General features: G+C 43.4%; 1 protein-coding gene across 1 annotated transcript; it reads left to right on the top strand.

Annotated features, from left to right (window-relative positions):
* Positions 1-35288: 35288 nt before the first annotated feature.
* Positions 35289-41572, top strand: LOC148431382 (vomeronasal type-2 receptor 26-like). The gene is made up of 2 exons (XM_088466037.1): positions 35289-35406; positions 40668-41572. Exons 1-2 carry the CDS (start codon positions 35289-35291, stop codon positions 41570-41572), a joined length of 1023 nt encoding a protein of 340 aa, XP_088322163.1.
* Positions 41573-72089: the final 30517 nt, after the last annotated feature.

Here is a 72089-nt window from a genome sequence, read left to right as displayed (position 1 = left end):
AACTGTGGCTGAAATGATTGGTTCGTTTGGGCCCCCACAAAACAAGCTGGCAATTAATGTGTCCCTGCACAAACTGGCTCTATGGAGGCAAGATGTCATCCTCATCCTCCTCATCCACCGATTCCTCACCCTCTTCAGTGTGTACATCCTCATCCTCACAAAGTATTAACTCGTCCCCACTTGAATCCACCACCACAGGTCCCTCTGTACCTTCTGGAGGCTGGTCTCCCTGGAAGAGCTGATAATTCATTTTGATGAACATCATCTTCTCCACATTCTGTGGAAGCAACCTCCTACGCCTTTCGCTGACAAGGTTCCCGGCTGCACTAAACACTCTTTCGGAGTACACACTGGAGGGGGGGCAACTCAGGTAAAATAGAGCCAGTTTGTACAGGGGCCTCCAAATTGCCTCTTTTTCCTGCCAGTACAGGTATGGACTGTCTGCCATGCCTACTTGGATGCTGTCACCGATGTAATCCTCCACCATTCTGTCAATGGTGACAGTATCATATGCAGTGACAGTAGACATGTCAGAAATTGTTGCCAGGTCCTTCAGTCCGGACCAGATGTCCAAACTTGGTCCTGCCTGCCCTGCATCACCGCCAGCGGGTTGCTTAGGATACCTAAGTTTTTTCCTGGCAGCCCCAGTTGCAGGAGAAAATGAAGAAGGAGCCGTTGACGTGTCACGTTCCGCTTCAGCTGACAGTGTGTTCACCAGCAGGTCTTTGCACCTCTGCAGGCTTGTGTCGGCCGGAAAGAGAGACACCACATAGGCTTTAAACCTAGGATCGAGCACGGTGGCCAAAACGTAGTGGTCTGATTTCAACAGATTGACCACCCTGGAATCCTGGCAAAGCGAATGAAGGGCTTCATCCACAAGTCCCACATGCCGAGCGGAATCGCTCTGTCTTAGCTCCTCCTTCACTTTCTCCAGCTGCTTCTGCAAAAGCCTGATGAGGGGAATGACCTGACTCAAGCTGGCAGTGTCTGAACTGACTTCACGTGTGGCAAGTTCGAAGGGCTGGAGAACCTTGCACAACATGGAAATCATTCTCCACTGCGCTTGAGTCAGGTGCATACCCCCTCCTTTGCCTATGTCATAGGTGGATGTATAGGCTTGTATGGCCTTTTGCTGCTCCTCCATCCTCTGAAGCATATAGAGGGTTGAGTTCCACCGCGTCACAACCTCTTGCTTCAGGTGATGGCGGGGCAGGTTCAAGAGTGTTTGCTGGCGCTCCAGTCTTCGGCACGCAGTCGCTGAATGGCGAAAGTGGCCAGAAATTTTTCGGGCCACCCAAAGCGTCTCCTGCACGCCCCTGTCGCTTTTCAGAAAATTCTGCACCACCAAGTTTATTGTGTGAGCAAAACATGGGACGTGCTGGAATTTGCCCAGATGTAATGCCCGCACAATATTGGTGGCGTTGTCAGATATCACAAATCCCCAGGAGAGTCTAAGTGGGGTAAGCCACTGGGCGATGATTTCCCTCAGTTTCTCTAAGAGGTTGTCGGCGGTGTGCCTCTTACTGAAACCGGTGATACACAGCGTAGCCTGCCTTGTAACGAGCTGGCATTTCTGAGATGCTGCTACTGGTGACGCTGCTGCTGTTGCTGCGTAAGGTGATACATCTACCCAGTGGGCTGTCACAGTCATATAGTCCTTAGTCTGCCCTGTTCCACTTGTCCACATGTCCGTGGTTAAGTGGACATTGTGTACAACGGCATTTTTCAGGACACTGAGGACACTTTTTCTGACGTTTCTGTACAGTCTCGGTATCGCCTGCCTAGTGAAGTGGAATCTAGACGGGATTTGGAACCGGGGACACACTACCTCCATCAATTGTCTAAATCCCACTGCACTAATGGCGGATACCGGACGCACGTCTAACACCAACATAGCAGTCAAGGCCTCAGTTATACGTTTTGCTTCAGGATGACTGCTGTCGTACTTCATCCTCCTCGCTAAGGACTGTTGGAGGGTCAATTGTTTAGTAAAAGTAGTGGTGTTCCTACTTCCTCTCTGGGATGATGAACGACTCCCAGCAGCAGCAACAGCAGCAGCGGCAGCAGTAGGCGTAGCAATGCAGGATCCTCCAGAGGAATCCCGGATAGGAGAGTCAGTCATGCCAGTGACATGGCCTGCAGGACTACTTCCGATCCTGACTAAGGAGGAAATTGACGAGGAGGGAGTTGACGGTGTGGTTTGCAGGCGCTTGGATACAACAGGACAACAGGATTTAGGTGTCCCTGGACTGCTTACGGTCTTAGCCAAAGTTTCTGAACTTGACAGTAACTTTTTATGAACGCGCTGCAGGTGCCGTATAAGGGAGGATGTTCCTAGGTGGTTGACGTCCCTACCCCTACTTATTTCACCTTTACATATGGTACATATGGCAAGACAGTTGTCCGGATTTGGATAGAAATATTGCCAGACCAAAGAGGTGGAATGTTTGGTCTTCTGCCCAGGCATGACCGTGATGGGCTTTTTCATCCCACGGACAACAACTGTCTCCCCCGGAGCCTGATTTAAACAAACCACATCACCATCAGAATCCTCCTCGCCAACTTCCTCCTCAGCGCCAGCTACACCAGTATCCTCATCCTGTTGTACTTCAACAGTGACATCTTCAATTTGCATATCAGCAAGTGGACTGTGGGTGCTCCTTTCAGCACTTGCAGGGGGCGTGCAAATGGTGGAAAGAGCCACCTCTTCCCGTCCAGTGCTGGGAAGGTCAGGCATCGCAACCACCACCACACTTGGACTCTCCTTGGGGATTTGTGATATCTTCTTAGAAAGCACAGTTCTTCGCTGTGCTTTTGCCAGCTTAACTCTTTTGATTTTTTTAGTGGGAGGAGGGCTTCCATCGTCATGTGAAGCTGAACCACTAGTCATGAACATACTAGGGATCGACCTTAGCCGTTCCTTGCCACTCCGTGTCGTAAATGGCATATTGGCAAGTTTACGTTTCTCTTCAGCTGATTTAAATGTCTTTTTCAAGGTCATTTTCCTGAACTTTGCCATTTGGGATTGTATGTGCCCCCTACTATGACATTGGGCATCGGCCTTGGCAGACGACGTTGATGGCATGTTATCGTCTATGTCATGACTAGAGGCAGCAGCTTCAGCACTAGGAGGAAGTGGTTCTTGATCTTTCTCTATTTTGGTCCTCCATTTATGTTATATCGATTTGATATATATACGTGCGGCTAAACACAGAAAATAATTTTTTTTTTGGTTTGGACTGGAGTGTACTTTGTGGGTTACAGCACCCTTTAACGGTCAAGCCAGCCGGCCCTTTACTTATGACACAGGCGCACGCTTGGCACTACTTTGTTGATGCACGTGCGGCTACTGCGCACACAATTCACAAACACAGAAAATAATTTTTTTTTGGTTTGGACTGGAGTGTACTTTCGGGGGTTACAGCACCCTTTAACGGTCAAGCCAGCCGGCCCTTTACTTATGACACAGGCGCACGCTTGGCATTACTTTGTTGATGCACGTGCGGCTACTGCGCACACAATTCACAAACACAGAAAATAATTTTTTTTTGGTTTGGACTGGAGTGTACTTTCGGGGGTTACAGCACCCTTAACGGTCAAGCCAGCCGGCCCTTTACTTATGACACAGGCGCACGCTTGGCACTACTTTGCTGATGCACGTGTGGCTACTGCGCACACAATTCACAAACACAGAAAATAATTTTTTTTTGGTTTGGACTGGAGTGTACTTTCGGGGGTTACAGCACCCTTTAACGGTCAAGCCAGCCGGCCCTTTACTTATGACACAGGCGCACGCTTGGCACTACTTTGTTGATGCACGTGCGGCTACTGCGCACACAATTCACAAACACAGAAAATAATTTTTTTTTGGTTTGGACTGGAGTGTACTTTCGGGGGTTACAGCACCCTTTAACGGTCAAGCCAGCCGGCCCTTTACTTATGACACAGGCGCACGCTTGGCACTACTTTGTTGATGCACGTGCGGCTACTGCGCACACAATTCACAAACACAGAAAATAATTTTTTTTTGGTTTGGACTGGAGTGTACTTTCGGGGGTTACAGCACCCTTAACGGTCAAGCCAGCCGGCCCTTTACTTATGACACAGGCGCACGCTTGGCACTACTTTGTTGATGCACGTGCGGCTACTGCGCACACAATTCACAAACACAGAAAATAATTTTTTTTTGGTTTGGACTGGAGTGTACTTTCGGGGGTTACAGCACCCTTTAACGGTCAAGCCAGCCGGCCCTTTACTTATGACACAGGCGCACGCTTGGCACTACTTTGTTGATGCACGTGCGGCTACTGCGCACACAATTCACAAACACAGAAAATAATTTTTTTTTGGTTTGGACTGGAGTGTACTTTCGGGGGTTACAGCACCCTTAACGGTCAAGCCAGCCGGCCCTTTACTTATGACACAGGCGCACGCTTGGCACTACTTTGTTGATGCACGTGCGGCTACTGCGCACACAATTCACAAACACAGAAAATAATTTTTTTTTGGTTTGGACTGGAGTGTACTTTCGGGGGTTACAGCACCCTTTAACGGTCAAGCCAGCCGGCCCTTTACTTATGACACAGGCGCACGCTTGGCACTACTTTGTTGATGCACGTGCGGCTACTGCGCACACAATTCACAAACACAGAAAATAAATTTTTTTTGGTTTGGACTGGAGTGTACTTTCGGGGGTTACAGCACCCTTTAACGGTCAAGCCAGCCGGCCCTTTACTTATGACACAGGCGCTCGCTTGGCACTACTTTGTTGATGCACGTGCGGCTACTGCGCACACAATTCACAAACACAGAAAATAATTTTTTTTTGGTTTGGACTGGAGTGTACTTTCGGGGGTTACAGCACCCTTTAACGGTCAAGCCAGCCGGCCCTTTACTTATGACACAGGCGCACGCTTGGCACTACTTTGTTGATGCACGTGCGGCTACTGCGCACACAATTCACAAACACAGAAAATAATTTTTTTTTGGTTTGGACTGGAGTGTACTTTCGGGGGTTACAGCACCCTTAACGGTCAAGCCAGCCGGCCCTTTACTTATGACACAGGCGCACGCTTGGCACTACTTTGTTGATGCACGTGCGGCTACTGCGCACACAATTCACAAACACAGAAAATAATTTTTTTTTGGTTTGGACTGGAGTGTACTTTCGGGGGTTACAGCACCCTTTAACGGTCAAGCCAGCCGGCCCTTTACTTATGACACAGGCGCACGCTTGGCACTACTTTGTTGATGCACGTGCGGCTACTGCGCACACAATTCACAAACACAGAAAATAATTTTTTTTTGGTTTGGACGGGAGTGTACTTTCGGGGGTTACAGCACCCTTTAACGGTCAAGCCAGCCGGCCCTTTACTTATGACACAGGCGCACGCTTGGCACTACTTTGTTGATGCACGTGCGGCTACTGCGCACACAATTCACAAACACAGAAAATAATTTTTTTTTGGTTTGGACTGGAGTGTACTTTCGGGGGTTACAGCACCCTTTAACGGTCAAGCCAGCCGGCCCTTTACTTATGACACAGGCGCACGCTTGGCACTACTTTGTTGATGCACGTGCGGCTACTGCGCACACAATTCACAAACACAGAAAATAATTTTTTTTTTGGTTTGGACTGGAGTGTACTTTGGGGGTTACAGCACCCTTTAACGGTCAAGCCAGCCGGCCCTTTACTTATGACACAGGCGCACGCTTGGCACTACTTTGTTGATGCACGTGCGGCTACTGCGCACACAATTCACAAACACAGAAAATAATTTTTTTTTTGGTTTGGACTGGAGTGTACTTTCGGGGGTTACAGCACCCTTAACGGTCAAGCCAGCCGGCCCTTTACTTATGACACAGGTGCACGCTTGGCACTACTTTGTTGATGCACGTGCGGCTACTGCGCACACAATTCACAAACACAGAAAATAATTTTTTTTTGGTTTGGACTGGAGTGTACTTTCGGGGGTTACAGCACCCTTTAACGGTCAAGCCAGCCAGCCCTTTACTTATGACACAGGCGCACGCTTGGCACTACTTTGTTGATGCACGTGCGGCTACTGCGCACACAATTCACAAACACAGAAAATAATTTTTTTTTTGGTTTGGACTGGAGTGTACTTTGGGGGTTACAGCACCCTTTAACGGTCAAGCCAGCCGGCCCTTTACTTATGACACAGGCGCACGCTTGGCACTACTTTGTTGATGCACGTGCGGCTACTGCGCACACAATTCACAAACACAGAAAATATTTTTTTTTTTGGTTTGGACTGGAGTATATTTTCGGGGGTTACAGCACCCTTAGCGGTCAAGCCAGCCGGCCCTTTACTTATGACACAGGTGCACGCTTGGCACTACTTTGTTGATGCACGTGCGGCTACTGCGCACACAATTCACAAACACAGAAAATAATTTTTTTTTTGGTTTGGACTGGAGTGTACTTTCGGGGGTTACAGCACCCTTAACGGTCAAGCCAGCCGGCCCTTTACTTATGACACAGGCGCACGCTTGCACTACTTTGTTGATGCACGTGCGGCTACTGCGCACTTACAATTCACAAACACAGAAAATAATTTTTTTTTGGTTTGGACTGGAGTGTACTTTCGGGGGTTACAGCACCCTTTAACGTCAAGCCAGCCGGCCCCTTTACTTATGACACAGGCGCACACTTGGCACTACTTTGTTGATGCACGTGCGGCTACTGCGCACACAATTCACAAACACAGAAAATATATTATTTTTTAGCACTTGGGGGAGCACCCCTGATGGACAGGAGCACCCCCTGGACAACACTACAGCACTCCTTAGGACTGGGACACTGCACAGGACTTTGGAGTGGACACAGCCCCTATGGAGAACTGACTGCACAACACAGTCCAGCCAGCCCTATGGACTTTGAAGTAGTGGACACAGCCCCTATTAACAACAGCAGCACAGCACAACACAGCAGCCCCTATGGACTTTGAAGTAGTGGACAACAGCAGCACTACACTACACTACACTACACTACACTACACAGCCCTAACTCCCACCCTCCTCTTCACTGTCCACAGCCGAGTGAGAAAATGCGCCGACGCGGGTACCTTATATAGGATCCAAAACCCGCGAGACTCGGAAGGCGGATGATGACGTTTTGCCTCGATTTCAGATCCGAGTCAGGCGGGAAAAGTCGAGCCTGACTCGGATCGGACTCGATCGGGGGGGCTTGCGGGGGGGGTTCGGATTTCAGAAATCCGAACCCGCTCACCCCTAATAGTTAGTTATGTATATGCCATGTAACTGCTAATGTATAGTTAGTTATATATAGGCCATGTGCCTGCTATGTATAGTTATGTATAGGCCATGTGCCTGCTATGTATAGTTAGTTATGTATAGGCCATGTGCCTCGTATTTATAGTTAGTAATGTATTGGCCATGTGCCTGCTATGTATAATTAGTTTTGTATATGCCATGTGCCTGCTATGTATAGTTATGTATATGCCATGTGCCTGCTATGTATAGTTAGTTATGTATATACCATGTGCCTGCTATGTATAGTTAGTTATGTATATGCCATGTGCCTGCTATGTATAGTTAGTTATGTATATGCCATGTGCCTGCTATGTATAGCTAGTTATGTATAGGCCATGTGCCTGCTATGTATAGCTAGTTATGTATAGGCCATGTGCCTGCTATGTATAGTTAGTTATGTATATACCATGTGCCTGCTATGTATAGTTAGTTATGTATAGGCCATGTGCCTGCTGTGTATAGTTAGTTATGTATAGACCATGTGCCTGCTATGTATAGTTATGTATAGGCCATGTGCCTGCTATGTATAGTTAGTTATGTTAGGCCCTGTGCCTGCTATGTATAGTTAGTTTTGTATAGGCCCTGTGCCTGCTATGTATAGTTATGTATAGGCCATGTGCCTGCTATGTATAGTTAGTTATGTATAGGCCCTGTGCCTGCTATGTATAGTTATGTATAGGCCATGTGCCTGCTATGTATAGTTATGTATAGGCCATGTGCCTGCTATGTATAGTTAGTTATGTATAGGCCATGTGCCTGCTGTGTATAGTTAGTTATGTATAGGCCATGTGCCTGCTGTGTATAGTTAGCTATGTATAAGGCCTTGTGCCTGCTATGTATAGTTATATATGTATAGGCCATGTGCCTGCTATTTATAGTTAGTTATGTATATGCCATGTGCCTGCTATGTACAGTTAGTTATGTATATGCCATGTGCCTGCTATGTATAGTTAGTTATGTATATGCCATGTGCCTGCTATGTATAGATATGTATAGGCCATGTGCCTGCTATGTATACTTAGTTATGTATAGGCCATGTGCCTGCTGTGTATAGTTAGTTATGTATAGGCCATGTGCCTGCTATGTATAGTTAGCTATGTATAGGCCATGTGCCTGCTATGTATAGTTAGATATGTATAGGCCATGTGCCTGCTATTTATAGTTAGTTATGTATATGCCATGTGCCTGCTATGTATAGTTAGTTATGTATATGCCATGTGCCTACTATTGTATAGTTAGTTATGTATATGTCATGTGCCTACTATGTATAGTTAGTTATGTAAATGTCATGTGCCTGCTATGTATTGTTATGTATATGCCATGTGCCTGCTATGTATAGTTAGGTATGTAGAGTGCCATGTGCCTACTATGTATAGTTATGTATATGCATGTGCCTGCTATGTATAGTTAGTTATGTATATGCCATGTGCCTGCTATGTATAGTTAGTTATGTATATGCCATGTGCCTGCTACGTATAGTTATGTATATGCCATGTGCCTGCTATGTATAGTTAGTTATGTATATACCATCTGCCTGCTATGTATAGTTAGTTATGTATATGCCATGTAACTGCTATGTATAGTTAGTTATATATAGGCCATGTGCCTGCTATGTATAGTTAGTTATGTATAGGCCATGTGCCTGCTATGTATAGTTAGTTATGTATAGGCCATGTGCCTGCTATGTATAGTTAGTTATGTATAGGCCATGTGCCTGCTATGTATAGTTAGTTATGTATAGGCCATGTGCATCGTATTTATAGTTAGTTATGTATAGGCCATGTGCCTGCTATGTATAGTTAGTTATGTATAGGCCATGTGCCTGCTATGTATAGTTAGTGTATAGGCCATGTGCCTGCTATGTATAGTTAGTTATGTATAGGCCATGTGCCTGCTATGTATAGTTAGTTATGTATAGGCCATGTGCCTGCTATGTATAGTTATGTATAGGCCATGTGCCTGCTATGTATAGTTAGTTATGTATAGGCCATGTGCCTTGTATTTATAGTTAATTATGTATAGGCCATGTGCCTGCTATGTATAGTTAGTTATGTATATCTCATGTGCCTGCTATGTATAGTTATGTAATATGCCATGTGCCTGCTATGTATAGTTAGTTATGTATATACCATGTGCCTGCTATGTATAGTTAGTTATGTATAGGCCATGTGCCTGCTATGTATAGTTAGTTATGTATAGGCCATGTGCCTGCTATGTATAGTTAGTTAAGTATAGGCCATGTGCCCGTATTTATAGTTAGTTATGTATAGGCCATGTGCCTGCTATGTATAGTTAGTTATGTATATACCATGTGCCTGCTATGTATAGTTAGTTATGTATAGGCCATGTGCCTCGTATTTATAGTTAGTTATGTATTGGCCATGTGCCTGCTATGTATAATTAGTTTTGTATATGCCATGTGCCTGCTATGTATAGTTATGTATATGCCATGTGCCTGCTATGTATAGTTAGTTATGTATATACCATGTGCCTGCTATGTATAGATAGTTATTTATATGCCATGTGCCTGCTATGTATAGTTAGTTATGTATATGCCATGTGCCTGCTATGTATAGCTAGTTATGTATAGGCCATGTGCCTGCTATGTATAGTTATGTATAGGCCCATGTGCCTGCTATGTATAGTTAGTTATGTATAGGCCATGTGCTTGCTATGTATAGTTATGTATAGGCCATGTGCCTGCTATGTATAGTTAGTTATGTATAGGCCATGTGCCTGCTATGTATAGTTATGTATAGCCCATGTGCCTGCTATGTATAGTTAGTTATGTGTAGGCCATGTGCCTGCTATGTATAGTTAGTTATGTATAGGCCATGTGCCTGCTATGTAGTTAGTTATGTATAGGCCATGTGCCTACTATGTATAGTTAGTTATGTATAGGCCATGTGCCTGCTATTTATTGTTAGTTATGTATAGGCCATGTGCCTGCTATGTATAGTTAGGTATGTATAGGCCATGTGCCTGCTATGTATAGTTAGTTATGTTTAGGCCATGTGCCTGCTATGTATAGTTAGTTATGTTTAGGCCATGTGCCTGCTATGTATAGTTAGTTATGTATAGGCCATGTGCGTGCTATGTATAGTTAGTTATGTATAGGCCATGTGCCTGCTATGTATAGTTAGTTATGTATATACCATGTGCCTGCTATGTATAGTTAGTTATGTATATGCCATGTGCCTGCTATGTATAATTAGTTATGTATATGCCATGTGCCTGCTGTGTATAGTTAGTTATGTATATGCCGTGTGCCTGCTGTGTATAGTTATGTATAGGCCATGTGCCTGGTATGTATAGTTAGTTATGTATATGCCATGTGCCTGCTATGTATAGTTAGCTATGTATATGCCATGTGCCTGCTATGTATAATTAGTTATGTATATGCCATGTGCCTGCTTTTTATAGTTAGCTTGGTATATGCCATGTGCCTGCTATGTATAGTTAGTTATGTTTATGCCATGTGCCTGCTATGTATAGTTATGTATATGCCATGTGCCTGCTATGTATAGTTAGTTATGTATATGCCATGTGCCTGCTATGTATAGTTATGTATATGCCATGTGCCTGCTATGTATAGTTAGTTATGTATATGCCATGTGCCTGCTATGTATAGTTAGTTATGTATATGCCATGTGCCTGCTATGTATAGTTAGTTATGTATATGCCATGTGCCTGCTATGTAGTTAGTTATATATATGCCATGTGCCTACTATGTATAGTTAGTTATGTATAGGCCATGTGCCTGCTATTTATAGTTAGTTATGTATAGGACATGTGCCTGCTATGTATAGTTAGGTATGTATAGGCCATGTGCCTGCTATGTATAGTTAGTTATGTATATGCCATGTGCCTGCTATGTATAGTTAGGTATGTTTATGCCATGTGCCTACTATGTATAGTTAGGTATGTATAGGCCATGTGCCTGCTATGTATAGTTTGGTATGTATAGGCCATGTGCCTGCTATGTATAGTTAGGTATGTATAGGCCATGTGCCTGCTATGTATAGTTAGTTATGTATAGGCCATGTGCCTGCTATGTATAGTTATGTATAGGCCATGTGCCTGCTATGTATAGTTAGTTATGTATATACCATGTGCCTGCTATGTATAGTTAGTTATGTATATGCCATGTGCCTGCTATGTATAGTTATGTATATGCCATATGCCTGCTATGTATAGTTAGTTATGTATATGCCATGTGCCTGCTATGTATAGTTATGTATATGCCATGTGCCTGCTATGTATAGTTAGTTATGTATATGCCATGTGGCTGCTATGTATAGTTAGTTATGTATAGGCCATGTGCCTGCTATGTATAGTTAGTTATGTATAGGCCATGTGCCTGCTATGTATAGTTAGTTATGTATATGCCATGTGCCTGCTATGTATAGTTATGTATATGCCATGTGCCTGATATGTATAGTTAGTTATGTATATGCCATGTGCCTGCTATGTATAGTTAGTTATGTATATACCATGTGCCTGCTATGTATAGTTAGTTATGTATATGCCATGTGCCTGCTATGTATAGTTAGTTATGTATATGCCATGTGCCTGCTATGTATTATTATTATTATTAGCATTTATTTATATGGCGCCACAAGTGTTCCGCAGCGCCTTACAAAGTACAAAAACAAATTGTATACAAGTGACTTACAGAACAATACAATACAGGACATGGATAATATATATTGCTACATTAGTGACCATATCACCCAGATAAGCAACAGAGCATAAGCAACCAAGTGTTTGGTGCCCTAGTGGTGAGTAAGAAGTAAATGACACTATAGTAAGGAGAAGCACAAGAGGGTAGATGGCCCTGCTCGTGAGAGCTTACATTCTAAAAAGGTGGGGGAAGACAAACTGGGTTGACACAGATGGGGTAGATGGGGACGAATGAGCATGTAGCAAGGAGTTAGAATGATAGCTGGAAGGCTTTGATGAAGTAGTGCGTCTTGAGAGCCCGTTTGAAGGATTGCAAACAGGTGGAGAGTCTGATGCGGAGTGGGAGAGAGTTCCAGAGGTGGGGAGCAGTGCGGGCAAAATCTTGGAGGCGGGAGTGGGAGGAAGTAATCAGCTGGCATGAAAGGCGGCGTGCATTAGTTGAGCGAAGAGGGCGGAGAGGAGCGTGAAGGGAGATGAGATCAGAGATGTATATGGGAGAAGATTGGGTGAGGGCTTTGTGAGCGAGCGTGAGAACCTTAAATTGGACTCTGAAAGGGAAGGGGAGCCAGTGTAGGGCTTGTAGGAGAGGGGAGGCAGATACAGAATGTTTGGAGAGGAAGATAAGCTGTGCAGCAGCATTGAGGACAGACTGGAGAGGAGTGAGATGGGATTTGGGGAGGCCAGATAGGAGGAGGTTACAATAGTCCAATCTGGAGATGACCAGTGAGTGTATGAGGGTTTTAGTAGCATCCTGGGTGAGATAGGGTCTGATCTTAGAAATATTTTTGAGATGGAAATGACAGGACTGTGAAAGGTTCTGGATATGTGGTTTGAAGGAGAGGGATGAGTCCAGGATAACTCCAAGACAGCGCACCTTGGGACTAGATGAGATAGTTATTCCATCAATTGATAAAGAAATAGTGGGAAGTAAGGTGATGTGGGAGGGTGGGAAGATGATTAGCTCTGTCTTAGACATATTAAGTTTAAGAAAGCGCTGGGACATCCAGGAAGAGACAGCAGAGAGACAGTCGGAGATACGAGTCAGAAGAGAGGGGGAGAGATCAGGGGAGGAAAGGTAGATTTGAGTATCATCAGCATAGAGATGATAATGGAGGTCAAAAGAGCTGATGAGTTCACCTAGAGAGGAAGTATAGAGGGAGAGTAGGAGAGGACCAAGAACAGAACCTTGGGGAACACCTACTGTAAGAGGCTGTGGAGGGGAAGAGGAGTCGTGAGAGGAAACTGAAAAAGATCGGTCAGAGAGGTAGGATGATAGCCAGGAGAAGGCAGTTTCACGTAGACCAAGGGAGTGAAGGATATTCAGCAGGAGAGGGTGGTCCACAGTGTCAAAAGCAGCAGAGAGATCAAGGAGAATGAGAAGAGAGTACTGGCCTTGGGATTTGGCAGCAAGGAGGTCATTGCTGACTTTTGTGAGGGCAGTTTCAGTGGAGTGGAGAGAACGGAAGCCAGACTGAAAAGGGTCAAGGAGGGAGTGGGAGGAAAGAAAAGTGGTAAGGCGGTTGTAGTTTGGAGGCAAAGGGGAGGAGAGAGATGGGACGGTAGTTAGAAAGAAGGTTAGGATCAAGGGTAGGTTTTTTAAGAATGGGGGAGACAAGGGCATGTTTGAATGCAGAAAGAACAGTGCCTGATGAGAGGGAGAGGTTAATGAGGTGGGCAAGATGGGAGCAGGCTGAGAGAGAGAGGAAGCGGAGGAGGCGGGAGGGGATGGGATCAAGGGGGGAGGTGGAAGGGGGGGAGGACCGGATGAGGGCCATGACTTCCTCTCCAGATACAGGGGAGAAGGATGTTAGAGTTGGTAAAGTTGATGGGGAGGGGTGACTAGGGAAAGGAGGAGGTGGAGAGCAGGGGGACTGATTGGATATGATGTCCTGATGTATGGAATCAATTTTAGATGTAAAGTAGGTAGCAAAGTCAAGGGCAGTGAGCAAGGAAGGGAGACGAGAAGGGGGTGGGCGAAGGAGGGATTTGAAAGTAGTGAAGAGACGCTGGGGATTAGAGGACTGAGAGGAGATGAGGTTCTTAAAGTATGACTGTTTAGAGAGGGAGAGCGCAGCACTATAGGATGAGAGCATAAATTTGAAATGGAGAAAATCTGCCTTAGAGCGTGATCTTCTCCACTGTCGCTCGGCAGTTCGAGAACACTTTTGCAGGTATCTGGTGCATTTGGAATGCCAGGGTTGAGGAGTAGATCTGCGAGTGTGAATAGTGATCACTGGGGCAACAGAGTCCAGAGCAGAAGTAAGGGAGGCATTGTATAGGGAGGCGGCTTGTTCAGGGCAGGAGAGAGAGAGGATAGGGGAGAGAAGTGAGTCAAGCAGGGAAAAAAAGGAACCTGTGTCGATAGTGTCAATGTTACGCTTAGTAATGGAGGCTTTTGGAGGTAGAAGAGGGGAAGGAGAGAGGGACAGGTTAAAAGAGAGAAGGTGATGGTCAGAAAGAGGGAATGGGGAATTGAGGTGGTCAAAAATATCACAACGCTGTGTGAATACCAGATCAAGCACATGGCCACTCACATGGGAGGGTGAGGAGGTCCATTGGGAGAGACCAAGTGACGTATATGCCATGTGTCTGCTATGTATAGTTATGTATATGCCATGTGCCTGCTATGTATAGTTAGTTATGTATATGCCATGTGCCTACTATGTATAGTTAGTTATATATATGCCATGTGCCTACTATGTATAGTTAGTTATGTATATGCCATGTGCCTGCTATTTATAGTTAGTTATGTATAGGCCATGTGCCTGCTATGTATAGTTAGGTATGTATAGGCCATGTGCCTGCTATGTATAGTTAGTTATGTATAGGCCATGTGCCAACTATGTATAGTTAGGTATGTATAGGCCATGTGCCTGCTATGTATAGTTAGGTATGTATAGGCCATGTGCCTGCTATGTATAGTTAGGTATGTATAGGCCATGTGCCTGCTATGTATAGTTAGTTATGTATATGCCATGTGCCTGCTAGGTATAGTTAGTTATGTATATGCCATGTGCCTGCTATGTATAGTTAGATATATGTCATGTGCCTGCTATGTATAGTTAGTTATGTATATGCCATGTGCCTGCTATGTATAGTTATGTATATGCCATGTACCTGCTACGTATGGTTATGTATATGCCATGTGCCTGCTATGTATAGTTAGTTATATATATATGCCATGTGCCTGCTATGTATAGTTAATTATGTATATGCCATGTGCCTGCTATGTATAGTTAGTTATATATATGCCATGTGCCTGCTATTTATAGTTTGTTATGTGTATGCCATGTGCCTGCTATGTATAGTTAGTTATGTATATGCCATGTGCCTGCTATGTATAGTCAGGTATGTATATTCCATGTGCCTGCTATGTATAGTTAGGTATGTATATGCCATGTGCCTGCTATGTATAGTTATGTATATTCCATGTGCCTGCTATGTATAGTTATGTATAGGCCATGTGCCTGCTATGTATAGTTAGTTATGTATAGGCCATGTGCCTGCTATGTATAGTTAGTTATGTATATGCCATGTGCCTGCTATGTATAGTTAGTTATGTATAGGCCATGTGCCTGCTATGTATAGTTAGGTATGAATATGCCATGTGGCTGCTATGTATAGTTTGGTATGAATATGCTATGTATAGTTAGGTATGAATATGCTATGTATAGTTAGGTATGAATATGCCATGTGCCTGCTAGGTATAGTTAGGTATGAATATGCTATGTATAGTTAGGTATGAATATGCCATGTGCCTGATATACTGTATATAGTTAGTTATGTATATGCCATGTGTCATTCATGCAGAGATCATTCTCAAAGCTCAAATGAATCAAGAATTACCTTTCGAAGCAACATGTCTCAGGAGAGCACTTTCACTTTTAAGTATAGAATGTGAGGCAGCTAGAAAACTTAACATGGACAAAGTTATTGATGACTTTGCTGAAGCCAAACCACAGAGAAAGAAGTTTGGGTGATTGTCAAATGGAATGGTTTTTTTTTCTCCACAATAAATGCTTTTTCGTTTTTAGTTTTACCAAAATGCCATGGGGGGGGCGCCAGGAACTTTTTTGGCAGGGGGGAGCGAAATTTATAGTTATGCCACTGAATATAGTGCAGGTTAAACATTCACACTCTATTACATTGCCTGAGTTGTATCCTCACAATGGCAAAACATCTGGATGCGTGTTGCTGGGGTCTGAGAAACATGTGAGTTTGAATGTTTTCACTGTATTTCATAGGGTGAGTTCCAAAAATGTGAGTATAGCTCTATACTCACACATTTTCCAAACTCGGACCCTATTACATGTATCCACTACATGAGAGTGTAACAACTGTACGATTACAACATTGTAATCATTCAAACGTTCACCAACCTGTGCAGTGTATAATGTCATTCAGTGCAGGCACCCTCCCTCACCCCCGAATATGCCCAATCTGTCATTATCGGCAGATTGACCTGCATGTTCAGGCGATGACAAATGCTGACAATGACCAGCGGGAACGCACATCGCATGTCGTTGCCGGCATTTTACTGCACGATTAATGAACTATTGAACATTAACGATGTTGTAATCATTCAATCGCTCAATTGTCTCCTGTAGTGGATACACGACTTTAGACAGAGACATTGAGCCAAATGTAATAATAAGCGGATTGTGAAAGTGCCAATATTTGGTGATTAGGTTGGTTCTGCATTTAAAACAATTCCTGCTTTTATCTTGCATATAAAAATCGCCAAAATATCAGCACTGTCTGCAGCCCACAGACTATTACTACTGACCCAATGACTTGCTTAGAATCAGACTCATTCTTTCTATTTGCAAATGAAAAGTTTAAAGTAGATAAATATATATTTGAAATACCAATATAAATATATACTATACTGTACAACACAGAAGCAACCAACAAAGAATGATTGATGTCCACATACTGTAAGCATGGAGAGGAGTTTAAAACCAACTCCTTATACTGTACCAGGGGCAAACATAGAATTTCTAGAGGGGGGTTTGCAAATGATTAATTTTAGCTGGAGTGTGGCCAGTGTATGAATAGGGCATAATCAGCACTAAACCAGCTATAGGGCCATATTCAGATTGGAGTGAAATGTCATTTTCGCCTATTTCAATTATCCCCGTATTCAATTTCAAAGACTTTTCGCAGGTTCGAAAAGTCTTTGACAAAAAATGGGGATAACTTTTCACCACTGAAATAGGTGGTGAAAAAAGTGCAGAATTTGGGTTTAGGGGTGCAGGCTTAATAAAATAGCCTGCACCCTTAGGAATGTCATTTAAAAATAAACTGTGTTAAAAAATGTTAAAAAAAAATCGGGATACTTTAATTTTGGGGTTTAAAAAAAAATAAAAATTAAGGAACACACTTCTAAAATAGCCAAATTAAATTCAGAGGGGTTCCCAAGTATGCAGCAGGTTTTCTTCATTTCGCAGAGTAGAGGCAGGTGCAATTTTGCCAAATTTTTTTAATTAACTTTAGGGACTTAAAAATATGCTTACCCCCAGTTTCATGTATCCCAAATTCGATAGGAATAACTAATTTTTTTTTAAAAAATCTAAGTGCTATTCTTCACCACTTCTTCATAGCCGCAAAAAAACACCAGCCGCGGCTATTACAAACCCCGACTTCCTTCAGCAGGCAAAAATTGGGGAACCCATAGTGATCCCCCATGTCTGGACATCTTTACGGGGGTCCCAGGCACATTTCCCAAAAATTCCCATTTTTTTTGTAGATCCAAACTCGCCAGGTCCCATTTTCGCTCCTTTTAAATTGAATACAGGGATAAGCGGGCACACGCCCGATACTTTATCGCCACTCTAACCTCCGATGTGGAGCGAAAAGTCGAAAACAGACCGCAAGCTGATCACTACAAAAAAAAAAATTGTAAAAAATAAAAATTTACCTACCTGACTACAGGGACCGGTGATCGCGCCTCCGGTGATGACTCCCCTCCGGTCAGCTGGTCTCCCATAGTGCACTTCTGCCCGGTCATCAGGTGAAGGGATATCAGCTGACCGGAAGTGCTGCACTGCTGCCGGGTCATCAGTATGGGAGATCACCTGACCAGAGGAATGGAGAACATCACCGGAGGCCCGGAGCAGGAGGTAAGTGTAATTAAGGGAGAGGGGGGTCACGGGGGGGAGGGGTGGTCACGGGGGGACCGTGATCACGGGGGTGGGCCTTAGTGCCGGGGGTGGCTTTGCACTGGGGGTTGCAGCGGTGACCGGTCGGCGCATGCACGGGCACTTAATCACTGTATTTTTTGTGAAAATACCGTGATAAGGCTCCGAAGGGGATTTGCAGGGACAGAGCTTTATCGCAAGCTCTGACACTGTATGGGATTTGTAGTAAATCCCTGTGATATTGCCTGAATTCGCAATGCGAATTCACTCGGTAATATCACACTACAATCTGCATTCAATATGCGGATTGTAGTAAATAGAGCCCTTAGTGCTCTATTTATAAACATTATTTTTACTAAAATTAAGTGCAAAAGGGTGTTTTGACACCCTTTTCACATTATTTTAGTATCACCTACAGTTACTATAGGGAAATTTGAGTAGAATTCATAAAATTCTACTCCAACCCTTAAGTATCACTTATTTTTAGTAATCAGATCACATTTCCCATAATTGTAAAGGGAAATGTGATCTGCCTGGTAGTTGCTAAAAATAAATTGTGAAAAAATAACTAGGGAGGCCCTGTGATAATAACTCCACCTGGAGGTGGCATTATCCAGGGTCTTCCCCGGTTACCGGACACCTGCTCTTAAAGGCAGAGCAGAGCCGAGAGCCGGCCCCAGTGATCAGCTGTGTGGTCTAAACAGACTGCAAGCTGATCACTCAAAAAAAAAATTGCAAAAAATAAAAAAAACTTACCTGACTCCATGAACTGGTGGTCGGGGCTTCGGTAACATCTCCCCTCCAGTCAGCTGGTCTCCCATGCTGCACTGTGGCCAGGTCATCAGGTGATCGGGTCCCAGAGCAGTATGGGATATCACCTGAAGGGGAGGACATGGAAGACATCACCGGAGGCCTCATGCAGATAAGTGTAATTAAGGGAGGGGGGGTCGCGGGGAGAAGGGGGATCACAGGGGCAGAGTTTATCATCGGGGTGGGTCTTAGTGCCGGGGGTAGCAGCGGCCGGTCGGCGCATGCGTGGGCACTTTGTCACTGTATTTTTTTAGAAAATACTGTGACTAGTGTGCGGAGGGGATTCACAGGGACAGAGCTTTATCGCAAGCTCTTTCCCTGCAAGGGATTTGCAGTAAATCCCTGTGATATTGCCTGAATTTGCAATGCGGATTGTAGTAAATAGAGCCCATTGCCACTACAAATGCTACAAATACTACATACAGTACACATTAGCAAAGTGTTGCTGTGCAGGAGGTATAATGTAAATGAATGACAACAGGGGCATCTTAATGCCGGAAAAATAGCCACCATGGCCATTTTCCAGTGTTCTGTACAGCGCTGACACCCAACACAGGACCATGGACGGTGAGTTTTAGATAATGTGGGTGCAGGGTGTGCGATGCGGGACCCCCTGGACTCAGGGGCCTGTGCACCGCACACCCTGCACATATTATAGATACGCCCCTGAATGACAATGAGAGCTGCTATGTGTTGACCATTGGATATTGGCATGGCTTCCTGTACCTTAATCACTATAGAGATAGTCTCCAGATCAGGTGGCTGTAACATAATGGCATTGATGTGAATGGACACTAGAGGTAAAATTAATAATGCATGTTCTGTTGCTAGCCTGTTAACTCAGCAAGTTTTTATGTCCACAATAAGCATTATGAGACCAGGATTGGCATGTGTTTGTTCTGGCCTAGATGCCTGTATAAAATAAAAATATGAGAGTCTGTGACCATGTACTGTTAAGCCTCAGTGAGCCATTCCAATGTGTGGGGGGCACTTGCCTGCATTACTTCATGATTAGGCACAGTGGTGTCACTATGGTGGTGTGGGTTCCACTGAGTGTCAACGTGGGAGGGGGTATCACCAAAATGCCGGCTCCTCCTCAGTGACAGGAGCTTCGTGCTGAAGTGTGACATTTTCCTGCAGCACTTGGCTCCTGTCACTGGGGAGGAGCAGGAAGTGGAGGTACAGTCTCCGGGCTCTTACTGTCAGAGGCATAGCTGGCCCTAGACCATTTGGTTCCCTAGGCAAAATTTTGACTGGTACCCCTTAAAAACAGGTGGCCCTCCATTTGGCCACAGGCCTAGTGCCCACCTACTTTATTCAATAGCGACCTGGGCCTAGTACCCAGGTCACTTACACCTAATAGGGCAATAACTCCCTCTAGGGCATAATCCTCCCTATGTAGCCCAGGCCTTGCACCCGCCTTTATGCCCACGGGCCTATTGCCCGACAGTGCTCCCATAGGCCTAGTGCCTGACAACCCTGGTGGTCTGGGGAGGGGGTATATGGTAGGCCTCATGGAGGGCCTACCTGTTCCATTGGAAGAGGCTGTGGGGGGGAGCTTCGTTGGCTCTTTTACTTTCCACCCCCGCAGTCCTCTCCGTTCCTGAGCCGCATTCTTCGACCGCTGGCCCGTCCTGGCCAGCGGCACAGCCTCTTCATTGCTTTTTCCAGCTGGTGCTGCCTATCTTCCTTCTTGATCACGGTGTCTTCTGGCCTCTTCCGAGGCCGCCAGAACTCTTGCAATGATGCTCTCTTCGGGAGGTCTTCACTCCTTCCTCTCCGCCACCGTACTGCCTTTTCCCGCTCAGCAGCGTCTGATACAAGATGCCATGAGTGGGCGGGGCCATGTCATGGCGAGCCGAGATTGGCTCATCGTGTCTGCCTCCTATTGGCTGCTGGCCCATGAGCCGGGTTTGGCTCGGGCCAGAGCCAAACACCCACCACGGCTGACACTGTACCAAGGCTACTGGGTGACAGTAAGTCCACACCTGGAGTCAAGTCCTTCCCTCCGCACCCGATGATTGACTGGAGCTGGGAACACATACTCCGTCCCCGGCACTTGGAGCAGAAATAGCATCCCAGAGCCGGACGCTGATGTGTCCCGCAGGGGACACAGCTCCTCCTGCTGTGCCAATGCTGCGATCAGCCACTTGATCCCAGTATGGCTTTCCACATGGCAGCGGCAGCAGCAGGGCAGGTGGGAGGGGCATGCAGCACCAGTGGTGGGGAACTACGGCAGAGCCCTGGAATGGCCCTAGGCATTTGTTTATTATGCCTATGCCTAGTGCTGGATCTGGTCAGTGGTAAGAGTGGAAATGCTTATAGCATATAACAGTTCACCTAAAAATGTAGTTTTAACCCTCCAATTATTCCTCCATTACATCCAGCTCTGCCTTCCCCTTCTCCTCACATAGTATCAAGGACTCCAAAACCTCATATCTTTTTTTTATTGACATTTTTATTTAACCACTTGCCTGGCACGGTCGTATCAGATACGTCCACACCAGGCTGGGCTTTCCCTGACATGGTTGTATCTGATACGACCAGTCAGAAATGCCCACTAGGCAGCTGTGGGTAGCTAATCTTCCCGCAACCGCCTACATCAGAGGAACCTTCTGGTCCCTCTGCAAGCGTGGCTGCCTCTCTAGCATAGAAGCAGCAGTGCTGTTGCTGTGACCCGATCACTGTGGCCTGCAGTGATTGGGCAGCCATCTCTACCTCCTTCAGTAAACAGCAGTAGCAGCAGCTCTGGTAGCCGCCGCTGCTGCTATGTATCTGGGCCGCCAGCGGGACACCCTCCCGCTGCGGCCCCGGAACTACAGTGATCACATAGTGATCACTGTGTCTGAAGGATCAGCGGTGGCGGCTCTGGTAGCTGCCACCACTGCTATATATCCGGGCTGCAAGCGGGACACCCTCCCGCTGCGGCTCCAGTTCTACAGTGATCACTATGTGATCACTGTGTGTGAAGGAGCAGCAGCCACGGCTTTGGCTGCTACTTCCAGTTCCAGGTAGCACAGCACACTACATCCGGCCTCAGCTCCTCCCCAATGATGCCGATTTTATAAGGGCATATATATATTCTTTAGCGATTGGTCAAGATCTGTGTAGACCACAACTGCTGATGTTTCCTAAACATCGATTGAGGGTTACGATCGGTGGTGCAACATTGATAGTCACCAGCAATGGCAAACAACTTGTTTACAGTCATACCATCGATGGTTCACAAACCATCGATGGTCAGCTGCCATCTCTATTCAGAGGCTTTGTGATATCTATCGATACATATATGTATACAGATATATATATATATATATATATATATATATATATCGAACATGTGTGTATATATATATATATATATATATATATATACATATATACACATGTATGTGTATATATATATATATATACACACATGTATATATATATATATATATATATATATATATATACAGTCAGGTTCATAAATATTGGGACATTAACAGAATTTTCAGATTTTGGCCTCTATTCACCACCACAATTGCTTTGAAATGAAACAAACAAGATGTGATTTAACTGCAGACTTTCAGATTTAATTTGAGGGTAATTACATACAAATCAGGTGAACGGTGTAGGAATTACAACGGTTTCTATATGTGCCTCCCACTTTTTAAGGGGCCAAAAGTAATGGGACAAACTAAACAATCCTAAATCTAACTTTCACTGTTTAATACTTTGTTGCAAATCCTTTGCAGGCAATTACAGCCTGAAGTCTGGAATGCATATACATCACCAGACGCTGGGTTTCATCCCTGGTGATGCTCTGCCAGGCCTCTACTGAAAATGTCTTCAGTTCCTGCTTGTTCTTGGGGCATTTTCCCTTCAGTTTTGTCTTCATCAAGTGAAATGCATGCTCAGTCGGATTCAGGTCAGGAGATTGACTTGGCAATTGCATAACATTCCACTTTTTAGCCTTAAAAAACTCTTTGGTTGCTTTTGCAGTATGCTTCAGGTCATTGTCCATCTGCACTGTGAAGTGCCGTCCAATGAGTTCTGAAGCATTTGACTGAATATGAGCATATAATATTGCCCAAAACACTTCAGAATTCATTCTGCTGCTTTTGTCAGCAGTCACATCATCAATAAATACAAGGGAACCAGTTCCATTCGCAGCCATACATGCGCACGCCATGACACTACCACCACCATGCTTCACTGATGAGGTGGTATGTTTTGGATCATGAGCAATTCCTTTCCTTCTCTTCTCTTCCCATCACTCTGGTACAAGTTGATCTTTGTCTCATCTGTCCATAGGATGTTGAACTGTAATGGCTTTTTTAGATGTTGTTTGGCAAACTCTAATCTGGTCTTCCTGTTTTTGTGGCTCACCAATGGTTTGCATCTTGTGGTGAACCCTCTATATTCACTCTTGTGAAGTCTTCTCCTGATTGTTGACTTTGACACATATACATCTACCTCCTGGAGAGTGTTCTTGATTTGGCCAACTGTTGTGAAGGGGTTTTTCTTCACCAGGGAAATAATTATTTTGTCATCCACCACAGTTGTTTTCCGTGGTCTTCCGGGTCTTTTGGTATTGCTGAGTTCTCCGGTGCATTCTTTCTTTTTAAGAATGTTCCAAACAGTTGATTTGGCCACACCTACTGTTTTTGCTATCTCTCTGATGGGTTTGTTTAGATTTTTCAGCCTAATGATGGCTTGCTTCACTGATAGTGACAGCTCTTTGGATCTCATATTGAGAGTCGACAGCAACGGATTCCAAATGCAAATGTCACACCTAGAATCAACTCCAGACCTTTTACCTGCTTAATTGATAATGAAATAACGAGGGATTAGCCCACTCCGATCCATGAAATAGCTTTTGAGTTGATAGTCCCATTACTTTTGGCCCCTTAAAAAGTGGGAGGCACAAATTGAAACTGTTGTAATTCCTACCGTTCACCCTATTTGGATGTAATTACCCTCAAATTAAATCTGAAAGTCTGCAGTTAAATCATATCTTGTTTGTTTCATTTCAAAACCATTGTGGTGGTGAATAGAGGCAAAAATCTGAAAATTCTGTCAATGTCCCAATATTTATGGACCTAACTGTATATATTATATATATATATATATATATATATATATATATATATATATATATATAATATATATGTATATATATATATATATATATACGTGTATATATATATATATATATATATATATACACACATGTTCGATATATATATATATATATATCTGTATACATATATGTATCGATAGATATCACAAAGCCTCTGAATAGAGATGGCAGCTGACCATCGATGGTTTGTGAACCATCGATGGTATGACTGTAAACAAGTGGTTTGTCATTGCTGGTGACTATCAATGTTGCACCATAGATCGTAACCCTCAATCGATGTTTAGGAAACATCAGCAGTTGTGGTCTACACAGATCTTGACCAATCGCTAAAGAATTGATGGCTTCTAACGATGGTTGAACCATCGATGGTACAGCTGTCAACGGCCATCACTACAGTATAACATAAAAATTGCTAATTTTATGGTATACTGTGTTTAAGAAAAAAAAAATTTCAAATAAAATAGTGATGGATAACTTTAAAATTATGTTCTTGACCTAATTCAATCATAAAAGAAACCGTCAATTTTGGAGCGGGTTTTGGAAAAAGAATTTGTCAGTTAAATGGTTAAATTGGGACAGAAACATGACCTGTTGGGGATACTTTGAGATTGAGAACCACTGATTTAGGTAAAGAGACCAGAATAATATCACTATGCACTTTATTGTTACAAAAACACACACATAATATTAATCAATGTGGCATATTCAATTGGGCGCTAGTTTTAGCAAGGAAAAAACCTTGCACCCCTCCTGCCCAATTTTGGATTACCACGGGTATGCACGCTCCTGATACCCATTGTATCCAATTTTAAAAAAGTGGTTGTAGGGTTTTCAGAGAATAAATAAGTTATAAATATCTTCTTTGTAGTATTATAATATTTTTTGGTCAAAACATTGCAGTCTGACAGGGAGTATGACAAGGGAGGCTCTGCCACCCCTGCCTACCCACACTGCACATCCCTGGTATTAGTGACAGCTACATGTGAGGTAGAGCTGGACAAGGAGGTGCTGGGTGATCTGCACATCAAGGTGAGAAGGAAAAAGACAGCTTCAAGGCTTGGCAGTGAGATTACAAAGATCAGTGAACAGAGAAAGGAGGAGTTTGAGGAAACAGCTTAAAGCAAAAACTGATTGGGTTGCAGGTATCTCTGCATCTGGAGTCACTTACACTTACCGCATGGAGCCAGCAGTTGTTATCATACCTGCCTTTACCCAAGTACAGAGGGAGAACTGATCCTCTAGTGATACATTAGATGAGAACTTTCCAATTATTTCACCAGATTTTGGAATAAAACATTGTTGTTAGATTGCAGCTGAAGTGTGTTGCATCTCTCTGTGTCTGGGGAATCCTTGCCTCTCTGCTGAGGTGTGACTTTAGTGAAGAGCTGTTGCTGAAAGACTTCCCCACCAAGGTAACTCTGATCAGTACATGCACCATACAATTATCACCCTTACTACTTCAGGATATCACATTAGTTTACACCAAGCACTGCACCTGAAGCTCTCATAATCCAATGGAACCAAAATTCTTGCTTGTTACCTGGATTTCCTTGTTGCTTGAAGGACATTTGCTGCTCTGCATTGTTCTTTCTTATACTCACAGAAAAGCCTCAGGCTGCAGGGTAGGACCAGCTTCACTCTAGTTCACAGCACCTCAAGTGGCACAGAATATAAAACACAATGGTCTGGCTAGAAGGATTAAATCAGGTTGCAACATTTAGACATTCAAACAAAATTCTGTCTAAGAGAATAAGGCTGACAAAAAAAAACTCCTTATGGGGGCACTCTTAAGTGCCTCAAAAATGAGTTTTTCTTCCCTGTCTTATTCTCTTAGACATAATTTTGTTTGAATATGTACCTTTGTACTCCCGGGGAGCACCAACAACCTTGGATAACTTTAAGGGATTTTACCGCATCATGTGTAATATTTTAGTCTCTGAATGTGTAATATAACATTAAGGTATTAGGGCAGAATCCTCAGCACAGTCTGGAGTGCTACATTTAGACACACAGGAATACAATGGGGCCAATTCAATTAGAAAAAACTTGCTCTCGTCTGCAAGTAAGTAGAGCTCCAAAAATTTATCTGGATCGGTCTGTAGTATTGCTGTGCACTAACATCATCCAGACAGCTGCCTCAAAAATGTACATGCAAAGTGGCTCTATTTCATAAAGAGATATAAATCCCTATATTACTCCTATACATTAAGGGGTAAATGTTATAGATGGTGATTTCTTAAAACATGCAATTTTGCATTCATCATATGTAATAGGTTTGAGAACTTGCGTCAAACTCACAACAACCATTCTCGCACCGGTAAAACGCCATCCACATGTTGCTCGTGTAAAACATACAACTCTCCAAATATATTATGATGTGAGTCTTAAACTCTTACGAAACTCATAAAAATAAACTTGAGAAATAATAGTCTGATCCCAGAATGGAGAGTTTAATGTGTGACTTTACTGTACCTCAGCATCTGAGGCATATTAAGATGTCCATTATTAATTATTACACTGGTGGCATAAAGTAATGTGGTATTGTAGACATTTTCACTAAACCTCACCTGTAGTAGAATCCTTTATGCAGGTTCAAAGAAGAAGAGTTCCTAAAAATAAAATAAAAACTTTTGTTTAATTTGTGTGTAATACCCCTTTAAGACAGAAAACCAAATTACTGGGTCAAACATTTCGACCCAGTAATTTGCTGCTACTGGTCCTTTTTTCTTTATGAAAGGGTCAACTGTGTAGAAATTCCCGGGACTTTGACCAAAGTTTTTACCAGGGTCGGAGACCTGGAAATTTTGACCCGGATTGACCCTTTCAGAAAGAAAAATGACCCGTGTTGATCAGCAAATTACAGGATAGAAATGTTTGACCTGGTAATTTGCTCTTATGTCTGAAGGGGGGTTTAGGCTGTGCAAAATGACCCAGGATGCAAATGCCGGGTAAAAGCCGGGATTTTGACTTTTTCTGTGTGAAAGTGGTATTAGTTATTGAAGTGTATATTGTTTTTATAGTGAATTGTAGTGCATGCTCGATATATCACTCTTTACAATAAATGTGTTCACTAGGATTTCCAGCGCTGTCGGGCTTCCGCTGCATCGCACTCTGCTCCTGTCGGGCTGCCGCTGACGGGAATCGAACCGCCGGCCATGTGGCCGGCGGTATTTCATACCAATTCCCAATAGAGAATCAAAGGGTGGGTTACACTGCAATATTAAACATAACCCCAGACAGGCTTCACCTCTGCAGCAGATTGACAGTGGGTTTGCCAATAGATCTGCTGCAGTATAGAGGTTTCAAAATCTGACAGGCACTGATGTCGACCCTTAAATGACAGTCAAAACCAATGCATAGTAAATACTGTTTTTTTCAACTGCAAACCGACATTGATAATCATCGATATATACATTGGTTTTTAAATAGACTCAAAACCGATCTTTAGTAAATGTACCCCCATGACGCATTTCTATACACCAAGGTAAATTCACTTGTAGAGAAACAGTATCTTTGCTGTCACATATATTTAATGTAGTGTTGTTGTATTCCATAAATGTAGTCTTTTCAATGCCAGTTTTCTATTAATATATAGAGTTATAGGACATAATTTTTCATTATTTAAAACACCAGGACATGGGGCCTGACTCAGAGATGTACACTAACCCAATGGTTAGTGGTGGGTGCATGTGCAGAATGGCTCCTGTGATCTCACCCGCAGACCTTCCCAAGCCGAGGCATGATTGACATGCTGCAGCATTTTGGGGGCAGTGCGGGGGTGTTCCTGGGCCATGTCATTGCCCAGTTTTCCAGGAGGGATGAGGACAAGGTCTGCATTGGTGGATGTAGATTTCCTGGCCTTGCAAACTGCCAAGACCCAGTCAGGCTGTGGTAGACATCAGCTACCACAGCCTGGCCAAAGGGGCAACCATTGCGACTCATGATCACGATGGTTGAGATGGTGATCCCAGGCTGGGACCTCACTCACAGTGCTGGGATCGCAGATGCAGCCAGGAGGTGTCTGTTTTCTAATGCACATCCTGCTGCATTAGCATTTTAGATGGACAGAATTGTTCAACCGCTTGTGTGTGGCTCTGCAATTCCATCCATCTCTGAATCAGGCCCATAGTTGGCTGAACTCAATCTGCCAAAGACATTTGAAGGATCCACCCAAAAAGGCACAATCATTCTAATCACATACCAATGCTGTATCCATGCATATGGACTATGGGATCATGGTGGATCCAAGCTATGATAATGTTTGGTCTAGGACATCACTATTACTAGTTTGCACTGACCTGGAATATGGCCCCAAGTCAAACAGAGGTTCAGTGAGATCTGCAAACATGATGTGTCACTTGTATTCTCACTGGTCCTATATGGGTGACATGTAATCAAACAATTCAATGAATCACATATGTAGCCTGATGATTCTAAATTGGAAACTTATCTATTCTACATGTCAAAATTTGGTGTGGAGTAACAGATAGAGTGTAAAAAGGTTCAACATTGTCTAGATAGACACCAGATGTTAGACAGTCAATAGGTCCACTGGGAGAAAAGGTTGAAGGGACAAAAGGTTGACACACTAAAGGTTGACATGTAAGGAGGTTGATGTGTACAAATGGTTGACACGGTCAAAAGGTCGACACAAAAATGGTCATTTTTTGTTTTCTAGCCCTAATCTTCACCCTAACACTAACCCTCCCCTTGGTGCCTAACCCTAACCTTCACTCCTGTTGTCTAACCCTAACCATCGGGGTAGGTGCCTAACTATCCTTTTCTAGTGCCTAACCCTGACCCTCTGTTAAGTGCTTAACCCACCCCCCTGGTGCCTATCCCTACATGTCAGGTTAAATGCCTAACCCTAAAAATTGGGGTAAGTGCCTAACACTAACCCTCCAGTAAGTGCCTAACCCTAAAAGAAAAAAGTTTTGACCATTTTTGTGTCAACCTTTTGACCCTGTCGACCATTTGTACCTGTTGACCTTCCTACATGTCGACATTTAGTGTGTTAACGTTTTGTCCAAGTGCACCTATTGAGTGTCTAACATCTGGTGTTTATCTAGACATTGTCAACCTTTTTATTGTCTATCTATAGCCCGGAACCCGCCAAAATGATAATAACACCTACTGTATCATTGCTGTATTCTGACTCTGCTGTACCAATCTAGTGTTCTACTGTAACTATACAGTATATGTTTTATACATATGCTCATAAATATTTATCTCTAACATTAAGTCTCTTACTCTTTTATCGGTGAAAGCTTCACGCCTACATAAAAAAGATTATGTATAAAGATCAATATGGTAAAGAAATATATTTTAATGAAAAAGGAGAACTGTCTTCTCATTTAGTCCTTGAAAACTGGGTGACTATTGCTGGTGAAAAACAATTTGAAATATATTTTATAAACGCGGGAACATTTGATGGAAAGCAAATAAACATTGACTCAAGGAGAATACACTGGAATACTGGAAAAGTATGTTACATAGTTACATTTAGATAAAATGTTTAAAATGGAAAAGTACCACAGCAGGCTGACACATGGGGCACTCGTGGCACAGGTAGTAATTCTGCCATTAACATCTAAACTAGGAACCTAAATAGCCCAATTATGAGCTGGGCCCTCACATTAAAATACCCTTCAGGCATCGTTTCGAGACTGTGCCCTAATTTCAAATTTGAAACAGATGAAGCTAGTGCCACATAAATAAATAACAGTGACATTCAATAAGGGAGTGTGTAAAATAATAAGGAGCTATGCCCATAAAAGCATGAAGCTCACAACCATGGATGTTGCCTTATTATATTTATTGTATTGTGGCAATAGGAGCAGTGTGATACATAGGAACCAGAGGTGTTTAGCTGTTAAGCCCAGGGAAGTCATGCATTTGGAGGATAGAAAATGTGTGTCTTGAGTAATGTCAGTGCATTTCTTACAGCCTGATGCAGCTGAATGTGACTAATCAATCAGAACAGTTGTGAGCAACTCCCTTAAGAAGAGTATTGTTTGCACGTCAGACTGGGAGGGGAGGGGGGGTTTAAGGTTTAAAACACTGTCTGGGGGCATATATCTGGGTGACCAATGCCGGAAAAGTTGTCTGGTGGCTAAAGAGAAGGTCCCTCTTAGTCAGTGATAGGGCTGCTTGGGACCTTTGTAAATGGCTCAAATGAATATGAACTGTATAATGGTTACTGGTCTCCGGTCATCCTAACAAAATAAACCGTAGTGCACAAGTACAGAGTTATAGAAAATCATAAAATCACACAACAATATTAAATGAAAACTCCTAAGCCGCAAACTCCACCCCCCAGCAGCCAACTGATTGGTTGGATTCACAGTGATGGGGAAAATATCACTAATGCCAGGTACACACTAGATGACATGTCGTCTGATCTGGTGGATCGGACAACATATGGTCCACATCGGCCAGTGTGTACCAGCTATGTCGCTGATGATGCTACTCTCGCGCATTGTCAGTGACATCGTGCTTCCTGGTCCGATAGGCGATTTTGTAGGCAGAGGCCAAGCTGTCGAATGCAGTATGCCCCCCCCCGCTGTAACTCCATTGCTCCTGCCATCGGCAAGTGTGTATGCACTTGCCGATGCCGGGTCCCCCCGATGATGAAATTGTGCTCAGTACACATCGGCTAATGTATACCCAGCATAAGAGTTTTTTGAACACACACCTGGCTCTTTATCAGTGTTAAACCCCTGTCAGGCTGAGTGGACTTCCGTCAGCCTTCCCATATGTGACATGCTATAGATATCTAACAATTAATCTTATGTGATATGCCTTACTAGATCTGATTTTAATTCTGTTATTTCTACACAATTTTTTTTTCTGCTTTACTACATTAGTAAATTGTTCTTTCATTACATAATAACCAGCTCAGTAATTACTTGTGCAAACACTGTTTATGTGCCAATAACTGTAAGGAGAAAGCAATAAACCTATAGGAAAAGAGAATATGAATAGAAAGATGAGCTAAAAAATTTTAGAGACAACAGATACCCATCACTCAAACGAAAGAAAAATAAATCCATGCCAAGAGGTAAATAGAGGAACTAAATCAATTAAAGGTTGTACAAAGAAGATGAGCAAAGAATAAACTTTGAGTTGCCCTCTAGAGTATATAATTAACCCAAAAAGAATTTTAATAATAACTATTGCAAAAATGACTCATCTATTCATCTTAAAACAGGTTTAAACTTACATGAAGAAAGTAGTAAACTCTATAACCTGTCCATTTTTGGAAAGAGGATGTACCACCAACCCATCTGTAATGTACAAACATATATTAAAAAGGGCAAAAATGTGGGAAAGAAAAAAGAAAGTAACAAGAATAAAGATAACCTCCGCATCTCTACCTCTAACACAAATAAGAACATGGATGTAGGTATGATTTTTAATTTCAGTTCTAAGATGTTGATGGTTGAAGAAAGGGCTTAAAATGTGCCCCAGGGAAGGACTAGATCGATTTAACACTTTCTTTTATATGCAGAAATTGATATGGAAACTTACCATCAAAATGTTCTTCATAATGAAGGTTTCTAAAGACATATTGGATAAGAAATCAGTAGAAGATACCAATCATCTTTCAGAAAGTTTCTAGGAAACAAATGAGTCATTAGAAAATTGAACATAATAAAATAAGAACAAAATGCCATAAAAAAATGTAAAAAGAGCAATCATTTAAAAAAAACCCACACAAGTGGTGAGGTCCGATAATCCAGGATAAATCAGAATACGAACAAGAAATTCAGAGACATCAACAGGAAAATACTCTAATACATATGCACAATTTAAAAGTGACCCTACAAACAGGATCAACATGTTATATTCCAAGCTCATAAAAGTACATACTACCAACAGCGCAATCTCTAAGCCTGATGCACCAATTCCATTTACAGTCATTTATATAGTGTAATACACAAGATTCATATGATCTGAATAAAAGTTCAGGCATAATCTGTCCAAACACTAAAGTGTCAGCATAAATCAATCACCACCTCCAGTCTATAACCACTAAGACCCATTCATATCTAATTTGGGTATATATGAATATAATAAATATGATGTGAAAATAACTCTCCCACCTTGCCCTCTAAAGGTAGTTCCTTACAACTGTTCTGTTTGATTAGTCACATTGAGCTGCACCAGGCTGCAAGAAATGCCATGAAATTACTCAAGACACACATTTTCTATCCTTAGCTGTTGTGCTAGGGTTGGTATAGTTTTTTTCTTTTGAGTATTTGTCCGTCATATCAGTTTTTTAGTCAGTATAGAGAGGCAGAAAAAGGATATGAATGAGGAGGAGAAGGACCCAGCAGTGTTGGAGGAGGCTGAGGAGGAACCGAGGAAGAGGCTGGTGGCAAAACAGCATGTGGCAGAAACATTTGTTTTTTCATATGAGGAAAATATAGTATTAGTGTCAGCAATTGTGCCCTGTTATGACATGGTTTTAGGTTGCAAGGTATCAAAAACTCCACATAGGCGTCAGGGCCAGTCCATGCCCAATTTTTAGGTTTGTCAAGATTGTTTTCAGTACTCCCAAGGGCACTGTTGCGCGCACCCAAAAAAAAGAAGGGGTCTTAAGACCTCATGGGACAGCAACTAATTCTGTCAAGGCTCCTGCTGAAGAGAGATCAGTCTAACCTGCTATTGTAAGGTGCAGCAAAACTGAAGCAATGGGTACTAGGCAGTGTTGGAGCTGATTCTCTTCCTTCAGTGGCAAATTAGCATCACAGAATTGACAGCTAATGCTGTCAGTCACTGACAGGTCCCCATTCCTCAGGGTTAGTCTAAACTCAGGGTCTGCCTCCACTTGTACAGCCGCCTCCCACAATCCTCTGCTCCTTGATATGCTGTCGGCTGCATGGGTCACAATTAGATGCCTGTCCAAGATTTTGCTCCATCCGGTCACCAGGGATAAGAAGTTTATGTCCCTACATTGCACTGATGTGGCTGCCTCTGACCAGCACAGCCTGGGTCTGCCTCTGGCTCTGCCCATTTGGGAAGCCACACCTCAGACCATTCACACAAGGGCACTTAAGTAACAGCTCCGTCCAAGTCCTCCTCCACTGTCCCTCCAGCTGTGTGCCAATTCCCGCCACAGTGCCTACTGTCACCAATGTAACCAATGTGATTATACACAAATTTGCAGCTAGAGACTGCCCTTCCCCCTAATAAAAAAATGGTGCAGTGCAGGCAGCTGTGTCACAGTGACACAGTCTGACTGCCACCTGCCCATCTGAGCTGCATGTTCCTGTCCACAGCTGGGTCAGGGAGCCCTCCTCTATGTGACACCCTACTCAGCTGCATAACCAGCATATCTGTAGAAATGGTCTTGTGTAATTGCCAACTCTGGAATAATATGCTAACATCTGTAAATGAGGTAGGGCCATATAAACATACTGAGATGTATTGCTGAAAAAGAGGAGGGTGAAAGCAAAAATGTCAGAGGAACAAAAGATGGCACTTAGGACAGGTCATGGTTCCCCTACCATTACTGGTTACACCGAATATGAGGAGGAGGTGAGATGGATCATACCTATACTGATTGGACATGGCGAGAATGTCCATGATCCAGATGCACCCTGTCAGCAGCAGCAGCAAGGTAAACTGCATCTTCCTGTGACTCAATCCCAAAGTATCATGGACACATCATTATTTTTAGATTGTTATGTTATTTTAAAACATAAAATAAAGGCATCTCCTTGACTGATGTACAGGTGGCTCTGTGTATACATAAGCATGGAACACATAGCAGTTAAACATTGTTGAATTCACATTCCTTGAGGATAGTATCAATATTGGAAATGCAGAAGGTGGTCTAAATATGAGAGCAGGTGCAGAGTAATGAAATTGCCCATATGGAGGCACTTTCAGGTGCAGGTTTTCAGGATGTCCAGTGTGGAAACACTGGTGCAGGTTTTCAGGATGTCCAATGTAACAAAAAGTGCACTAGCAAACACACAAGAATCTGACATGATGATCTAACCCAGATGGGAATATGGAGCAGGTTGAAATAGGGCAGTCGCAGGTGCAGCCCATAGCTGCTGGATCAGATAAATACAAAATGCTTGTATGATGCCACAGAGAATATGGGACCAGGCTGGCTGAAACATAGCAGAGTAGCATGACTGGAGAGAGCAGCACCACTTGTGGGACAGCAGTATTGCAGCGGATCATGACAGTCCTATATGAGAGGAAGCTGGCAAGAGAAAGAATGAAGGGAAAAGTGAGCAAGGCACTTGAAGAGGAAGGAGAAAGGACAAGAGGAGCCATCTATTTCCTTTGAATGTGTAGAATCGGACTTATATTTTAGTGACCCCTTTATAGGTTGTTTTCAGCATATTCACTACCTAGTTTTAGCTCTGACAACTGAGTTTAAGCTTGAACGCCCGCTATTGGGGTTATTTGAATGGTTCATGTGGCATCAGACTCAGTGCCTGATTCAGACTTGGGAATAGAGTGAGATATCTCTCTCAACTGATCATCTAGGTAAAACCATGCTGCACTACAGGTGGGGCAGATGTAAAATGTGCAGAGAGATTTAGATTTGGGAGGAGTGTTTCCAAACTGACATCTAAATTGTAGAGTAATAATAAAGCTGTGCAGTATTTGTGGGCTACATGCAAAAGCAGCCAGTATTTACTCTACATGGAAAAAAATGTATTGTATTTACACCCCTTGCATTGCAATATGGTTTGTTCAGGTTCACAGTTGAAAGAGATATATCACTCTATTCCCAAGTCTGAATCAGGCCTTCAGGCCTTAAAGTCCTTTATTTGTAGTATTTAACACTTCCAATAACCTAAGTCTGACACATAAGGGTTTTGACACCCTCTGATTGCTCATGTAATGTGATTAACATACAATTAAGATTTTAGTGCCCTTTACTTGTTTTATTTACAACTGCAACTAACTTCAGAATATTTTATTATAATTAGAGTTTGACACCCTTTATTGATAATACTCCAATTGCTTATTTATTGTATTCCACATTTAGCTAGGGTTATAGTGCCATTATATTGAAGACAGGATCTAGTGCGCTCTATTGGGATCACTTCATTTTAGTTTATTAATAAATTCCTGTCATTTGCACCTACCATACTGACAATATGACCACAATAAGTCCACTTTCTCAATATTTTCAGGTCCACTTTAAGTTCACAAATCCAATGTTACAACTTTGTAACATTATATTGTTTATCTTTTAACAGATGCCACAAGGTCAGTGTTCTGAAAAATGTCCTAATGGATTCAGAAAAGCTCCAGGTGGAGGATATCATGCATGTTGTTATGGCTGTGTGCTATGTTCTGAAGGAGAAATATCCAATGGTATATGTACAGTATTTTACTTTACAAGTACAACTGAAAAATTTATATTTATAATCTTATAGCAATATGATATTTAACAAGATATCATTTTAAAGATGTATGGTATATTCTATCCAATATTTGTGAGTATTCACATAGAGAAAGATGGTGTGAAACGCGTGTTGTGTGCAATAGGAATGAGAGAAACCTTTGCAGGTCAGTTCCCCAAGGGTTTAGATTTACAAAAGAATGTATCAAACCACATGTCACGAACCCGGACTGACTCTCAGATACCACAAACTGGACCAGCTGGTCATGATATTGGCACATCTCGGTCACTTACCAAAATATTACATTTTACTGCCACCACGAAAGAAGATTCACGAGGTCTAAGCATTCTCCGCACAATGATTAATAATTCACCTTCATTTACACACAGGCATGTATCATGGGCCTCACAGGTTCGCAGGTTCAGTAAGTATCAATAGTGGATAGTCTCCAATGCCAACTTTATGCCAATGCCTATTTTAAAGCAAAGGCCAGAGTTTTGATCTCTGTGTCACAAGCACTAGAAATAGTTTTCCCCTATTGAGTGACCATAACAGCTCTTGCACCCCAAGTGTGAAGTAAACAGGAAGTTCCAATTAGAGATAAGCGAGTCCGGTTCTTAGAGAACTGAACCCACTCAAATTTTGGGGATCTGGGACAATCCAAGCCACAGCTTGGATCTCCCTGCCAGCCCCGGATCCCTTTCCGAGGCAAAACCTCATGATCCCGCTGTCGGATTTTCAACATTCAATGGTGTGAGTCAGGATACAATCGTTTCTTGAGGGACAGATCAGCAAAGTAGAGCTGTTAACATTGTGAAGGAATCAGAAGCCAAAAACATCTACAGTATCATTTTGTAATATGTTTAATTGTATTTAAAAATAGAGTGTAAATACAGTATATTCTGCTCACAATTTAAAATCAAAGGAAAAATGTATTTGATGCCTCAAGACCAAATAGGGATTCACTCCAATGACTCCAAACATTATCAGGAAATCCCTCAAAGTCCTACAAATGAACAGTTCAGGATCAGCAGAGATTACATGGGAGGCCACCAAAGTTCTTTTTTTTTAATAAACCAGTTAATTTTGATGTGCTCATATTTAACCCCTCACTGCTAAGGGTTTTCTCACCCCTGTGCTGAGGCTATTTATTGACATCCATGATGTTTACTTTTCAACATTAAATTTTAGATTTTTGTTTTTGTGGTGTTCACAACTATTATAATGTTTTTTTTTAGAAGACTTTGTATTTTCAGATAATACCATTATTCTTTTTAGTTATTCTAATGTCATAAAAATGGAATCCAAATGGCCAAAATGGAGTTTCTATTTTTGAAATTTTGAGAAAAGAAACTAAAAAACAAAGTTGCTATTATTTTCTCTCTTATAAACACCACAAATAAATACTTTGTGGTCCTTGCTTCATTAATAATCCACCTTTCTAAAACAGTAAAAAGCAGGATTTTATGTGTAGGTTTTGCCAAAAAAAAAAATCTGAGCTTTCAGTGAACTTTCATGGAAACTTTTATTTTTGTGTAAGCTTTCAGTTATTGGGCAGGATGCACTCTTCGTAAGCATAACATCGTTTTCGAACACCATATGCTTGAACAAAATCGCAAAGGACAGCTCTCCCAGGGAATCCCTCTCAGGGGGAAGTGCAAATAGAAGCCAAAATGTCAGCATTTTAGCTGATTACATGGAGACACTGTAACAACTAAAGATGAGAAAAATGATTCAGCAATTGTCTTTTATTTTTTTTCTCAAAAAGAATTTGAATTAATGTGTAAAATAAATGTGAAGTGTAGATAATGAAAGGAAGAGAGAGAGAGAGGGAGAGAGAGAATGAAAGGGAGAGAGAGAGAGGGAGAGAGAGAATAAAAGGGAAAGAGAGAGAGAGAAAGAGAGAGAATGAAAGGGAGAGAGAGAAATAAATAGCATGAAATGGAAAGAGAGGGAGAAAGTAAGAGAATGAAAGGGAGAGAGAGAAAGAGAGAGAATGAAAGGGAAAGAGAGAGAATGAAAGTGAAAGAGAGAGAGAAAGAGAGAGAATGAAAGGGAAAGAGAGAGAGAAAGAAAGAGAATGAAAGGGAAAGACAGAGAAAGAGAGAATGAAAGGGAAAGAGAGAGGGAGAAAGAGAGAATGAAAGGAAAGAGAGAAAGAAAGAAAATGAAAGGGAAAAAGAGAAAGAGAGAATGAAAGGGATAGAGAGAGGGAGAAAGAGAGAGAATGAAAGGGAAAGAGAGAGAGAAAGAAAGGGAATGAAAGGGAAAGAGAGAAAAAGAGAGAATGAAAGGGAAAGAGAGAGGGAGAAAGAGAGAGAATGAAAGGGAAAGAGAGAAAGAGAATGAAAGGGAAAGAGATAGAGAAAGAGAGAATGAAAGAGAAAGAGAGAGGGAGAAAGAGAGAGAAAGAGAGAGAATGAAAGGGAGAGAGAAAAAGAAAGAGAATGAAAGGGAAAGAGAGAGAGAAAGAAAGAGAATGAAAGGGAGAGAGAAAGAGAGAATGAAAGGGAAAGAGAGAGAGAGAAAGAAAGAGAATGAAATGGAAAGAGAGAAATAGAGAATGAAAGGGAAAGAGAGAGAGAAAGAGAATGAAAGGGAAAGAGAGAGAGAAAGAGAGAGGGAGAAAGAGAGAGAATGAAAGGGAGAGAGAAAAAGAAAGAGAATGAAAGGGAAAGAGAGAGAGAGAAAGAAAGAGAATGAAAGGGAGAGAGAGAGAGAAAGAGAGAGAATGAAAGGGAAAAGAGAGAATTAAAGGGAAAGAGAGAGAGAGAAAGAAAGAGAATGAAATGGAAAGAGAGAAATAGAGAATGAAAGGGAAAGAAAGAGAGAATGAAAGGGAAAGAGAGAGAGAAAGAGAGAATGAAAGGGAAAGAGAGAGGGAGAAAGAGAGAGAATGAAAGGGAAAGAGAGAGGGAGAAAGAGAAAAAGAGAGAATGAAAGGGAAAGAGAGAGGGAGAAAGAGAGAAAATGAAAGGGAAAGAGAGAGAGAAAGAGAGAATGAAATGGAAATAGAGAGGGAGAAAGAGAGAGAATGAAAGGGAAAGAGAGAGAATGAAAGGGAAAGAGAGAGGGAGAAAGAGAGAGAATGAAAGGGAAAGAGAGAGGGAGAAAGTAAGAGAATGAAAGGGAGAGAGAGAAAGAGAGATAATGAAAGGGAAAGAGAGAGAATGAAAGTGAAAGAGAGAGAGAAAGAGAGAGAATGAAAGGGAAAGAGAGAGAGAAAGAAAGAGAATGAAAGGGAAAGACAGAGAAAGAGAGAATGAAAGGGAAAGAGAGAGGGAGAAAGAGAGAATGAAAGGAAAGAGAGAAAGAAAGAAAATGAAAGGGAAAAAGAGAAAGAGAGAATGAAAGGGATAGAGAGAGGGAGAAAGAGAGAGAATGAAAGGGAAAGAGAGAGAGAAAGAAAGGGAATGAAAGGGAAAGAGAGAAAAAGAGAGAATGAAAGGGAAAGAGAGAGGGAGAAAGAGAGAGAATGAAAGGGAAAGAGAGAGAAAGAGAATGAAAGGGAAAGAGATAGAGAAAGAGAGAATGAAAGAGAAAGAGAGAGGGAGAAAGAGAGAGAAAGAGAGAGAATGAAAGGGAGAGAGAAAAAGAAAGAGAATGAAAGGAAAGAGAGAGAAAGAAAGAGAATGAAAGGGAGAGAGAAAGAGAGAATGAAAGGGAAAGAGAGAATGAAAGGGAAAGAGAGAGAGAGAAAGAAAGAGAATGAAATGGAAAGAGAGAAATAGAGAATGAAAGGGAAAGAGAGAGAGAAAGAGAATGAAAGGGAAAGAGAGAGAGAAAGAGAGAGGGAGAAAGAGAGAGAAAGAGAGAGAATGAAAGGGAGAGAGAAAAAGAAAGAGAATGAAAGGGAAAGAGAGAGAGAGAAAGAAAGAGAATGAAAGGGAGAGAGAGAGAGAAAGAGAGAGAATGAAAGGGAAAGAGAGAATTAAAGGGAAAGAGAGAGAGAGAAAGAAAGAGAATGAAATGGAAAGAGAGAAATAGAGAATGAAAGGGAAAGAGAGAGAGAAAGAGAGAATGAAAGGGAAAGAGAGAGAGAAAGAGAGAATGAAAGGGAAAGAGAGAGGGAGAAAGAGAGAGAATGAAAGGGAAAGAGAGAGGTAGAAAGAGAAAAAGAGAGAATGAAAGGGAAAGAGAGAGGGAGAAAGAGAGAAAATGAAAGGGAAAGAGAGAGAGAAAGAGAGAATGAAATGGAAATAGAGAGGGAGAAAGAGAGAGAATGAAAGGGAAAGAGAGAGGGAGAAAGAGAGAGAATGAAAGGGAAAGAGAGAGGGAGAAAGAGAGAATGAAAGGGAAAGAGAGAGCCTTAGCAGCTGCATTCACTGACAACGACGGTCCCATAACACACTCCTGAGTTGGCCTTTTCATGCACTCACTTCAGGCCACGTCCTAGACACCTCCCAGGAATGCCCAAGCCTTTCTGGTGTCATCCAAAATTAGTGCGATCACATACACAGCAGAGATTTCCAGGACTTTATACCCATGCGCTGTTATAAAAAAAAATGTATACAGCACAAATATCAGCACTGTGGGCCTCACTCAGCTAGGATAGCCGATTCAATAGTGGCTGCAAATGCGCACACAGTTCTGCTGTGAAAGTATGCTAATAATTGAAATCGCAAAGCACTCGCACGGACAACATGCAGACACCTGCTTACCCAATCACACATCCATAATACCTTGCAATACAGCTAAAACATCTTTAACATCGAAGCACATTGGAGCCACTCACACATTTAAGGCAGGTCTGACCCAACCAGTGAGGGCTAAGGCTGCGTATGCTATCGCAGTGGCTAATTTATGCACGCACCTCTAACAGAGTTCAAGCTCACTTGCACGCCTGCGTTTCTCCGACCCCCCCCAGTCACCACCCCCAGACAGTACTTCCTGCTAATCACTCTGCGATGGGTCTGCGTACTTACTGCGATCGCAGTCCCGATCACAGTGAGGCATTCGTGCACGCGCACTGCGATGCATAGGCATGCGCATAACACAACAATCGACCATCTGCGTACGCTTTCACAGTTGTCATCCTTGTTGAATGAGGCCATGTGTCCACCTCTGAGTCAGGCCCATAGAGAGAGAGAGAGAGAAGAGAGAGAGAGAGAGAGAGAGAGAGAGAGAGAGAGAGAGAGAGAGAAAGTGATGGAGAACAAAAAGAAAAGAGAGACAAGTAGAGGTCAAAATTGCTGCTAAATATTTTATTTATCTCACATTTTTTTTCCATAGACAACAATTGTGTGAAATGTACAGAAGGTGAATGGCCTAACGACACAAAGAACCAATGCATTGCCAAAGCTCAAGATTTTCTATCGTATGAAAAGGACGCTATATCTTCAGTCTTTTCTGTGATGGCTCTTTTATTTTCTGCTATAATTGTCTTTATAATTGGATTGTTTATTTTATTTCAGAACAACCAAATAGTCAGAGCAAATAATCAGAACCTTAGTTTTATTCTCCTCACCTCTCTAAAGCTGAGTTTACTCTGTGTATTTCTTTTCCTTGGTCGTCCAGTCGATATAACCTGCACGCTACGCCAAGTCTGCTTTGGAATCATATTTACTATTGCTTTGTCTTCTGTCCTGGCCAAGACTATAACAGTTTGCATCGCTTTTAAGGCCACAAGACCCGGAAGCTACTGGAGAAAATGGATGGGAGTCAAACTACCAAATGCTTTAGTGCTGATCTGCTCATCTGTCCAGGTCCTGAATGGTGTTATCTGGTTGTTAGTTTCTCCTCCATTTCAGGAGTTTAACATGGACACTACTCCTGGGACTATCATCATCCAATGTAATGAGGGTTCTGTGCTGGCCTTTTATTTCATGTTGGGTTACATGGGACTTATGGCAGCTGTGAGCTTTGTCCTGGCTTTCATGGTGAGGACATTACCTGACATCTATAATGAGGCGAAATACATCACATTCAGCATGCTGGTGTTCTGCAGTGTTTGGGTCTGCGCCATCCCAGCCTATCTGAGCAGTAATGGGAAACAAATGGTCATTGTAGAGGTGTTTGCTGTATTAGCTTCATGCATTGGAGTATTATGCTGCATATTTTTCCCTAAATGCTACTATATACTGATGAGACCTGAAATGAACAGAAAAGAACTTTTGTGCTCGGGGACAAAGAAATAAACATTGCCTCATAATATAACCCAATACCTTGTAATAGATGTGTAATTCTCATTAAACTGTCTATTGTCAGATGATGGATGTAACTATCAATTATTTTAAACCATATTTGCTAAAATAAAGACACAGACCAAGTTTATAGCATTCAAATAATAGGCCAGCTTCATTTATTTACAATAATGAGTATGGTGGCAGAGGAAAGAATGGCAAACCACCGGCACCCACTTGACTTAGGCAAAAGATGTCCAAAACTTACCAGGGCCAATATCCCAATTTAATGGTAAGTGATATATAAAATACTTGCAAGGGCCAACTCTCCCTTTTTAAGCAAGTGAGACGGTATCCTATACCCATGCCAATGCACCATTTTGGCCCACTCGGTTGAGAGGTGCCGCTGACCCCAGTAGAGTGAAATCAGCATAACCAGTGCATTAAAGGGGTGTGCACCGCTCCTACTGCAGCAATATGGATGCGTTACAGATTGCCGGTCTCTCTCTGCCATGAAATAAAGCCGACACAAGACACAATAGGGAAGGGAGGGTGGGAGATCAGAAACAAAGAGGCTGAATATCCTTACAGACATTACCCATACTCCTAGTTTTCACTCTCCCTTAACAGCAACAACCTATCCCTGTAATGTTAACAACTGTCAATCCTAAATAACCCCTCCTTTAACTTTATTAACCCCATCCATCCCTGTCTAGAGGTTTATGCCTCCTGTTCTATGCAAACCTCTGTTATCTTTTGTTTAGGTTATAATTTGAACAACGGAAGACAACAGGGCTGATGCAGAGATGAAAGTATAATTGAAGAACGTATTGTGCATGTTTTTGCACTGTACAGGCTCCAGAAATAAGAGCACACAAGTACAGACAATGCAGAGTTTTACATAATCCGAACACATCTCATTAGCAACAGAAGAAGCTCAACTGTGGTTGGGTTTGGTGTTCCCATGTAGACAATGTACAGTGGAGGTTTTCACATAAGTGGGTTCTATGCAGATCTTTAGAATTTGAAGAGCTGCAATTTGCATCTCCTACGGTGTATTTGCAAATCCAGAATGATGATTATGACTCGTAGCTTAGCATTGGAGGGTTACTAGCATAGCCCTACAGGTTACAGCACTGCTCTCATTAAACACACCTATAGGAAATAATTAGAAGAAAAGATATTTGTGGGAGTTTTTCAAGAAGACTCTAAGGACCCATACATCAACAATCTATTGGCACAATGCTGTGTTTTGCCGATAGTTTGTGTAAACACCTTGCCAAAAGCTAACATGTTGGAAATCTTCGTTTCACAGATTTTGACCAAAAAAATGTTTGGAATCAGCAAGTAGGTGATTTCTAACATGTTGGATTTTTGCAGATCATCGGGAATCTGATTGCGGATTGGGGAATTTGATTGGGGATTAGAGGAATCGAGCAATTGACGTATGGGCCCCTTCAGGCAGGTATGCTATTTTTCTATGCTGTTGTTTACATTGTGCATGCATGCATGTGTATTGTGAATTGTGCTATTGTCTGAAGTCATTTTACATTTGCAGTACCATTTTAGCTGTTGCACCTGTTTCACAACTTTAAATATGGGTTTATTTTCTGCTTTAAATAACTTTTTTGATCTTATTGAAAATGTTTTTCTTTTCATTTTTTTCATTTCTTAATTCCCCTCTTGATAAGTCATCGAAATGACTTTGAGAAATAGATTTTTTTCTTTTTACCATTCATAAAATTGTGATCTTTTTGTGTTGTTGTAGGGTATTCTATAGGATATCATTTTTTTTCAATATCCAATATTGAATTTTTTTAAATGAAATATGTCATTCAAATATCAAAATTAAAAGTAATATCAACACGTTTTATTAATAACTTTAAAAAATGGATACCATTTTATTTTCCTTTATTATTTTGGGCATCAGAACCAATGACTCCTTTTTCAATTTGCACCTGTTTTCGGAGTGGCCCACCTACTGGAGGCTACAGGTGCTGAGGTTTTGTTCTCTAAAGCTAAAGCTTATAAGAGGCAGATACATACTGTATATAGATGTGGCGGCTAAGGGACTGTGACAATGCCACCAGGGCCCTCTGCACTGCCCCACATACACCCCTGGGTACAAGCAGACCCACATTATTCAGAGGATCTAACAATGATTGAATCTAACTAAGGCCGGGTACACACTTGGCCGATATCGCCATGATTTGGTGTATCATCACGACAAATTGTACATATCAGCTAGTATGTATGCAATGCTGTGCACTCCCATGGGTCGTATGCGATGTCTTCCGGTCGGCCATGCTGCGCAGCCAACCAAAAGATATCGCATGTGATTAGGTTCCAATCATGTAGTGTGTCCAGCCAAATGGACGTCCAGACAATATGTTGGTCCGATTTGGGCAATTTTTAAGTCATATGTTGCCAGTGATTGTTGTAGTGTGTAAGGGAGCAGTGATAAATCATATATGATCAAAAGATGCAATCATTTGGTCATATGCAATATTGCACAGTGGGCCTGATTCAGACCCGCTTGCGAGCACTGAGCGCTTGCAAGCGGGTCGATGGTGCCCTAGTGCGCATGCGCAATATGGAGGTAGCTTCGTCGTGCGCATGCGCGAGACCCTAATAACAATGGGGTATCCGTTGTTATGGGTCTCGCACCAAAGGGGGCATGCTGTCGATGTTGAGTGACAGCGCGCCCCCTTTGGTGGGTGTGCCGGGGGCGTGGCTGCCAGATGGAGGTGTTCCCATGGGAACGCCTACCGTCTGAATCCGGCCACAGTGGCAGGTGGGGAGTTTGACTGGGGCGGTACACCTGTCAAACCGTAACGCAGGTGTCCTAAGGCAAGCTCAGGGAGGAAAAAACCTCCCATGGAGCAGAAGGGCACTAATGATGTCAGTGGGAGTGATTTTGGCTCTGATAGAGCCAAAATCACTCCAGGGCTTGCAGTAGCAAGACCCTACCACAGGGTCTCGTCGCAAGCCCGATGGTCACGATGGTCTTGACCATCGCGACTATCATCTTGGACGCTCGCATAAGCTGTGGGTGGTAACCCACAGCTATGCGAGCGTCCAAAAGGCCACTCCAATAACAGGTAGGAGGGCCCTGATTCAGAGCGAGCACTCTGGTCAGAGCGTCCAGCTCTGAATCAGGCACAGTGTACACTCAATATTGGATGTTCTGGCCTCAAGAGAAATCGGATGTTAAATTGGTCAAATTACAAGTCATTTGGGTGTGTACCCACCCTAAGTGTCATGGCCTCATGACTCAGACACAAAGAAATCTAAACCTGTAGCTTCCACACCTTTTCCATAGAAAACTGACACAAGCCAGCCACCATGTCAATTTCAATGGGCACTCCAAGAATGCCATAGAATAGCCTATCCCAACAGACCCCCAAATCATCCAGCCAAACAACTAGAAAGTCATCCATGTAGTTAGCCAGGCCAGAGTGACCCACACCAGTCTAAAAAGGAACCAAAGCACTCAAAATAGGCACAAGACAAAACACAGCACATGGGCAAACACCTGTCAAGAAAATAACCACCAGGCAAGCAAAAACCTAAGAAAATAAGGACCTTATTCATAGTCGGTCACGAGCGCTAATCGCTCGCAACCGACTCAATGTTGGTCCACTGGGCATGCGCACAACGGAGCCGGCTCCTTCGTGCGCATGCATGAGCCCCTGCTAACGGCGGGTGATCCGTCGTTAGCGGGGTCGAAGCAGATGGAGCGAGCTGTCGATATTGATTTACAGCTCGCTCCATTTGCTGGGTGGGCAGGGGGCGTGCCTTCCCAAATGGAGGCATTTCCGCTGGAATGCTAGCCGTTTGGGGATGGCCCCACTGACATCAGCAGTGATGTCAGTTTTGGAGCTTCCTGCTCGATCAGAGCAGGAAGCTCCTTGGGGCTTAAGGTTGACGAGACCCTACCCTAGGGTCTCATCGTAAGCCCCGATGGTCACGATGGTCTTGACTGTTGCGACCATCTCCCTTAGCGGTCGTTAGAGCTGTGGGTGGTAACCAACAGCCTAACAACCGACATGGAGGCAGCCATTCAGGATACAAGCGGCCGCCCTGTTTTTGAATGACCGCTTGCATCCTACGACCACCTCTAAATGAGGCCCTAAATGTATCCAAATGTAAGGGCAGCAGCCAGAAGTCTGACTCAATGTCAAACTTGTTGAGAAGAGCTCCCAAAACAACAGAATGCACCAAGCCCAGGGCATCTTCAAAAGACTGATAAACAACCCTGAAATGATTAGGGTAAATGGCATCATTGATAGAGCCACGTTCAAAGTATTACAAGTGTTGTATAAGCTGTCTTTTTTATCAAGCACCTTTTCCTGCACAACTCCAGTATGGGAGATGTACAAATGAGACATGGAAGGGAAGGAGAAAAGGCCAACAATGTGACCAATAGACATGTCTGCTATAACCTTGTGAAAAAGAATAACCATATCAACAAACAGTCTTGACAGATAATATCATGTACACTATGCTGCTGGCAATACAGAATAGCAGTATTGGCACATTGCACCATATTTTCCCCCCACGAGCCATACAGTAGGTTCAGTACCCACCTGGTCACCTGATCTCATATGCCTAGTGCTATGACTGGTGGGGGGTATGGTACACTGTGCTAACACTACTATTCTGCACTGGCTGTGGCACAGTATGCAAGACCGGTTTATTGATATCTTTACTGTGACAGAGGAAGGTTAAAAGAATTTGGCAGTGGCTAAGACTACTGAAATTGCCGGGGAAGAGGCTACCTGTTCCTTTCATAACTGGGTTGGCAGTTTTCTTGTCTTTGTGGCCTGGGATCATCTGGTCAACTGTTGCTGGGTAAGGTGGATCTACTCTGCAAGGAGCCACATAAACTTAGACAGATGCTGTGTAGATTAAGAGGAGCTAAAGCATGAAGAAACATCAATCCATTTATCATCATAATCTGCATCTCCAAAGTGCAAATAAGCATCTGAACCAGAAGAACTGGCCAGCACTGACTGCACCAGGAGAATCAGACCTGAAAAGGGACCATCAATGGCATAATGGCTCCTCTGAGAAGACACAACATCAGGCACAGCCTCAGAAGGAGAGACCCCCAAGAAAAGACTGAGGCCCCACCAAGGAAAGCAGAGGCAATGCAGGAGGTAAAGTGGAGGGGCCACAGATGAGAATGAGTGCATACCCACGTTGTGAGTTAAAAGAGCAGGGAGAAGGGGCTGGGGAGCAGGTCACATGGAAGGAAACAACCAGTATCAAAACCCCCACCAGAAGGCACCATAGAGGAAAGTAGATGCAGAGAGGGAAGGAGACTGTCACATGCTGGGAAATTGGAAGGGGTGGACCCGAGCTGAGTTGAGTGACAGAGACACCTGGACCAGAAGGGAGTTTGAATTTAGATGGTTTAATGTAATTCTTTATCATACAGATGAAAGAGGTCTAACTGAGTAATGGTAAATGGTAAATTGGTGCAGAGATGCACAACTGCAGATACTTAAAACAAACACAAAAGTCTCTGAGGTTCAGGGGGTACTGTGGAGGAGAATTGCAGGGTTAAATACTGTTGAACTTGTAGATGAGTTGAATACTTAGTTGAATACTGTAGCAGAGTAGAATATATCTCCTGGATGGAGTATGCAGGATTGGGAAAACACTTTGAATAGAACTCCGGGATGAAGTGTGCTGGATTGGGTGAGCACTTGGAATAGAACTCCAGGATGGAGTGTGCTGGATTGGGTGAGCACTTGGAATAGAACTCCGGGATGGAGTGTGCTGGATTGGGTGAGCACTTGGAATAAAACTCCGGGGATGGAGTGTGCTGGCTTGGGCAGGAGTTCTCCCGGCTGGAGTACACAGGAACAGAGTCACAGGTGAACTGGAAGTGGTACTGGAAACAGCATAGGTCTGGCTAGAGCAAGAGCACTATTGTACTGGCAATGAGACAGAGTCAGGGAAGGGCTTTTATACCCCTGGCCGGATAGTGATTGGCTGGAGTCACTGGAGAGCGCTGCTGACTGGATGGGGTTGGATAACCTGACCTGATCCAAGATGGGCGCACCCATGATCCTGATGTCTGGCATGCAGAAGCACAGGAAGTGCATGGAGAGGCAGCAGGAACAGCTAGGCAACAGCGGGGATGCAAGGACCCTCCTTCTGGCATAGACCCCACTCTGGATTCCCCAGAAAGCAGCGGCCGGTGACTTAGCAAGCCGCGATGACAAGAGCACATGGGAAGATGCAGGGGTCTCTGATGGAGGTCTGTAGCATGGTTTGTGACAGAGCCACAGTAGGGGGCAAGGACCAACCTATAGGGGCAGAAAATAACAAGAGAGGAGCCCCAACAGACATAATGGGGTAGTAAGAGAGAACCTGAAAAACCAAGGAGTGGGGGAGAATAAATGGGGGCTGTTAAACAGTGGCACACCCCATGGGAGAGGGAGCAGCAGCAAGCAAAGGGCAGAGAAGGACACATCTGCTGCAGGGGAATGCATGGGTAGGGCACTACCACAGGCCAAGACACATCCATAATGGGCAGTCAACAGCTCAAAAACAGACCCAGGGGGAGAGAGTAAGAGGGCAGGTACAGCATTTTGTCTGAGGGTGAAGGGCCACCCCCACAGCTTTACCACGTGGAAAGGTGGGCAGGCCATGCTGGGACTAGATTTGACCTGTACTGGAGAAAAAGGTAGGTTAAGGGGCCACAAGGGGCACACAAGGAGAGTGTTCCTAGGCAGCAGCTGTGCGGCTAGGCAGGTGGAGGGGTGGCACTGGCTGGGCCGGAGAGATGAAAGCTTCAACACACAGGCAGTTTGGGGGCTGCAGGAAGGGGTGAGGATGGGTCATTATGCCACTGGAGGGGGTTGGGCAGGCTGAGAGGAAAAATAAACAGAGGAAAGAAGGGAGAAAATGGAAAACGGGTAGCGGCAGGCAGAGAAGTGGAAAAGGAAGAGCGACAGAGAGTGGAACTGAAATAAGGAAAAAGCAGTAACATATACAAAACACACAGAAAAACATTGTGGAAGCTGAATCCTGACCTGAGTGTGAAAACTTCAATTGCAGAGGAAAACTCAACACCCCAAAACTTATATAAACTCTGCTAGCCCCTATCCTTACATTCCTGATGGACAATCACAACCATACCACCAAAGATCCTAACTTTTAGCACATTAAATGAAAAGCTTCCCTATCAAACATCAATAAAAAGCAAATCAGAACTAAATATATTGTGATTAATAAAGCTTAAACTCATCATTTTTTTCCCTCAGGCCAATAAGCCCTTATGTCATTTTATCTGCATGTATTTTTTTAAGTTCCTCAAATTGAAAAGCAATAAAAAAATCAACAGATGGTGACACAAACAGGTTCCATTTTATAAAGTGTTCTTAAGTGGCATTCAGTAGGATCATGTTATAAAGTGTCCTTGTGTGGCATTAGGATCATGTTATAAAGTGTCCTTGGGTGGCATTCTGTAGGATCATGTCATAAAATGTCCCGTGTGGCATTCTGTAGGATCATGTTATAAAGTGTCCTTTCTGTGGTATTTTATAAGATCATGTTATAGTGTCTTTGTGTGGGATTCTGTAGGAGCATTTTATAAAGTGTTCTTATGTGGCATTCTGTAGGATCATGTTATAAAGTATCCTTGTGTGGCATTCTGTAGGATCAGGTTATAAAGTGTCCTTGTGTGGAATTCTGTAGGATCATGTTATAAAGTGTCCTGTGTGGCATTATGTACAGTAGGATCATGTTATAAAGTGTCCTTTTGTGGCATTCTGTAGGATCCTGACATAAAGTATCCGTGTGTGCAGTGGCGGAACTTCCAGAGACAATGGAGTCATTTGCTGCTGGGCTCCATTGTCCCCCGGGTCGTTCCGGTCACTGCTACGGAGATGGAGCGCCGCTGATTGGTGCTCCACCTCCACCGGCGTCAATACGGGGGGTGCAGTTGCACCCCCTATTTGCCAGGTGCCCACTGAGTGTATTACCAGCAGGCACCTGGCTCCTGTTTTCCCCCCGGTGGTAGCCGGAGGAACGGAGCTCACTCCTGAGCTCTGCTTTCAGGTCCTGCAATGCACTATGGGAGTGATGTCACTCCCATAGTTCTGAGGAGCGGGTGCCGGGGACGGAAGGCAGCCGCACTGGAGCGGGGTTTCAGGTAAATACTGGTTTGTAGTTTTTTTTGTATGTGTGTGTGCTCTCGGGGGGGGCTCACTACAGGGGGCATTATTGGTGGCACACTACAGGGGGCATTGTTGGGGGTGCATTACTTGGGGCTCATTACTGGGGGCTCACTACAGGGGGCATTACGGAGGCTTGCTACAGGGGGATTACTACAGGGGGCATACTACAGGGGCCATTACTGGGGGCTTACTACAGGGGGCATTACTGGGGGCACTACAGGGAGTTTACTACTGGGGGCTTACTACAGGAGGTTTACTACTGGAAGCACTGCAAGGGGCTTACTACTGGGGGCAATACAGGGGCCCTTACTACTGGGGCACTGCAAAGGGGGACCCCTACTGGAGGTACTGCAGAGGGGGACCATTACTGTTGGCACTACATAGGCAGCACTGCATAGGGGACCTCTACAGAGGGCACTGCACAGGGGGACCACTACTGGTGGAACTGCATAGGGGGGGTGGCAGCTGGGGCAGGCATAGGTGCTGGGGGGTGGTACATTTTAATTTGTGGGGGCACCAACATTTACCTTGCCTCAGGGCACCTGGGATGAAGCTACGCCTCTGTGTGTGTGGAATTCTGTAGGATCTTGTTATAAACTGTCCTTTTGTAGCTTTCTGTAGGATCCTGATATAAAATGTCATTGTGGGCATTCTGTAGGATGATGTTATAAAGTGTCCTTGTGTGGCATTCTTTAGGATCATGTTATAAAGTGTCATTTTGTGGAATTCTGTAGGATCATGTTATAAAGTCCCCTTGTGTGGCATTCTGTAGGATCATGTTATAAAGTGTCCTTTTGTGGCATTCTGTAGGATCATGGTATAAAGTGTCCTTTTGTGGCATTCTGTAAGATCATGTTATAAAGTGCCCTTGTGTGGCATTTTGTATGATCATGTTATAAAGTGTCCTTGTGTGGCATTCTGTAGGATCATGGTATAAAGTGTAAATGTGTGGCATTCTGTACAATCATGGTATAAAGTGTCCTTGTGTGGCATTCTGTAGGTTCATTTTATAAGATGTCCTTTTGTGGCATTCTGTAGGATCATGTTGTAAAATTCCTTGTGTGGCATCCTGTAGGATCCTGTTATAAAGTGTCCTTATGTGGAATTCTGTAGGAACATGTTGCAAACTGTCCTTGTGTGGCATTCTGTATGATCATGTTGTAAAGTGTCATTGTGGCATTCTGTTGGATCCTGTAAGAAACTGTATTTTTGTGGCATTCTGTAGGACTATCTTATAAATTTTCCTTGTGTGGCTTTCAGTAGAATCATGTTATAAAGTGTCCTTGTGTAGGATCATGTTGTAAAATGTCCTTGTATGGCATTCTGTAGTTTCATGTTATAAAGTGCCCTTGTACGTCATTCTGTAGGATCATGTTGTAAAATGTCCTTGTGTGGCATTCTGTAGGATTATGTTATAAAGTGTCCTTATGTGGCATTCTGTAGGATTATGTTATAAAGTGTCCTTCTCTGGCATTCTGTAAAATCATGTTGCAAACTGTTCTTGTGTGGCATTCTGTAAGATCATGTTGTAAAGTGTCATTGTGTGGCATTCTGTAGGATTATGTTATAAAGTGTCATTGAGTGGCATTCTGTAGGATTATGTTATAAAGTGTCCTTCTGTGGCATTATGTAGGATTATGGTATAAAGTGTCCTTATGTGACATTCTGTAGGATTATGTTATAAAGTGTCCTTCTGTGACATTCTGTAGGATTATGTTATAAAGTGTCATTGTGTGGCATTTTGAAGGATTATGGTATAAAGTGTCCTTGTGTGGCATTATGTAGGATCATTTTGTAAAATGTCCTTGTGTGGCATTCTGTAGGATCATGTTACAAAGTGTCCTTGTTTAGCATTCTGTAGGAGTGTGTTGTAAAGTGTCCTTATGTGACATTCTATAGGATAATATTATAAAGTGGCTCAGATGCATATGCAGAAACCAGATGGATGAGATTGTTGTCTCTTTGGTCAGGCTGTGGTAGCTGAAGCTTACCGCAACCTGACCAGATCCAGGCAGCTTGCGAGTACTGGAGGTCTGCATTCATGGACGCAGACCCTGGCCTTGTCCATCCCAGAAAATGGGGTGTTACACTGTCCAGAAATGCCCCTGCTTTGCCTCCCTAGTGCAGCAGCCTGTCAATCAGGTTGTGATTAGGAGGCTCTGCGAGTGAACTTGCAGATGGAGAGCTGCCCATGCACAGTACACATCCTGCGAATGCGCAGTCCTCCCACCATAAAAGATGTGCACTAATCATTGGGTTAGCGTACATCTCTCAATCAGGCCCAGAGTTTGTAGGGTTTTTTTATGACTTTCTTTTCAAACAATTTTTTTTGTTTTAACATAAATAACATTTGGTCACATATTGCTGTCACTATGTCCTTAAATGTTTTTTTAAAGGAATGTGTGATACATTTGTTCATTTTGCACGGTCAGTGGAGTACACATATATCTCTGAGGGTAATATATTAAATATAAACAATAAGAACATGTATATATGTATTGACATATATTTAATATAATTATCTTATAATCACACAATTTGGGTATCAGTGATTACATACTGTATTACAGGTTAATGAGGTACAATTTAATATATCTTGTGCAAATAGCATCCTCTACCCATTTCACCTGGTAATCTCTCTGCTCCCCAGGGGGCAGAGGACAGTATTTGCACAAGAGACCAGGGGTAATACACAAACCTTATCCCGGGAGGTGACTGTTTATGCCCCTTTATTTGTGAACTTGGGTGTGTGCTGTCCTACACCCCACAATATCTGGAAAACAAATTGGTTTATAAGAAAGGAGTGTCTTCTATAAAAAGTTTCTTCCACGTATGAAAAATTGAGACAAAGCATCACTGTATCAAGTCTATCTGAGTTGCAGAAGGAAACATACTTACATATAAAACACTATACAACAGGAGTGATAGTACAGTAGATTAAACAGTAATAACCTAAATCTTATATAAAATAATTAGAAACGTGCGTTTTGCTTCTCTATCTGAATCCACCAGAATTTTATGAATCCGGACTGATCTGAGTTGTGGTTCTGATCATGAGGAGATTCCTACAGATCCGTGTCACAGTTCTGATCTTCCCACAGTTCGGAATTAGAATTTTAAATCCAAATGTCAGCTTTTGGATTGCAAATATTACATGATTTTAGCTGTGTTTAAAAACTTTTTTATCAATTTAAAAAAAACAACTCAGATACAAAACCAAAACACTTGTCTGTGTTTTAAAAAAACAAAACACACACACAGGCCAGCGCACATCTCTAATAATAATAACTATAATAAATAACACAAAAAGTAAAAATGGGACGGCACTCCGGGTGTTATAGAAATTCAATACATTCAATAAAGTCAAAATTACATTACATGCAACCCATATAATGTTTTGGTAAATAAATGTACTGACACTTTATTTATCGTAATTGTACCCCTGATGACAATGTCTATAACATCAAAACGTTGGACGTATCACATGTAATGTAATTTTTACATCACAGAATGTATTGAAACGCTTCCTGAAAGACCCATTTTTCATAAATATATATATATATATATATATATATATATATATAGTCCACGTTATGCCGGCACTCACAAATAATCCAAACTACACTCCGGTGCCCATCTAGTATACATTACCAATGTCCACCCAAAGAGAAGACGGCACTCAGAGATTATGCTAAAGTAATATTGTATTCCATAAAGGCCAACAGGCCGGGCGACGTTTTGAGGTTTGACCCTCTTTTTCAAGCCCACAAAATTGTGAAATAGACAAATAAACATAGACATTACTTACCCCTTAAGTACCATGGCACTGGGTCTCTCACACCACGCAGTGGGGCCGAGCTGTCTGGCGCCCGGAAGTGACGTCCGACCTACTTCTGGTTCGTGCGTTCCACCGTTACCTGGCAACCGGTGAATGCTGACCAGGTACTCTTCCTGGTACAAACAAACTCCATCACATCAGGAACGGGGGGCGTTCTCACCGTCCGTTCCGTCAGATTGCAGTCCCGGGCACCATCTCCAACCTGGAACCCCTCTGCGGGCCGTGAACACAGTGTCATGGTTAAACTAACATTCAAAAAACCCACAAAAAAAATTACAAAAAATAAGAAACATACATAATCCATAAAAATAGTGACAACCATTCTCATGAGTCAAACATATAACTAGCTCAATCCCAGGTTACCATACTACCCATCCATATAAATTACAAAATGTTCCAATTGATCTTATCATTCAGACCATTGGGTCGAATAGTGTCCAATCTTAGGATCCATTGCGCTTCTCTATTTAATAACACCTTAGCATGGTCCCTCCCTTCTAAGTGTCTCTTTTACATGATCAATAATTAAATATTGAAGCGCCGACAGGGGATGACCAAGATCCTTAAAATGGCGAGCCACCGGTTGATCTGAGTCCCTGCCTGCCAATGCCAGTTTTATTGAGGAAGCTTTAAAACGAGGCTTACCACTCTCTCAGATGATGAGAGTGGCCAGAATCACAAGTGATACTAGTAAAATATCTGCAGCACCAGATGACCAGATTAAGAAATTTGTAACAAGAGGATACAATATAACCATATTGTTGGAACAAAAACAACAAGTGATGCAATTAAAACATGAGGATTTACAGAAACAAAAAAATAGAACCACCCAGCATGTGATACCATGGAGTAGTGATTACACTATAGCAAGTCCAATCATTAAGAGAGCAACCAGGGCTCTGTGGCCGATTGTGGCCACCGATAAAGGCTTACCGGTGTTCAAAAATTGTAGACCTCTGGTGGCATTCAGACGGGGCCGCAATTTACGCGATCTACTAGTCCACACAGATATAACTGGCAGATATATCCCTGTGGCACCCAATGTATAAGTTAAGCCTCCTGGGTGTTACAGGTGCATGAATTGTGTGACACATAAATACCTGATTAACAGTAATATGTTTAAACATCCTCACTTAGATAAGAGTTACAAAATCAATCATGTGCTGACATGTACCTCTTCGTTTGTAATTTATATCATCATGTGTCCATGTGGCCTATATTACATAGGCCAAACCATCCACCAATTTCGAGAAAGAATGGTATTACATCGTTCCTCAATAAAACTGGCATTGGCAGGCAGGGACTCAGATCAACCGGTGGCTCGCCATTTTAAGGATCTTGGTCATCCCCTGTCGGCGCTTCAATATTTAATTATTGATCATGTAAAAGATACACTTAGAAGGGAGGGACCGTGCTAAGGTGTTATTAAATAGAGAAGCGCAATGGATCCTGAGATTGGACACTATTCGACCCAATGGTCTGAATGATAAGATCAATTGGAACATTTTGTAATTTATATGGATGGGTAGTATGGTAACCTGGGATTGAGATAGTTATATGTTTGACTTATGAGAATGGTTGTCACTCTTTTTATGGATTATGTATGTGTCTTATTTTTTGTAATTTTTTTTGTGGGCTTTTTGAATGTTAGGTTAACCATGACACTGTGTTCACGGCCCGCAGAGGGGTTCCAGGTTGGAGATGGTGCCCAGTACTGCGATCTGAAGGAACGGACGGTGAGAACGCCCCCCGTTCCTGACGTGATGGAGTTTGTTTGTACCAGGAAGAGTACCTGGTCAGCATTCACTGGTTGCCAGGTAACGGTGGAATACACGAACCGGAAGTAGGTCGGACGTCACTTCCGGGCGCCAGACCGCTTGGCCCCACTGCGTGGTGTGAGAGACCCAGTGCCATGGTACTTAAGGGGGTAAGTAATGTCTATGTTTGTTTGTCTATTTCACAATGTTGTGGGCTTGAAAAAGAGGGTCTAACCTCGAAACGTCGCCCGGCCTGTTGGCCTTTATGGAATACAATATTACTTTTGCATAATCTCTGAGTGCCGTCTTCTCTTTGGGTGGACATATATATATATATACATATATATATATATATATATATATATATTTACTTACATACAACTCTGATTAGATTAATTTCACAAATGATGATATTCCAACAGATAGGACCTGTTCCTGACATTAACCATCACAAGGAGACCTGTCACAGGTAGTAATAAATAAAAAAAAATAGTAATAAATAATTAATGGTGCTAAATTCCTTTGTAGTAATTCTCACTTCAAGGTAAAGGATTCTCTGTGATTACGATGGTCACTTAAATGAATAGCACATTCCAAACAATCACCGTTATTTTATTTTGACACTTAATAAAATCTTTTGGGGAATATTTTCAATATTATTATTACTAAAATAATGTGAAAACTGGCGTTTTTACACCATTTTCACATAATTTTAGTATCACCTAAATTTATAAAAGGGCTTTTGGAGGAGAACTCGCCATTTTTTTTAGTAAGCAGATTACAATTTCCATACTTGTAATGAGAAATGTGATCTGCTCATTTAAATTTAAATTGTAAAATAATAGTGCAGGGAGCCCTTTAATAATAATAATAATAATAATAATAATAATAATTAAGATGGCGGTATTTTACCCTCAAGTGTTTTGCTTTTGGATCTGGGTTTTTTTTTTTAAATTCTAAAAGTTTTTAAAAACAGGAAAAATCCTGTAATTTTTGCTATCCCAAACATGAATTTCTGATGTAATACCCGATTTCCTAACCATGGAAAGATCAGAACTGTGACATCTGTCTAGATGTCCTCCGGAGATCAGAACCACCACTTGGATCTGTCCAGATTCACAAAATTCGTGTGGATTCGGATTTCAGGAGAACCAAACCATACATCTCATTATGGCTTCCCTCCTGGTTCCCCTACTCCAGGTCTGCTCTGACAGCCAGAACAGAGCTCAGAGTTGGCACCTGTGATCAGCCATGTGTGTCAACTCTAAATAGATCACAGGCTGATCACTGAAGAAAATAAAAAGTTAAAAATGAAAATAATAAAATAAAAGTTACTTGTAACACTGCTGCAGTCGCAGATCAGTGTTCAGCTCCTGTGACCCCCCAGTCAGCTGATGCTATGAAACTCACAGGGGGGGTTCATTTACATTTCCCCAGCAGCTGCTGCTCTCTGCAGCTGCTGGGTGGGGGGTCCTGCCCAGGGTTGTCTTAATAGCAGTGTGGTTCCTGGACAAAGCAATGCACTGGGGCCCCTACCCACCCATGATATGGTATTATTGCAGCAATAAGCCCCGTCATAGTGAGATTTTGTCCTGTTATAATTATAGGATTGTGCAGTGAGTTGATTCATGCTGCGCAGCTCAGCCCTTACCTTTGCCAGGGGCAGGCAGTACTGGGGGTAGGAAGGGAGTAATGGTAGAAGGTTTTACTGTGGGGGCAAGAAGGGAGTTAAGGGCAAGGAGTACTTTAGGCAGTGCTGGGGGTAGGGGGTGGGTCAGGGTTGCAGCTGGGGCAATACTGGGGCTTAGGAGGGGGTCAGGATACAGCTGGGGTAGCACTGGGTGTAGGGAAGGGGTTAAGAGATAGAAGTTGGGACTGTTACCTCCTTCCTCCAGGTGGCCTCCTGCATGTAGTGAGCTGGGACTGAGTGCAGGCAGCTCTTCTGCAGCCTACCAAGGGGGATCCACCGGCGCTGATGTCGGGAAGGACTGAGTATGCTGGCGGGCAGGAAGGGAAGGAGGTGCTCCGAGGTAGTCTTTGGTCAGTGATGGGTGACACGCTGCCAACAGCAATTGGTTGAGAGAGCGGGCCTGCAGGATGTGCTGTGTGTGTTATGTCAGTAGCATCCAATCACTGCTGGCAGCATCTACCAAACCAATCGCTGCTGCTTTCTTCCAGCTTCTTCTCCTCCAGGTCTGGCTGACACTGCTCCACACACATCACGGCTCCTCTGACCTCTTCCTTCCAGGAGCTTTGTGTGATATCATGAAGTCACGCATGCCGACTCCAAAGAGTAAAAAAAAAGAATTATTGATCAGGGGCAAACACAGGATTTTCTGTGGGGAAGGGGTTCTAATATATATATATATATATATATATATATATATATATATACACACATAAACACTAACACACACATATATATATATATATATATATATATATATTATATACAGTATATAACATGTACTGTATATAATATATACATAACACACATATATATACACATTTACCCATACATACATAGACATATATACACGCTATATAACACATATGCAGTATACACACACTAACACATACTGTATATGCATACTAACATACATAAACAAGTTCAGTATGAATAGCCTCCGGTTCAAATACCGACGCCAGAAGCCCAATCGTCTACAATCCTGAGAGGGGCGGTAAGAACCCTAACCCTCCCCCCTAACCCTCCCTTCGTGGTGCCTAACCCCAACCCTTCCCAGAGGGTACCTAATCCTAAACCCCCCTCCCCATAACCTAACCCTCCCTGGGAGGTGCTTAACCCTAATCTCCCCCAGGGGTATCTAAACCTATCCCCCCCACCCCAGGCTAAGTATCATGCTTACCCGTATACTTACCTTCGGGGTGGTGGGGGTCGGGATGCTGACAACAGTATCCTGATGTCCTCGGGATATCGTCGCATCATTATGCCGGGCGTCGGGAATCCGGCGTCGGTACATCGACGTCTGGGATCCCGTCTGCCGGCACATTAAACGTATACCACATACACATATATACACACTAACATACATAAATATAAAGGGATGTACAGGCTCGGATAGGTTCGAATTTGCACGCCAAGTCCAGGAATGATGATGTTTGTCTATGCAAGATGATGTTTAGCCTCCTTCTGAGTTCCGTTTTTTTGGAGGGAAAAATCCGAACTCAGCGTGCAAACTCGAACCTATCCGAGCCTACACATCCTTAATTAATATATATATATATATATACATATATATATACACACACACAGTAACACATACATACACATATATACACACACTACATACACATATATACACACTAACACATATATACAGATATATACAAACTACATACACATATATACACACTAACATACACATACATCCACACTAACACATATATATATATAGGGGTGTGCACCGGCCACTTTTCGTGTTTTGTGTTTTGGTTTTGGATCTGGATCTTTCTTTGTGTTTTGGATCTGGATTGGTTTTGCCAAAACCACCCTTCCGTGTTTTGGGTTCTGGGTTTTGTGTTTTGGATCTGTATTTTTTTTTAAAAAAGCATAAAAACAGCTGAAATCACAGAATTTGTGGGTTTTTCTGCTCCTATGCTATTACTAACCTCAATAACCTTAATTTCCACTCATTTCCAGTCTATTCTGAACACCTCACACCTCACAATAGTGTTTTTATGTCCAAAATCTTGCACCAAGGTAGCTGGATGACTATGCTAAGCGATACGAGTGGGCTGTACAAACACGTGGCCCATCTAGGAGTGACACTGCAGTGGCAGACAGGATGGCAGTTTGAAAAACTAGGCCCCAAACACTACATAATGCAAAGAAAAAAAAGAGATGCAATATGGAATTGTCCTTGGGCCCTCCCACCCACCCTTATGTTGTACAAACAGGACATGCACACTTTAACAAACCAATAATTTCAGTGCCAGGGTCTGCCACATGACTGTGGCTGAAATGATTGGTTCATTTGGGCCCCCACAAAACAAGCTGGTAATTAATCTGTTCCTGCACAAACTGGCTCTACGGAGGCAAGATGTCATCCTCATCCTCCTCATCCACCGATTCCTCAACCTCTTCAGTATTCTGTACATCCTTATCCTCACAGACTATTAACTCATCCCCACTGGAATCCACCACCACAGGTCCCTCTGTACGTTCTGGAGGCTGGTCTCCCTGAAAGAGTTGGTAATTCATTTTTATGAACATCATCTTCTCCACATTTTGTGGAAGCAGCCTCCTACGCCTTTCGCTGACAAGGTTCCCGGCTGCACTAAACACTCTTTCGGAGTACACACTGGATGGGGGGCAACTCATGTAAAATAGAGCCAGTTTGTACAGTGGCCTCCAAATTGCTTCTTTTTCCTGCCAGTACAGGTACCGACTGTCTGACATGCCTACTTGGCTGCTGTCACCGATGTAATCCTCCACCATTCTGTCAATGGTGACAGTATCATATGCAGTGACAGTAGACATGTCAGAAATTGTTGCCAGGTCCTTCAGTCCGGACCAGATGTCCAAACTTGGTCCTGTCTGTCCTGCATCACCGCCAGCGGGTTGCTTAGGATACCTAAGTTTTTTCCTGGCAGCCCCAGTTGCGGGAGAAAATGAAGAAGGAGCTGTTGACGTGTCACGTTCCGCTTCAGCTGACAGTGTTTTCACCAGCAGGTCTTTGCACCTCTGCAGACTTGTGTCGGCCGGAAAGAGAGACACCACATAGGCTTTAAACCTAGGATCGAGCTCGGTGGCCAAAATGTAGTGGTCTGATTAAAAACAGATTGACCACTCTGGAATCCTGGCAAAGCGAATTAAGGGCTTCATCCACAAGTCCCACATGCCGAGCGGAATCACTCTGTCTTAGCTCCTCCTTCACTTTCTCCAGCTCCTTCTGCAAAAGCCTGATGAGGGGAATGACTTGACTCAAGCTGGCAGTGTCTGAACTGACTTCACGTGTGTCAAGTTCGAAGGGTTGGAGAACCTTGCACAACACGGAAATCATTCTCCACTGCACTTGAGTCAGGTGCATACCCCTCCTTTGTCTATGTTATAGGTGGATGTATAGGCTTAAATGGCCTTTTGCTGCTCCTCCATCCTCTGAAGCATAAAGAGGGTTGAGTTCCACCGCATCACAACATCTTGATTCAGGTGATGGCAGGGCTTGTTCAAGAGTGTTTGCTGGTGCTCCAGTCTTCGGTATGCAGTCGCTGAATGGCGAAAGTGGCCAGAAATTTTTCGGGCCACCCAAAGCGTCTCCTGCACGCCCCTGTCGCTTTTCAGAAAATTCTGCACCACCAAGTTTATTGTGTGAGCAAAACATGGGACGTGCTGGAATTTGCCCAGATGTAATGCCCGCACAATATTGGTGGCGTTGTCAGATATCACAAATCCCCAGGAGAGTCTAAGTGAGGTAAGCCACTGGGCGATGATTTCCCTCAGTTTCTCTAAGAGGTTGTCGGTGGTGTGCCTCTTACTGAAACTGGTGATACACAGCGTAGCCTGCCTTGGAACGAGCTGGCGTTTCTGAGATGCTGCTACTGGTGATGCTGCTGTTGTTGCTGCGTGCTGTTGCTACCCAGTGGGCTGTCACAATCATATAGTCCTTAGTCTGCCCTGTTCCACTTGTCCACATGTCCGTGGTTAAGTGGACATTGGGTACAACTGCATTTTTCAGGACACTGAGGACACTTTTTCTGATGTTTCTGTACAGTCTCGGTATCGCCTGCCTAGTGAAGTGGAATCTAGACGGGATTTGGAACCGGGGACACACTACCTCCATCAATTGTCTAAATCCCACTGCACTAATGGCGGATACCGGACGCACGTCTAACACCAACATAGCAGTCAAGGCCTCAGTTATACGTTTTGCTTCAGGATGACTGCTGTCGTACTTCATCCTCCTCGCTAAGGACTGTTGGAGGGTCAATTGTTTAGTAAAAGTAGTGGTGTTCCTACTTCCTCTCTGGGATGATGAACGACTCCCAGCATCAGCAACAGCAGCAGCGGCAGCAGTAGGCATAGCAATGCAGGATCTTCCGGAGGAATCCAGGATAGGAGAGTCAGTCATGCCAGAGACATGGCCTGCAGGACTACTTCCGATCCTGACTAAGGAGGAAATTGACGAGAAGGGAGTTGACGGTGTGGTTTGCAGGCGCTTGGATACAACAGGACAATGGGATTTAGTGTCCCTGGACTGCTTACGGTCTTAGCCAAAGTTTCTGAACTTGACAGTAACTTTTTATGAACACGCTGCAGGTGCCGTATAAGGGAGGATGTTCCTAGGTGGTTAACATCCCTACCCCTACTTATTTCACCTTTACATATGGTACATATGGCAAGACAGTTGTTGTCCGGATTTGCATAGAAATATTGCCAGACCAAAGAGGTGGAATGTTTGGTCTTCTGCCCAGGCATGACCGTGATGGGCTTTTTCATCCCACGGACAACAACTGTCTCCCCCGGAGCCTGATTTAAACAAACCACATCACCATCAGAATCCTCCTAGCCAACTTCCTCCTCAGCGCCAGCTACACCAGTATCCTCATCCTGTTGTACTTCAACAGTGACATCTTCAATTTGCATATCAGCAAGTGGACTGTGGGTGCTCCTTTCAGCACTTGCAGGGGGCGTGCAAATGGTGGAAAGAGCCACCTCTTTCCGTCCAGTGCTGGGAAGCTCAGGCATCGCAACCGCCACCACAATTGGACTCTCCTTGGGGATTTGTGATATCTTCTTAAAACGCACAGTTCTTAGCTGTGCTTTTGCCAGCTTTACTCGTTTGATTTTTTTAGCGGGAGGAGGGCTTCCATCGTCATGTGAAGCTGAACCACTAGTCATGAACATACTAGTCATACTAGTATGACACACACCAGTCGTAGGGAAAGATCTTAGCCGTTCCATCCCACTCCGTGTCATAAATGGCATATTGGCGAGTTTACGTTTCTCTTCAGATGATTTAAATGTTTTTTTGAAGGTCATTTTCCTGAACTTTGTTATTTGGGATTGTTTGTGCCCTCTAGTATGACATTGGGCATCGGCCTTGGCAGACGACGTTGATGGCATGTTACCGTCTATGTCATGACTAGTGGTAGCAGCTTCAGCTCTAGGAGGAAGTGGTTCTTGGTCTTTCCCTATTTTATTATTATCGGAGAAAGTTTGTTTCTCCATTTATGTTATATTGATTTGATATATACGTGCGGCTAAGGCGCACACAAACACAGAAAATATTTTTTTATTTTTGTTGGAGACTAGTGCACTTTGTGGGTTACACCACGCCTTAAGAAAGGAGCCAGCCGGCCCTTTACTTATGGGACACAGGCGCACGCTTGGCACTACTTTGTTGATGCACGTGCGGCCACTGCACACACAATTCACAAACACAGAAAATATGTTTTTATTTTGTTTGGAGTGTACTTTGGGGGTTACAGCACCCTTTAATGGTCAAGCCAGCCGACCCTTTACTTATGACACAGGTGCACGCTTGGCACTACTTTGTTGATGCACGTGCGGCTACTGCGCACACAATTCACAAACACAGAAAATATTTTTTTATTTGGTTTGGAGTGTACTTTGGGGGTTTAAGCACCCTTTAATGGTCAAGCCAGCCGGCCCTTTACTTATGACACAGGCGCACGCTTGGCACTACTTTGTTGATGCACGTGCAGCCACAGTGCACACAATTCACAAACACAGAAAATATTTTTTATTTTGTTTGGAGTGTACTTTGGGGGTTACAGCACCCTTTAACGGTCAAGCCAGCCGACCCTTTACTTATGGGACACAGGCGCATGCTTGGTGCTGCTCCTTTGTTGATGCACGTGCAGCCACAGTGCACACAATTCACAAACACAGAAAATATTTTGTTATTTTGTTTGGAGTGTTCCTTGGGGGTTACAGCACCCTTTAATGGTCAAGCCAGCCGGCCCTTTACTTATGGAACACAGGCGCAAGCTTGGCGCTGCTCCTTTGTTGATGCACGTGCAGCCACGGTGCACACAATTCACAAACACAGAAAATATTTTTTTATTTTGTTTGGAGTGCACTTTGGGGGTTACAGCACCCTTTAATGGTCAAGCCAGCCGGCCCTTTACTTATGACACAGGTGCACGCTTGGCACTACTTTGTTGATGCACGTGCGGCTACTGTGCACACAATTCACAAACACAAAAAATATATATTTTTTATTTTGTTTGGAGTGCCCTTTGGGGGTTACAGCATCCTTTAACGGACAAGCCAGATGGCCCTTTACTTATGGGACACAGGCGCACGCTTGGCGCTGCTCCTTTGTTGATGCACGTGCACCCACAGTGCACACAATTAACAAACACAGAAAATATATATTTTTTTTGTTTGAAGTGCACTGTTGGGGTAACCGCACCATTTAACGGTCAAGCCAGCCGGCCCTTTACTTATGACACAGGCGCACGCTTGGTACTACTTTGTTGATACACGTGCGGCTACAGCGCGCACAATTCACAAACACAGAAAAAATATTATTTTTTTGCACTTGGGGGGAGCACCCCTGATGGACATAGCACCCCCTGGACAACACTACAGCACCCCTTTAGGACTGGGACACTGCACAGGACTTTGGAGTGGACACAGCCCCTATAAACAACTGACTGCACAACACAGTCCAGCTAGTCCCTATGGACTTTGGAAGACTTGCCACAGTCCCTATGGACAAAAGCAGCACAGCACAACACAGCCAGCCCCTATGGACTTTGGAGGAGTGGACACAGCCCCTATGGACAACAGCAGCACAGCACAACACAGCCAGCCACTATGGACTTTGGAGGAGTGGACACAGCCCCTATGGACAACAGCAGCACAGCGCAGCGTTACGTACAGTGTTTGGCTATCATAAAATAATCTTCCAGCAGCCGCCACTAGCAGAGGGACTTCCCTGGCCCCTATGCATCCCTGCACCCTCCCCCAGTGACTGCTGTGCTGCCTATCAGCACTCCAGGACCCCCCACCCAGCAGCTGCAGATGCCAGGGAAATGTAAATGAACCCCCTCCCACCCCAGCCCCCCTCCGAAGAGCAGCTGCAGATGAAATCCTAGTGTGATGGTCGCTGTGTTCCAAACATTGATAGCCTGATTAATCGATGACCAATATAGTAAAAATTGATGTTAATGTGTTTAAAAAAAATTTTTAAATATAAAATTGTTTTGAATATGTATTAAATAGATGTTCTGACCTAGTTCAATCATAAAATATAAAAATTTTGGCGCAGTTTTTGGAAAAAATTCACCAGTTACTGTAAATGGTTTAATAGGGCCACTTTTACAATATATTACAATGGGTATGTGACACACTTTGGATACTACATACTGTCTGAATATTGACTAATCTATCTCTAAGCCAGCAACATGAAGACATATTTTAGTGCAGATGACTTCATGTTGCTTCAGGAATAGTTCCCTCTCATCTCACATCTCTCATGTTATGATCATGTAATTGGAGGATTAGAGAAGATGATAAAAGTCCTCTACATTTTTAAACTGTTATTATACATTAAGTAGCCATCAAACCCAATTGGGTTGACATACCGGTTGTCTCTTTGGGCTCAACTTGGTTCAATACAAATAATGTGTACGTTGACCATGCCGACATTCATTATGTAGAAGTGATGAAATGACAACATGTTAGAATGTCATCTTATCGTCCATGGTGGCCCAGTGGTGACTTACCTGCTCCTGATGGCTGCAACTGTGTCTTTTAGGTCCCGGCGGCCATGTGACCGTGACTTCCATGTTAAACCTTCGATCCTCCGATGTTCAGATGAGTATTTCTTCCCTATCCATTTTCCCTACCCCTAAACTCTCCGCAGCCTAAACATAATGTCGACAATCCGAGAATGACGATAAGTTGCCTGTCAACATTTAACAGTGTGCCATTGTCGAGCTTTTTGCTACATCATTATCATGTTCTTACTTTTATACAGTATTTGTATTGTCAGCCTCATTTTACAAAATGATAGCACAGTACAGGTTGAGTTTCTCACATCCAAAATGCTTGGTACCAGGGGTATTTTGATAATGGATATTCTGTATTTTGGATAATGGGGGTCATTCAGACCCACTCGCAAGCGGCAGTATGCTCACAAGTGGGTCGATGTTCCCCACTGCGCATGCGCACGATGGAGGGTGCTCCATCGTGCGCATGCGCGAGACCCGGACTGCGACAGCCAAGCTGTCACTCCGGGTCTCGCACCAAAGGGTCCGTGCTGGCAATGGTGACTGACAGCATGCCCCCTTTGGTGGGCGTGCCAGGGGCGTGCCTGCCAGATGGAGGCGTTCCCATGGGAACGCCTACCATCTGAAGCCGGCCCCACTGACATCACTAGTGATGTCAGTGGGAGTGATTTTGGCTCTGATAGAGCCAAAATCACTCCAGGGCTTGTGGCTGGGAAACCCTACCGCAGGGTTTCCGTCGCAAGTCCGATGGTCGTGATGGTCAAGACCATCGCGACCATCTTTTTGAAAGCTCGTATATGCTGTGGGTGGTGACCAACAGCTATACGAGCGTCCAGTAGGACGCTCCATTTTAATGGAGGAGGGCCCTGATTCAGAGCGAGCGCTCTGGTCAGAGTGTCCGGCTCTGAATCAGGGCCTATTGCATATCATAATGAAATATCTTGGGAATGGGACCCCAGTATAAACACAGAATGCTTTTATGTTCTATATACACTTTATACACACAGTCTGCATGTCATTTTATACGATATTTTCAAAAATTTTGTAGCTCAAGCTAAGTTTGTGTACAGAAATGAAATTCATTTATGTTTTATATTCACCTTATACACACAGCCTGAAGGTAATTTTATACAATATTTGTAATAATTTGTACCTTAGACAAAGTTTGTGTACATTCAACCATCAAATCAAAGGTTTCATTATCTCAGTGATGACAAAATAATTCTGTATTTCGGAATATTCCGTATTTCAGAATATTTGGATATGAGAGACAACTTATATATTCGTGGAAGAAACATCCAACAGATGAAGTTTGACAACAGTTATTGGATTTAAAGCTACACTTTGTAAGACTGAAAGGAAGGAAGTTTATTTATTATATTAACTATAGATTTCTTATTCTTATATATTATATATTTAATATGATATATTGAATGTTTAAAGCATGAAGCCTACATGCTAAAATCCATTATTCTACAATCTCTGCCATAGAGGCTCATCTTCCTGTGGTCTGTCGTCTAACCTGCTAGTTTATTGTTCTAAGCTAAAACAACATTTTAAGGAACATTATTGGCATGACAATTCTAATAATAATCGGAGATGTTAGTGGTTTGTGGTGAGAGTTATCTCATTGTGTATTTCATTGCCGTCTCTACAGATGATCTCCTCACCCCAGAAGTTGTGCTTCCAACACATATTCATGAAGGTGATTCAGTGACTTTTCAGTGTTCAACACAATACTTTTGTCCAGATGGCTCGGAGTCCCTAGACTGGCAGGACTACGTCCCAGTCAGGTCGTTCATATCTACAGACATGCAGCTGAACCCCAATGGTGTTCTGGTCACAAAGAACCTCACAACCAGCTTCACCTGGATGGAAAACCAGAAAAAGATTCATTGTACAGTTTCTGTTGGAGCCCTGAAAGCAAACAGGGAAATTACCCTCAATGTTAAATGTAAGTAGTTTTTGTTGTTGTTGTTGTTGTTTTTTTAGCAATTATCAATAACTTTCATGTGAGCTCAAGTTTTCTCAGTCTGCTAATGCCACACCTAGGCTTATTAGTTCAACTTCACCTACAGTTTAATGCTAATGATTATAGTATTACAATAGATGTCCAGCAATGAGTGCAGTTTTATTGAAGGCCAGGGGGTGGAACAATAGAGGGTGCTATGACTACAGGGTTCTGAGTTGAAGAGAACCCGTCAATACTGGGTCACCCTACTTTGAGTCACATGCACTACACTCAGGGGCGCCAAGAGGAGGGGGGGAGCTGGTACAAATTACAAGAGGCCTGGGCTTGCTGGAGGGGCCATGTGGGGGCCAGGGTCTGGCACCTACCCCCCTCCCTTCTATGCTGCTGTGTGCTGGGCTGCAGTGGGAAGTTGCTCGCAGCTGCTAAGTAGCAGCTGGTGCAGTCTCCTATTCCTATGGGGGAGCGATCACGCTGATCGCACCCCCCACTGGCTATGCATTGGGCTGAGGGGCTAACCTCGCCCCCCTGTTATTTTCTGTGTTTTTTTCCTAAGGGGGCATGGCCACGCCTCCCACAATTAGGCCACATCCCCTGTCACCCGGGCCTGGCGCGGTTTTTGGCGGCCCTGTTTACACTAAATAAATGGTGGTTTTGTTAGACATGAGTTACAAAATGGTACTCTTCTTTGGGCCTGATTCGTTAAGGATCACTATTGCGTTCCCAGCGCCATAATTGCACACAGGTCTGCTGCGGAAATATGCTAATGATTGCTATCGTAATGCCATCGCACTGCCAGGATAGAAACTCCAACTGCCTCCCACTACCACTATCTCCAATCCGCAATACCTTACAAACCTCCATAAACATTGTTAACATTGAGTACCATCAGCCCCTCATGCAGAATTACAGCAGCCCCGACCATACTTAGAAATTGCTAACCTCATTGCACACAGTAAGTACTCAGGCTGCGAATGCCGTCGCACTGGCCAATTTATGCATGCCCATGCAACGGTGTTCAAACGTTCAGGCCCACCTGTGTTTCTCTGACCACTTCCCCCCCATCACCACCCCCAAATGCTCAGTGCCTGTCAATCACTCTGCAGTGGCTCTCCGTGCTCTGGGTGATCACAGTGGTGTCCTTGCGCACGGGCACTGCAATGCATATGCATGAGCAGTATGCAACATTAGGCCATGGACTAGCCCATGTTGGCAGATAAGACAATAATGAAACATGTAAAATGCTACCATTCCCTTTTTCAATTGGGACACAGAGTTTTCTTTGTTAAGTAAACAAATTAATTGATGTAAAAAAATAATAATAACAATCAATCCATTAATAATAGGGACGTTAAGATTTTTAAGGGGGGATTTGTAGAATATATATATATATATATTATAAGGGCACAGTCGTGCCCTTATATTAAGGCTGCATCCATAAAAACAGAAATCTCCATAGAGAATTCTGGAAGGGGGTCATTTAGTTTAAGTGGCTACACCTCATTGTAGACATAGGAAGTTTCAACTTGATGCGCAGGAGCCTCCAGCAGGTGTACTACTGTGGCTTTACCTGGGTGCAGCAAGATGTCTGAACTTTACGAGCGGGGGCTGCGACAAGGAGGAAAAAAGCTGGCATTCTCTGTGGCAGGGACATGTGGAAGGAGGGGTAGGGGTTAGTGGGCATTAGCTGTGGCTGGAAGCTGGGGATGGTAGCGGGTGTTTGCGGTGGCAGTGGTGTTGGCGATAGGACCCGGGGGAGGTGGCAGCCCACAGATGCAGGCTCAGATCTCGACGATCCATGATACCTGCATCTATGTTTAAATAAACAAACCAGTGTAAAAAAAATGGCGTGACCCCACCCCCCATAAAAAAACTAGCACCAGGTTTTGGAGACCCAGTACTGGTTGTGCTAAATACAGGGGACAAATGACATAGGGGTACCCTGTATTAAACACAACCAGCACCAGGTTTTTTAGAACCAGTCCTGATTGCCAAAATACAGGGGGACAAATGATGTAGGGGTCCCCCGTATTCAGAGCAACCAGCACTGTACTCGGAGCTGGTCCTGGTTCTGGAAATACAGGGGGAAAAATGTGTAGGGTCCCCCTTTATTTACCAGTACCAGCAACGGACCCTTTCTAGCATGGGATTGATGCTACAGCCAGGAAAGCCCCATAAATGGGCCCCCCAGCCGAAGCATCTCCCATGACCACTAGTCAGCCCAGGCCAGGGATCCCTGGGGAGCTGGGAACCCAACCAATAAAGGGGTCCCTCTGTCCAGGGCAGCCACCCCCGCATGCTGGTACTTTGAGAACCACAATTATCAGCATGCATGGCATTATGGGCCTGCTGGTACCTGTATTTCCACAGCAAAACAATATTAAAAAACCACAGAACACACACATAATAGAAAAGTAACATTTTATCAAAACATATATGCACATATACATGTACTCACATATGCATACACTATCTCACATAGTCACCTACTGTATGTATCCCTGCAGCCAATATGTCCTCTTCTCCAGTAGATTATCCAATAGAGTACTTGTAATAAAAAATCCATACTCACCTCACCTCCTATGCGTGGATCAGTTCCTCTTCATTCCAAAGTAGGCAATCCAGGGTCTTGTAAAAAAACACAAAAATGCAGACCCTCGTAGATTAGTAGTGTCATATAAGGACATTACTAGGGGAATGACAGCTCCGCTGTGGAATTTCAGTACGGAAATCCCGGTGAAGAGTGCTCATTGGCTGAGAGAGGCGATGAGCGGTTCTCACCATTGTGTCACAAGAGGATCGGGCACTTGTGGAAATGAACCCGGAGTGGATCCAGGAGAGGTTATGAGGACAGACATCTGGAACTGAAAGGACACTGGTCTGAGATGAGTGTTGCTCATGGATTACCTGCTGGCGAAGAAATGAATCTGACAGAGGTGTATACTCAAAATGGACTGTGGGTACACACAACAGATAACTTGGTAGTCAGGGAGGATCTGTGTTAGACCACAAGAAATGGGGTTTTCCAGTAGAGGAATGATATGAACTGTTATGTGCGAATTCACCCAGGGTAAAGAATCCACCCTATTATCCTGAGAAAAGGACATATAAGCTCTTAAGAATGTCTCCAGATCTTGGTTTACTCTCTCCATGCACCCGTTGGTTTGGGGGTGATAGGCTGTGGAAAATTTTAACTTGATCTGTAGCACAGAAAACAGGGCCCTCCATAATCTGGCCACAAACTGGACCCCTCAGTCAGAAACAATAATACTCAGTAATCCACATAGACGAAATATGTGAGAATTAAAAATTTGAGCCAGTTCAGGAGCGAAGGGCAGTTTTTTGAGTGCTATATAGTGTACCATCTTAGAAAAGTGGTTGATCACTACCCAGATGGTAGTGTATCTATTAGAGACAGGTAGATCAGTTACGAAACCCATGGATAAATGAGTCCAGGGGTGAGTCGGTATGGGTAAAGATTGAAGTTTTCCATCAGCAGCTTGCTTGGAAGTTTTGTGCTGTGCGCATTGGGTCCAGGAGGAAATAAATTCAGAGACTTTGGTTTTCATGGCGGGCCACCAATAGGACCACTGGAGGAATTCTAAGGTTTTGCGAACATCTGTGTGGCTGGAAAAGCGAGACTTATGGGCCCATGTTAACAGCTATTTCCTGAGCTCAGGAACCACAAATATTTTCCCCGGAGGAGGTTGAACATTGATGGTGGCAAGCACCTTGGGTTCCAGGACTGGAGACACTGCAGAATCTTCTATAGGGTTCTCGGACGAGAGAGATTATGAGAAGGCATCAGCCCTCAGGTTTTGCGATCCTGGGTGGAAGGTGAGAGATAAATTAAAATACAGTGGATGTTTTTTTAAATAAAGTACATTTTTGATGGTTTGTATAAACTGCGATGGGATGCTTGGCACCTTTGAGCAAATACCGCCACTCCTCAAAAGGCAAATTTGACTGCCAACAGTTCTTGTTCTCCTATGGGATAGTTCCTCTCAGCCGGTAGGAATTTTTTTGAGAAATATCCACAAGGATGGATTCAGTTATCATTGAATTACTGAGACAGTTCTGCTTCAATAGCCTCAGAAGAAGCATCCACTTCCAAAAGGAAAGGGTTTTCGAAGTCAGGTTGTCTCATGATGGGAGCGGAGATAAATGCATGTTTTAGCAACTTTAAAGCTGACTCAAATTCAGGGGGCCATCGAGAGGGAACCGCTCCTTTCCATGTCAGAGTGGATATTGATGCCACTAAGGTGGAGAAATCTTTAATGAATTGTCTATAATAATTGGTGAATCCTAGGAACCTCTGGACAGCTTTTAGGGAAGCTGGACGGGACCAGTCAAGAATTGTCTGCACCTTCTTATCATCCATTTCCAACCTAGATCCGAAGATTATGTATCCTGAAAAAGAGATGGAAGGAACCTCAAAAACACATTTCTCAATCTAGCAAAACAAATATTTTTTCCTAAGACGGAATAAGACTTCTTTGACATGCATCCGATGCTCCACCAGAGAGGGAGAAAAAAGATATCATCGAGGTACACCACAACTGAATAATAGAGCAAGTTTCTGACAATCTCATTTATGAACCCTTGGAAGACCGCTGGAGCATTGCATAAGCCAAAAGGCATCACCAAATATTCAAAGTATCCATCCCGGGTATTAAAAGTGGTCTTCCATTCATCTCCAGGTCATATTCAGATGAGGTTGTATGCTCCTCTTAAAGCCAACTTTGAGAACACTGTAGATCCCTTGACCTTGTCAAACAACTCAGTGATGAGTGGCAAAGGGTAACAATTTTTCACCGTGATATCACGTTCAGTCCACGATAGTCAATACAAGGACAGAGGCCTCCATCCATTTTGGACACAAAGTAGAAGCCTGCACCAGCTGGAGAGGTAGAAGTCTGATAAAGCCTTTTTGCAGATTCTCCTGAATGTATTCAGACATGGTCTTGGTCTCTGTCAGGGACAAAGGGTAGGTGCAGCCACATGGTGGGGTTTTTCCCGGTGACAACTCAATGGGGCAATCCCAGTCTCA

Source organism: Taudactylus pleione, unplaced genomic scaffold (assembly GCF_031769625.1).
Source record: "Taudactylus pleione unplaced genomic scaffold, aTauple2 ptg002317l, whole genome shotgun sequence".
NCBI lineage: Eukaryota > Metazoa > Chordata > Amphibia > Anura > Myobatrachidae > Taudactylus > Taudactylus pleione.
This window is presented reverse-complemented; position numbering and strand designations above follow the sequence as displayed.

Excerpts from the sequence above, each read along its gene's own strand:
- LOC148431382 (XM_088466037.1), top strand. The coding sequence starts at position 35,289 with ATGCCACAAGGTCAGTGTTCTGAAAAATGTCCTAATGGATTCAGAAAA. Across the intron at positions 35,407-40,667 it reads TGAAGGAGAAATATCCAATG|ACAACAATTGTGTGAAATGT; the intron begins GTATATGTACAG and ends TTTTTTCCATAG.